Source organism: Micromys minutus, assembly GCF_963924665.1.
Source record: "Micromys minutus genome assembly, chromosome: 2".
NCBI classification, from domain to species: domain Eukaryota; kingdom Metazoa; phylum Chordata; class Mammalia; order Rodentia; family Muridae; genus Micromys; species Micromys minutus.
The window spans coordinates 90,212,818-90,284,737 of NC_137971.1; the positions used below are offsets into that span (position 1 = coordinate 90,212,818).

The 71,920-nt window shown below is 43.2% G+C and overlaps 1 protein-coding gene and 3 pseudogenes across 4 annotated transcripts; 3 read left to right on the plus strand and 1 right to left on the minus strand.

Annotated features, from left to right (window-relative positions):
- The first annotated feature begins 20,908 nt into the window (after positions 1–20,908).
- Positions 20,909–21,693, plus strand: LOC308416641 (large ribosomal subunit protein eL8-like; annotated as a pseudogene). Its single transcript has one exon. The product of its transcript is annotated as a large ribosomal subunit protein eL8-like (transcript).
- A 4,763-nt stretch (positions 21,694–26,456) lies between these two features.
- Positions 26,457–27,596, plus strand: LOC308416107 (peptidyl-prolyl cis-trans isomerase D-like; annotated as a pseudogene). Its single transcript has 2 exons — positions 26,457–27,204; positions 27,285–27,596. The product of its transcript is annotated as a peptidyl-prolyl cis-trans isomerase D-like (transcript).
- A 17,845-nt stretch (positions 27,597–45,441) lies between these two features.
- On the minus strand, positions 45,442–45,865 carry LOC308417287 (large ribosomal subunit protein eL31-like; annotated as a pseudogene). Its single transcript has one exon. The product of its transcript is annotated as a large ribosomal subunit protein eL31-like (transcript).
- Positions 45,866–46,558: 693 nt separating this feature from the next.
- CAVIN3 (caveolae associated protein 3) lies at positions 46,559–48,162 on the plus strand. Its single transcript, XM_080911425.1, has 2 exons — positions 46,559–47,020; positions 47,562–48,162. Exons 1-2 carry the CDS (start codon positions 46,637–46,639, stop codon positions 47,943–47,945), a joined length of 768 nt encoding a protein of 255 aa, XP_080767551.1. The 5' UTR covers positions 46,559–46,636; the 3' UTR covers positions 47,946–48,162.
- Positions 48,163–71,920: the final 23,758 nt, after the last annotated feature.

Genomic DNA, 71,920 nt, shown 5'->3' on the forward strand with positions numbered 1-71,920 from the left:
TCGCTGGTTTGCCTGGCTTCCAGCAACTTGCAGCTATGTTTCTTAAACTCAGCCTGCCCTCTGTTTAGCCTGAATAGCTGAAATATCTCACTCCAGTCCTGACATTCTTGGCCCTATTTTCTGGGCCTCTTTAAATAGCTTGCTTTGTCTTTTTGCATGGCAGTTTTGAGATGTTCCCCAAAACTTTGTTTATCTAGTGATTCTGCACATGTCCGATCCCAGCACTGGGCAGCCGAGAGTATTGGTGACTTTGAAACCTTCCTGAGCTACACAGTGAGATGGTGTTGAAACTCAAACTACAGCAAACAAATGAACCCAAAGGAATTTTATTTACAGTTAAATTTTTCTTTAAGTTCTCCCAGAATCTCCCAGAAGGAGTGGCCAGATATGCACCTTCGACAGATATGTTTCTTCACCCATTATCATCCAGAGCAGAAAGCATGAGCCCGTTGCACTCAGAGGCAGCTCATGTATACATATTTCATGTGTGTGGGTGTTTTGCTCGTTTTTACGTCTGTGTGCCGTGTGTGCACTGCTCTCAGAGACTGCAATGGGGTGTCAGATCCCTTGGAACTGGAGTTACATACTTGTGAACTGCCCTGTGTGCTGGGAACCAAACCTGAGTCCTCTGGAAGCTTAGGTGGGGCTGTGAATGCTGAGCCTTCTCTCCAGCGCCTTTCCGTTAATAACCATGCTTTCATGAAGAACCAGCTTTCCACGAATAACCATGTTTTCATTAATAACCATGCGAGGCCTGGGGTAAAGGCTCAGTGAGTAATGCACTTGTTGGATAAACATGAGGACCCGAGTTTGGATCCTTGGCATCCAAGTGAAGGCTGGGAGCAGTGATGTGTGGGACTGGGCCGTGGGGTGTGTGGGAGGGACTCATACACACTGAGAACAAAAATCCACATAGTCTAAAATCTGTGTCTTCCACGGGGAGGTAGGTTCAATTTTATCCACTGTCTGTTTTCCAAACCTAACCTGGGATCTATGTACAGTACTGCTCAGTAAATTCACTTTGAATGAATGAATGAGTAAATGAATAAATGAATGAATGAGTGGCATCCCTGTTGTACCTCTGGTTAACAAGGGGCGGTTTTGTTTCTCTCTGATCTGAGCTCTCAACTGGAGGCTCTATTTACTAATATGTATGAAAGGCAAAAATAGGCTCCAGGGAAGCTGGTGACCAAAACAATGTAATGTTTAAAAGAGTTCCTTGGTGGTCAGACTAGAGGAGGAATTAGGGCAGATTTAAACTCACTGTTTTCCTCCTGCGCCTTAAACCCCAGCCATTAGACCTTCTGTGCAGTTAAGAGCAGGACGGCCAAGCATGGACCAAAATAGAGGGAAAAGATGGCTCAGGCTTGGGGTGGGGATGGGATGTCCAGACACTGCTTGTTTGGTTGGCTTTTTGGTTTGTTTGTTTTTCTATCTGACTCTAATCACTCTCATAAATCACACTTACTTCTAATCCTGTGCTACAGCCTCAGAGGATTTGGGGTCAAAGTGGAGGCTGGTGTGTTTATCTGTGACTAATCTGGAGGATTAGTGTCACAGGATTAGATGCATTCCAGAGAGTCCTTGCTAATCTCTGTTAGGCCGCTGGGCAGGGGTAGGTGGTGCTGGCCTCCTGGGAAGCAATCTCTGGGTTTGATACCAATTAGATCGGCAGAGTCTATACCTCCAGAGGTCTGGACACAGCTGTGTCCTATGTTTGTACCAAGAGTCCGGGGACAAGTAGGAGTCAGAATCTTGGAGAGTTCAACTTCCTGTGGGACCAGAAGGAAGCGGAAACAGTTAGTTGGGTGGTCTGAAGGGACTGTTTAGTTCATCACAACTTGCTGGACCCTTAATGAAAGATCTTTAGCCACCAAGTCTCATGTGATAGGTATCAGGTCCCTACGGGGTTGAGGATGAATCAAAACTGTTGAAAGTTTTAAACACCTTAACATTGATAATTGGTTTTATGTTATCTTCAACAAAACTGTTATCGATCATAAAGGAGTCAATGAAATCTTCAAGCAATGTCAATAAAGTTTCATTTATCTCACCAATTTTTTAAAATACAAAAGTAAATTCATTAAGAAGGTGTCTTCTGTTTTATTTGGGTGTTTCTGCTTTGATGCTGCCATATGCTTCTTTGTGTGGTTCCAGTGAAGAAACTCCTCTGACACTGCATCTGAGAAAGGGTCTCTGTCAGCAGAGACCTGGGGGGAAACCAGAGGGGCTCAAGTGAGGGGCCCTGGTTGTGAGGGAAAACAGCTATTGAGGGGACTGTAAATACCTGGTCAAACACAGGCTTGAGGAGACTGAGGTCTGGGTGGTCATGCTTAAGGTGGGGCACTGGGCTAATGAGGAGTCTGGACAAGATGCTCTGCACTTGAGGACTTAGGACAGGTCTGTGATTACTGAGGGCCCGAAGTGGAAAACAGTGGTATGAAGAGAGCTTGCAGGAGGCATTATCATCAAAGTCTGAGGGAGCCCCTTATGATGCCTCCCCCAATCACTAGACACAGCTCAGATCATCTCAGAATGTGAGAAAATATCCTACTGAGTTACATCCCCAGGGTTGTCTGAAATTCCTGAGTGTAGCCAGTGGTCCTGAGTGTTCATTTCTGTCTGAAAGTACCAAGGGCAATTCTTGGGGCATTGACTTAGGGTCACTGGCCAAAGGCGAGCCTTTGATTAGTGGAAAATCTAAATAAGGAAACTTCCATTAATTTTGAACTCCCTGTTTTGAGTGTATGGGGTCTTTCTGGTACAGGATCCAATAGCTGGGGGCATAAGGGCTTGATGAAACCCTAAATCCCCCCAAATTCCTTCTCCAGCCTGACCTGCAGTCATTCCAAAGACCAGCAGATGGCACTGCAGTGCCACACTTGGAGGGGCATCTGGCTAAGGTCCCAAGGTGGGGCCCAGGTGTAAGCAGGTGAGGCATGGGAGAGAAATTAACTGTTCCTCACATCAGTCTCCCTGGAGGGCAGGAAGGAATCAGCTTTGATGGTAAATCCCAAAGCACAGACTGCCCAGAGGCCGAGGCCTGCCACAACCAACAACTTAGTTGCAAAGGCAGCGTGACATTTATGTTTGGTTCATCAAATCATCTATCATTTGAATTATGACAGAATCCGTGATGGGCCCTAATGACACAAGGGTGGGTTGTCTTAGGGTAGTCACTACTGTTTAGGAGCTGACAGTCATGGAAGTCACATTTTAATTCAAACAACGTAATTATGATAAACATATTAAGAGTTGTAGGAGGAAGCGGTGGAGCCCAGGGAAGGATCTGGGTTGAGGAGGATGTGAACTCTGGTATGAGAGAAAACACTGAAGAGGCTCCTTGCAGTGCGAACATGGTCCTTCAGTGAGGCACAGATGAGGGAGAGGTGTGGGGCCATGGGGATGTCATAAAGAGGCCTTGGTTGCGCAGTGTGAAAGGGTCTGGAACATGGGTAGATTTCCTCAAATTCAAATGTCCTGTGCATAAGGCCAGGGTGAGGGAGACTGGGGACTGGGGGCTGGTAAGGAGAAAGAAAAATAAGATGAGAAAGTTACTGAGACCATTACAGTCCATAAATCAGCTTTTGGTGCCTGTCCTTAGCAGATGAAGAGCTGCAGGTAGGCAATTGATACAGCCAGGTTTCTGTTTCCTTACTTTGGCGGCCAAGTTGTGAAGCAGATACAAGGAAAGACAGACTTCGCAGGCATCCTGTTAATGTGTGTGTGTTTAAAGATTTATTTATTTATTGTAACTAAGTATACTGTAGCTGTTTTCAGACACACTAGAAGAGGGCATCAGGTCTCATTACAGATAGTTGTGAGCTGGAAATTGATCTCAGGACCTCCAGAAGTCCTAACCACTGAGCCATCTTTCCAACCCATGTTTGTATGTCTTTTTGGGGTTACTATATAGCCAAGGATGGCCCTGCACTTCTGATCTTTCTGTTTCCACTTTCCCAGTGCCGGGACCACAAGCATGCAGCATCACCATACCTAGTTTATGTGGTGCTGGGAAACACACTGAGCACTTACTGCCTGCTAGTCTTATCCCCAGATTGCCAACGGAGTCTTATCCCCAGCCCCTAACATTTATGAGGATTAAGAAATGTATGAGGGAAGAGGAAAAAAGCTCGAGGGGTCTTTAAGATGGAGAATGAAGGGGCATTTTATGTTGAGATGGATGTGAACGGTGAGAGAAATGAGGAGTTTATGAAAATAAAGTTTGCTTAATGTTTGACATTTGTAAAATTTTGTTGCATTAGACACAAAATCAGCTTCTTTCTCCCCCCCCCCACCAATGTTCACATGAGGAGCTCAGAGAGGTTTTTTGTGGCCACGCAACTTGGTTTGTCTTCACTGGGTTTCCTGACTTCAAGCTGTCCCTTTGCAGGTCACCCTCCACAGGGTTACCCAAGTGAGATTCTGGAAATCCTTCTCTAACCTCCCCATCTTCCCATACCCCTTACTGTGCACGTCACAATTGCACACAAAGTTCTGGGACACACCAGCTTTGCTTCCCTCAGTCCCTCCTGTCCCCATCTAGCAATCAGGCTGAAAGAGCTCCTGGCAGGCAACAGTGATAATCTTTCCTCCCGGTGACGGTGACACATGGTCTCCATGGAAATGCAGGTTCTTCTGGCTCATCTATACCCACCTGTCACCCAGACAAATTACTCTTTTAACTTAAATATGGCTTCCTCATGGTAGCTTTTCACAAACCAACCTCAGCATCTTTCTTTTTAATAAAGAAGATTTATTTTGTGTGTGTGTGTGTATGAGTGTGCTGCCTGCCTGCCTGTGCACCATATATGTGCCTGGTGCCTGCAGAGGCAAGAACAGGGTTTTGAATCTCCTGGGCTGCAGATGGTTGTGAGTTGCCATAACCTGGGTCTTTTGCAAGTATAGCCAGTGGTTTGTTGGCTTATTTATTTTTGAGACAGGGTCTCTTTATGTCCAATGTCCTTGAACTCATGATGTGGATCAGGCAGGCCTTTGCCTGCCAAGTGCTGTAATTAAAGGCATATGCCACCATGCCTGTCTGTAGTCAGTGTTTTTAATGATTGAGCCATTTCTCTATGTTTTCTTTTAAAATTGCTATTGTTAGTGTGTGTGTGTGTGTGTGTGTGTGTGTGTGTGTATGTGCTTGTGTGAGTGTGCATTTGTGTGTGTCAGAAGACATCTTGTGGAGTCAAGGTCTCATCTGCCTTCATGTGGGTTCCAGGACTCAGACTCCAATTGTCAGGTTTACATAGCAAGTGCTCACTGACCCAATCCCACTGTCTCCTTTAGCATTTTTCTCTGATACCATTTGTCATAATTATAACTACATATTTTTATGCTTACTGGTGTAGTGTCAGCTCTTCCGCTGGATTTTCAGTTCCATGAGGTGACTGGGTGATGCTCCTTATAGGGTTTCATTACAGCGGCGCTCCCACAACAGTAACGCCGAGCACAGAGCGCCGAACGTGGAGCGCCGAACGTGGAGCGCCGAACGTGGAGCGCCGAACGTGGAGCGCCGAACGTGGAGCGCCGAACGTGGAGCGCCGAACGTGGAGCGCCGAACGTGGAGCGCCGAACGTGGAGCGCTGTTTGGGAGGCAATGGGATCAGCCTAGCTGCCTGTCAGCTGATGGGCTCGAAGATGAAAACATGCTGCACATACAAAACAGAATTTTATTCCTCCACAAAGAAAAATGACATTATGAACATTTCAGAAAATGGGTGAAGCTGGGTTATGATTATTAATATTATTATCATTAAATTATGAGCCTGAGGTGACCCGGGCTCCTGTTTTCTCATATGTGATCTCAGCTCCCAGTTCTTACATATGCTTAGCTAAGTATGAAGTAAATACATAAAGAGAAGAGAATGCTGTAAATGGGAAGGTACGATGGGCGGGGCTTTAAGGGAGAGAGGTAGAGATGGTTCAGCTAACACGTGACCAGAATGCGGAAGGGGAAAGACCGGGTTCATAAATGGGGATGGAGGCAGGAAGATGGAGAAGAGGAGGTGTCAACCAAGTTATGTATGGAATGCAGAAGCCCACTACCTTATACCAATAAAAAAATAAAATAAGATGAGGCTGGAGAGATGGTTTAGAGAATAAGATCACTGGCTGTTCTTGCAGAAGACCTAGATTAGGTTCTAGCACCTACATGGCGGCTCACAACCATCTATAACTTCAACTCCAAGTCTATTCAAATCCAAGAAGACATCTTCTTCTGGCCACTATGGGTACCAGGCACCTGTGGTACACAGGCATCCACATAGGCAGATACTCATACACATAAAGTAAAAATAAATAAAATCTTCAAGATAAAAGAAATAGAGATTAACTTTCTTTTTTTTTAAAGTAGAAAACTCATCCATTAAAATGGATGAGAATTCATGCCACCCTCAGTGAAATCCTATCTGTGACCTGCTGACAGAAAAACTGGGTAGACAGGACTGACAGGCTGATGTCTCCGCAAAGCCCTCAGCCACCAGCGAAAGTGTCAGCGGAGGGAAAACCATTCACTCGCAGTCTGAATGCCACTGCCTGAGGGTGGACTTACACTGCTTTCTGAGTGGTATCCATCTAAGGTTTCATCGGTGATTTGGAAGGCAAGAGTGGAGAGCTGCTGTCAAGATTTAGAACAGAGATTAGTGGATCCCTGAGAAGGGGCCCAGAGGGACTTGCTACATTTCATGCATACTTAACCAGAAGCATCCTCTCACAGAAGATATTTCTGAGCACTAGGTTGGCAGAGTGGGAGCCATGTTATCCTGGATATTGTTATCCTGGACATCATTCTCCTGTGAGTTCTAGATCTCTCGCTGGTTCATACACATCAGTCAGTACCCGAGATGAGCACTCTCAGGATAGGTAGTCTTCATGGGCTGATGTAACCGTACTTTTGGCTACTTTATTGGGGTTTCCCCCTCTAATACCCTTCCCTACACCACCCTTATTCCTTTTAAACCCCAATACTAGGTAGGAGAGAAATAAAGTTGCGGGGGGTAGCTGTGCTAGACTACTTCTTGCTGATTAGGTGTATTGAGTTCCTTGTGGCAAATTTGATCTTTGTAATCAGGATATCTCCAACCAGCAACCAGAAACCAACAACAGCAGCATCAAGGGTGGTAGCAACACAGGGAGCAGCAGCTGCCTCCTTTCTTGAGGCTCTGGTCCCCAGAATTTCAAACACAAACTATTTTCCGCTGGCAAAAATTATATCCCTGCCAGAGAATAAGACATAGTTAGCTACTGTAGATAATCTGAAGCAGCCCTATGTCTCATACCTGGGATTACAACAAAAACCATACTCACATAATATTTCTCTGTTTTTTAAAGAAACCAAAAATTTTACTACAGGCTGAGATCCCAAGGGGTAGGAAAAAGGGCAGAAGATAGTGAAACAGGGTGGGGTGGAGAATGTCCAGCTTCCATTCAATTCACGATGTTTTGTGAGCAACCAAGTTCATCTTCCAGCATCTTTGGAGACTATGTGTAAAGTTCTTCTTATATTTATTCACTCCTGGCCTCACCCACTAACTACCTCCCTTCAAGGTTGAATATGTTGAAATGTATGTCTTAGTCTTCTACTGCTGGGAGAAGACCCCATGAAGGTGACATATAAAAGAAGGAGTTTATTGGGGCTCATGGTTCCAGAGGATTAGAGTCAATGACTATCATGAAGAAGAGGATTGCAGCAGGCAGGCAGGCGGGCATGATACCATAACAGTATCTATAGCTCATATCCTGTTCCGAGAGAGAGAGAGAGAGAGAGAGAATCAAAGCCCCCTTCTCCTGCCAGTGACACACTTTCTCCAACAAGGCCACACCTTCTAAACCTTCCCAAGCAGTTCTACCAACTCAGCATCAAGCATTCAAATACATGAGCCTACAGGTTCATTCTCATCCAGACCACCACATGTTCCCTGGGAAGAAAAGGTGAGCTAACTATTGATATCTATGTGCACAATGCTCACTTTAATTGGCTGAAAAAAGGTGAGCCTGAAAGATCTGCATGGGTGACAAGATGTGTCTGATGTATCAATCAATTACCTTTCTTCAGTCTTTCCAATCTTTACCCAACAGAGTAGGGAATGAGTTGGTGATAGGATCAAGGGAAGCCAGTTAGGTTTGCTCTCAAGGATGGAATTCTCCAGGCAGATCTTACTTGGTTACAAAAGTCAAGCTGCCAGTTAGCAGGGACAGACTTTCAGCCCATAGTATGGAATCATATTTTAATGGAAATCACCAGTTAACTGGTACTAGCCAGAATTTTTATGACATTTAATATCCAGTATTCCTCAAAGAGATATATGGCTAATCTGAGTTTGGCTTTTCTATTTCTGTAAACACAAACATTTGTATAGATGTTATTTCTATCTATCTGTCTGTCTGTCTGTCTGTCTGTCTGTCTATCTATTTTTCTATCTATCTACCTACTACCTACCTATCCACCTGTCTATCTTTGATATAAAACATCATGCAGCCCAGGTTAGGCTCTCAGTGTATATGCAACTATGTGTGATCCTTGTGCCTCTGTTTCCTCAGTGCTGGGGTTACAGGAGTATACCATTCTACCCAGGTTTTAAACTTGGAATTAATTGATATATTTCTTGTTGGTTTCTGCTGTATAGCCTATACCTCTATGTAGCACAGACTGGCCTTGAACTCATGATGGTCCTCTTGCCTTGATTTACTCAATGCTGGCATTAGAGGTGTAAGTAACCAAGCCTGGCTATGTATTGTATGTAATCACATACACTGTATGTCTTGCCAGTTATCTAATGTTGCATAACAAGTCAGTCTGAGGCTCAGCGGTTTAAAATGACAGCCATGTATTTTCGTACATGAGTCTGTAAGCCATCTGGCTGGTCAGCTGGGAGCCTAGGATGGCCTTCCTTATGTCTGGTTGTTGTCTATCTAAAGGCAGCAGTGACGTTGGAGCCCGGGCCATGTGTCTGTCCTTATGCAGTAAGCTAATCTGCAGTGGTTTATTGTGGTAGGGCTAGGAAGACTCAAGATCTGAGGCTCAGATACAACACATTCCACTCCTGCTGCATACGATGACCAGAGTTAAAAGACAAGTGTAGACTGAGTAGTTGAGGAAACTTTGTGCGAAGTTCTTACATTTATTCATCCCTGACCTCGTCTACCAGCTACTTCCCTTCAAGGTTGAATGTGTTGAGATGTATGTCTTAGTCTTCTACTGCTGGGAGGAGACCCCATGATGAAGGGGTCCCACAACCTGATGGGAAGTACTGCCCAACCTTGCCAACTTCGATGGTTTAGACATGAGATGCTCTTCGGGCTCCTGTGGTAAAGCTTGGTACCCAGTTGGTGGGCCTAATGTTTACAGGTGACTGGATTATGAGGGCTCCTATTTCTTTAATGGATGAATTCACCCACCAGTGGATTTCTAAAGTTGATGTCATTATTGGAAGGTGGTGAGAGATGGGGCCTTGTTGCAGAAAACAGGCCACAGGGATGATGCTTTTGAAGGGTGTACTGTCCTTGTCTGTTCCTGTTTCATAGTTGCCACAAGGTGAGCAGCCTTGTTCTTCAAGCTCCCTGACATGATGCTTAGCCTCACCTCACACTGGTGCAGAAGCAAAAGAATCCAGTGACCACAGACTGAGATCGCTTTAACAGTGAACTGACAACAGCATTTTCTCCTTTAAATCATTCACACGTACCTTATAATAATGAGAAACAGTTCCTGCAAGATGTGGCCAGGATTATTATATTTATTTTTCTCTTCCTCTAGGCAATCGCTGGCTAGACCTGAGCCAAGGCCACAGGTTAGATATTGTTGCTCTTCATCTCTCAAGAAATCCTATTAAAAACGTTAACTCTTCTTGTTCTCTAGCAGACTTTGCTGGATTGAGATGCCTATTTTACAACCATGCACTTCTTCCTCGCATCTCTCCTCCCCCTCTCCCCATTCCTCTCTTTCTCTTTCCTCCCCCTTTCCATCTTATTTGCTGCATAACTTTCCTTTTTAAAATGTATCCTTTCCTTCATTTCTTCTTCTTCTTCTTCTTTTTTTTTTTTTGACAGAGTTTTTCTTTGTGGCTTTGGCTGGCTCAGAACTCTCTGTAGCCCAGGTTGGCCTTGAACTCACTGCCATTTTCTTGTCCCAGGTTCCAGGGTGCTAGGATTACAGGAGAGAGCCCATTCACAGAGATCACCGTTCACTTTGCTGGTAAGTAGCTCAGGAAGTCTAGTTTTATGGCAAACAGAATGGACCAGGTGCATGGGGCAGAGCTGTGTGAGTAGGAAGCTCTAGAGGATCAGAGGGAGAAGCCCCGCTAGGTTTTTTGTTTAATAGTTCAAGAGTTTTCTGTGCCCCTGATTCTGTGCATTAGTCTATTTGATAGTAAGTTCATGAGACAGTGGAGATATGCTAACTAGATCTGCTCAGGAGACAATAATATGGTTTTATAAGGAACATTAATTGATGAGCTCATTTGAGACAGAAGCTGTTAAGTCAGAGATTTCTAGGTAGGTAGCATACTTCAGGAGAAAGGAAAAGCATGCGCTGATTGGGGCCTGGGGTTGGGGGTGATGAAGACATGATAAAGGAAGAAATAGACTACCGCACAGCAGAGTTTTTCTGTCTTTGTGACAGCGTCAAACCCACTGTGCACCTGAAGATGACCTTCCGTTCCTGACCTTCCTGCCTGTGTCAGCTGAGTGCTGAGATTGTGGGCATATGCCACCCACTCTGGCTAAGAGTATATTTCTTCATAAAAAAACTAATGAAAGGGTGGTGCTTAATGACAAGATTGGTCACGAAATTAAGGTGTCAATGTGGGAGTACTAAGTGGGTGTGTGCTGTGAGTACATGGGAGTATGGGAAACTCTGGACTTGTCATCAGGGGAATTAATACCCAGATACTGCATTGTGGTCATTTTGAATACGTAGCCTCCCCATGTCCTCTTTAGAGTGTAAAGTCCTCAAGTTTACAAAAAGATACAAAAGCTTTCATCCCGTCTCACAGAAGCAGGATGGAATGATATGGTTAGGGGGTGTGGGGAGGAGAGCCCCTTACCCTCACCTAGCTGAACGTGACCTGTGACTCTCGCTGGCTGAGGTCAGAGATTCAACACAGCTGAGTGGAGACTGCCCTGTGTAGAAAGAACCCCACCCAGAAGCAACATTCCTTCCTAAAAATTTCAGGGATTATGATGCCTAATGATCTATGTTGAAGGTTAAAACCCCTCTAAAGCTTTTTGTGTGGCCTGTGCAGAGCAAAACTAGCTCTCTCTTCCCAGTGTCTTCAGTGCTATGGACTGCCTAAGGGTCATGTGCAGGTCACCTCACTGAGGAGTTGAGGCCATTTTAGAAAGGTGATCTGGCCAGTGTCAAAGAGGAGCCAATAAAACAGTCCATCTTGGACTTTCCTGTCACTTTTCACAGGTCTAGCACTCACAGGCGCTTGGGCACACGGCTTTTCATTCTCCATGGACTTCTTTGGAAGCTTGCTGCATTAGAACTCACAGCCTTCCTTGGGAAAAGCCTTTACCTACCCACAGAAAGGAATCTCACTCCTCAGATTGCCCTCTTCCAACACTATGTCTCAAAGTTGAATGTGCCAATTTGAGGAAGGAGCCTTAGGACTTCAACTAGTTAAGACGACGCTCACTGTTCCATGGGTCCTAGGAACTGTATATCCATGGGTGGAGTGGGGTGGGGGAGAGTGTAGGACGAGCATCCAGGTCTGTGGTTCATTGCACATTTAGATTTTCCTTTTTGCTATTACATGTTTTGCAACTATTATTTAGGTTTCCCTTTTGCTGCTTTTACATGTGTGAGCAGGAATCGGGTCAGTTTGTTTGATTAATGGAATTGCATCTTAGCTGAAACTCTGCTCCCAGGAATAGACATTACCTTCCAGAGAGTACAATCTGTACTCATATAGAAAGGGATATATTTCCTCAATTAGAAGGACATCTTGCCTTTTCCCCAATGTTAGTGAGCATCATTATCAGGAAGAGGTTTGGTTTCCTTCCTGCTCTGCCTGGGAATCCATTGGAATGATGAATAAGACACATTATTTTTTAATAAACCCACTTTTGTTAATTCAGGAAAGACTACAGACTCAGTTAATTGAGCAGTTTGAGCTCTTCTTTTGAGAAATCGTGTGTGTGTGTGTGTGTGAATATTCTGTTACAGTAAACCCATTTTCACTTAAGTGAACGGATATAGTTTTTTCTCATTACAATCAATCTATCAATCTCGAGAAGATATATGAATTCATCAAGTAAAGCTGTAAACATTGAGCCTCAGAATGATGTGGGCATCATTCCCAGGCTGCAGAAGCATGGATCAAAATGCTGAAGACTGGGTAGAGCAGTCTAGGAGGCCTGTGGCATTTGAAATGTTTCCAGTTTATTGAGAAGAACAGGAGGAGAAAGAAAAGGAGAAGGAAGAAGAAGAGGAGGAGAAGGAAGATGGAGAGGGAGAGGGAGAAGGGAGGATGAGGGGGAGAGGGAAGGGAGAGGGAGGGGGAGGGGAAGATGGAAAGGAAAGGGGAAAAGGAAGAGGAAGAGGAAGAGGAAGAAGAAGAAGAAGAAGAAGAAGAAGAAGAAGAAGAAGAAGAAGAAGAAGAAGAAGAAGAAGAAGACAGAGGGAAGGAAGGAAGAAAGAAAGGAAGAAAAGAAAAAAATGATCGTTGACCAGAATCTATTAAGACTTGGGAAGATATTAGGAAGTATGAGAAAAATGGCTGGCATGACTTTGTGAAATAAAGTTTCCTGAGGAAAACCAAAACCATACTGAGTTCACCATTGTAGATGGATGACTGATAGGTTGTGGAGAACCGGAAGGGGACTGGGCTATCTTTAGTCTGTGTGGTACCCATCTATTGCCAAGATCTCCATGGGTGACCTAAAATCCTTTAGACTTTCAGGTAATCCTTTAGGGATGTACAAACAGACTTCTATCATCCACCAATCCAAAGGCTAAGACTGCCATTAGATAATATCTGAGGTTTATAACAAAGTTCTTCTTGCTTTGCTGTAACTCACCTAACTGATATTTCCAGTTTGTCAAATTTAATATTTCCAGCATTTAAAAAATGCTTTGATGTGTATCTTTCTTTGTTCTGTTACTATAAAAACTTCTTAAAGCTACTTCCACATTGGAACATGCTAGCTAAGGTAACCTGGATCTGCATTTCCAGGTCATGGTCATTCATATTTCGCTTTAGAATAAACTATTTCTACTCATTTTGATGTGAAAGCTGTGGGTATTTGTGTGTGTGTGTGTGTGTGTGTGTGTGTGTGTGTGTGTGTGTGTGTGCATAAATTTTTAAAAAATTATATATCTTTTGGTTAAGGTAAATTAAACCTTAGCACAGCACTAGGCTAATTTACCAGTGGTTCAGATTTTCTGAGTGGGATGCCTCATGTTAATCCCAGTACTTACCTCTACAGGTACTGGACAAGAGAATTATAAGTGCCGGAGAGCTTAAGGGCACTGGCTACTCTTTTAGAGGACCTGGGTACAATTCCCAGCACCCACATGATGGCTTACAGTTGTCTGTAACTCCAGTCCCATGGGATCTGATATTCTCTTTGGTCTCTGAGGACACCAGAAATATACACGGTGCATAAACACACAAGCAGGCAAAGCACTTCTGCATATAACACAATGAAAAGGATTGTAGAGAACATGTAAAGAAAGGGAAGATCTCCCTGTTCCTGCTCCTTCTTTGTAGACTGAATCCTATTGGGCTCTCTCACGTTTTTTTGGTCTCCCACAATCGTGGCAAGTTCTTAATTTTTTTCTTGACATTTGTAATATTTCCACATTTCATGCTTTTTCCCCCTTTTTATTAGATACTCTATATTTACATCTGAGATGTTATCTCTTTACCCAGCACTGCTCCCACGCCTCCCTCCAGTTGCCTTCACAAAGGTGCACTCCCTTCTGATCTCCCTCTCCACCAATTGCCTGTCATTCCCCTACATTGGGAAAATGTGCCCTCTCTGGAACAAAAGTCTCTTCTCACATTGATGCCAGACACTGCTATCTTCAGCTACATACACAACTGGATCAATAGGTCTCTCAAAATGCACACAGAGCTTGGTGTTTTACTCCATGGGAGTTTTGGAGGGTTTGGTTGGTTGATAATGTTATCTTCCCATGAGGTTGCAGCCCCTTTCAGCTCCTTAGGTCCTTTTATTAGCAACCTCATTGGAATCCCTGAGTTCAAACCGCTGGTTAGCTGCAAACATGTTCAGCCGTATCTATATGACTCTAGCTTAGTCCCTGAGAGGGGCATCTCTGTCTGGTTCCTGCCAGTAAATACTTTTTGGGACCAGCTGTAGTGCTTGGAATTGGTGACTGCATATGTGGTGGATCCCCAGGTGAGGTGGCTTCTGAGTGATCTTTTCTCCAATCCCTGTTTCTCTATTTGACCTTGCATTTCCTCCTATGAGAGTTCTGTTCTCTTTTCTAAGAAGGACTGAGGCCTCCCCACTTAGTTTTGAATTCACAGTGTAATTCAGGTAGAGCTCCAAATAGAGATCATCCTGTTATCTTGTGAGTGCAGGAATGTAGGTATACTTGTCTGTGGTGGTAGGTTTGGCCCCCATAGATTTATGTGTTTGAATGCTTGGCCATAGGGAGTAGCACTATTAGTGGGTGTGGCCTTGCTAGAGAAAACGTGACAATGTGAAGAGCTTTGAGGTCATATATATGCTCAAGGTATGCCGATGCAGTGCACAGTTCCACTCTGCTCCCTGTGGATTAAGATGTAGAACTCTTGACTTCTCCAGTACCACCTCTGCTTGGATGCTACCACACTTCATGCCATGATGATAACTGACTGAAGCTCTGAAGCGATAAACCAGTCCTGATGAAATGTTTTCCTTTATAAGAGTTGCCTTGGTCATGGTGTCTCTTCACAGCAATAAAACCCTAAGACACTGTCCCTCCTCCCCACTGCAAAAAGCTTCACTTAAAGTTAATAAAAAAAATTCCTTATCCCATTGGCTTTGGATGTTTTAGACAATTAAAACATTTTAATTGTATTTTACTTATGAGAGGAGCACATGTATACCATGTTAGACATGCATGTGTGGACAGCTGGCTGGAACCTGTTTTCTCCTTCCATTTTAATTAGTAAATCAATTAGAGACAGGGTCTTCTTATGTATCTCAGGTTGGCTTTGAACTCATGATCTTTGTGCCTCAGCCTCTTGAGTGTTGAGATTACAGGCATCCATTACCAAACATGGTATAGTATACTTTTATTTTTGCTGCCACTAGTTTATCTGATAGGGACAATATAAGGGAGGAAGGGTCTATTTTGGCTTACACTGCCATTGGACAGCGTCCATCATGGTGGTTAGGGCAACAGGAGTGGGAGGCAGCTGCTCACTGAGCATCTGCAATCAGGAAATGGAGGGGATAGAAGTGAGGCTGTGTTGTAACACCCACAGGCCCAACCCCAGTAACCTACTTTTTCAGAGTGGATCTGCCTCTTAAAGATTCTTCAACCTGTCTAAGCAGCATTACCAGTTGGGGACCAAGAATTCAAGCACATTTCAAACAATGTATGGGTCACCCTTCTATGAATTGTTACCAGATAATCCCCCATCTCTGATCTCATGTAACCCAACCTGACAGAAATTGTCTGCTTACAGAGGATGCCACTGGACACTTGATCCTCCTGCCTCCACCTCCCATGTGCTAGGATTACAGCTTTGCATCACCAGGTACTTTCTTGTGTTCTTTGCTAGTCCTGTTTTTGCATTAAAACATTGTTTTAATATTTATTTATTTATTTTTACATTATAAGTATTTTTCATGCATGTATGTCTGGTACTCTCAAAAGCTAGAAGAAGCAATTGGCTCCCCTGGAACTGGAGTTACACTTGACTAGGAGCTGCCTTGTAGGTTCTGGGGACAGAACACAGGTCCTCTGCAAAAATTGCAAATGCTCTTAACCACTGAGGGCAACCACGAGGAGTCAACTGTCTTTTTCTACCATGAGGATCCTAGGGATTGAACCCAGGATGTCAGACTTTGTAAAAAAATGATTCTACCTACTGAACCTTCTTGGTAGTTCCAATGTACCTTTATAATATAGAATATAAAGATGCCTATATCCATCCCTACTGTCATTTGTCATATGAATCATTAGGCACTTGAGTTTTGTTTCATTTTCAGAGCTGATAAATCACCGGCAGAATCTTAGCCTATTTCAGACAAGTTCCCTACCACTGAGGTAGCCCAGTTTTCATTTTTTGCTTTTGAAACAGGATCTCACTTCATTGCCCAGGCTGGACTTGAACTTCCAATTTTTCTGCCTCAGTTCCCCAAGTAGCTGGGATGTGCCGTCAACCCAGCCAGCTAAGCACTTTAAAACGTGGATAATGTGAGCCAGGCATCTCTGTGAGTTTGAGGCCAGCCTGCTCTGCACAGGGAGTTTTAGGACAGCCAAGAGCTACACGATGAGGCCTTATTTCCAACAAACAAACAAAACAAAATAAAAACAAAAACAAATCACTATACAATTAAAAACCAAAGAAAGAGGGTAGGGTGACTGAAGATAATGTTTTGTTTAATTCTACAAAGTTACATTGAAAACAAATAGCCACACATAGCAACTGGCTGTTATATTAGACAGTTTAAAGCTAAACGAACCCATGGTTTCTTTGTAAGAATTTATAAGAATGGGTCGGACTGCAAGCCTCGAGTTGATAGATTGTGTTTGCCAGTGTGCAGCAGTTGGGTCTCTGTATGCTTGAGTTTTACATCTGCAGAGCCGGCCAACTGGTGAGTGAAAATATTTAGAAAAAAGTCTCAGGAAGTTCCTTGAATTAAAAAACAAACCTTGAATGGCCATGTACTTAGCTGAGAATTCTACTGAGTGCATTTGAATGAAGCGATGTGTAGGCACAATCCTGCTGTAGCTTCTTGTAATTTCAGACCTCTCCGGTGCTCATCTGAACGATGTATCTAGTGATTCATTCCTACTCACGAACGGTGACGGTTGAGTCTCTCTGTTGACATTTTTTTTTTCTTATTCTTCTCTAAACTATACTGTATAGCGGCTGTTTACATAGTGTTTAGATTGTGTCATCCATTATAAAAAAAATCTAATAGTGCTTTAAGGTGTATGGCAAGATGTCTGGGTTATCTGTGAATCAGCACAACTTTATATAGGAGACTCAAGAGTCAGAAGATTTTGATATTCCTAGAATATGAGAGGCTGGGAGAGAATCCTGGAACATTTCTCTTATGGCTCTGGATGAATTCCTGTATAATGGATGTGTTCTTGTCTGAGGACTTTGGACAAGGCAGGGAACTCATATATGCCACCCCGTCTCAGTCTTCAATGATCTGAGTTACAGAAAGGGATTATAGCTTGGCGGAGTCAGACGTAGTGGAATGACCTGACCATGAGGGGGCATGTTGGGGGAAATGTCGTTATCTGACTCTCAATGAATGCCGACAAAGCTCCATGTTGGGGAACGAGGGTCTCCTCCTACTTTCAGAATCCATATTTCCATGACTATGCCATAATACCGTTTTGGCAAGTTCTTTCACCTTCGTCATCTCTTTGGAAGTGATATGAGGAGTGGTCTGGAATGAGAGAAGCTCAGTGATGCATCCAGGATCACCCAGTGAGTAAGGGGTGTGTGCTGGTACTCACAGTGAGCGCTCACAGCTTCTCTCCTTCTTGCCAATTCCATCTGAGGTCCTCCCTGTTCCTAGTCAGGCACTGTTCTAGGCATCCAACATTCAGAAAGCCATTCTCATATCCAACATAGTTCAATCTCTGTCTAAGTGGGATGGGAAACAACTCACTCTGTGAATAATGGTGTGCTGACATCATTGCTGTTTTATGCAAGTAGCAAGACCAAGATTAAGTGAATGATCTAGGGTACACAACCAAGTTGTGGAATGACCTGGATTCAGATGCAGGGTTGCTGATGCATGCCCTGACCTCCTGCACTGGATGGATGCTCTTCAGCTCCTAGTCAGTTTGTCGTAGGTGTCAGGACAATCAAAATACGCCAAAAGTCAGACTCCACTAGATCCTCAGATTGAGTCTTCTCTTCCCTGCCCTCTCTGCTTCCTGCCTCTCCTTGATTCACTTTTTGGTTTCCTGCAGTGTCTGCCTGGTCCGTTGTCTAGACTGACAGATACAATTTACATTTGAGGTGATATTTGTCTTAGATTGGATCCTGACTCCCCCACTTACAACTCTGGCTCTTTGGTACATCCCTTCTCCATCTGGTCCCCATGCCTCCTTCAGTGAGTTGAAAGCCTGTGGGAAAAAATAATCTGAAAGCTGTGCAGAGAATGCTGAGTTTCTTTCACCCTTCCTTCTGTGCTTTTCAAACAAGCTCTCATGCAGCCCAGCCTGGCCTAGAACTCACAGTGTAACTAGAGGTGACCTGAAGCACTCATTCTCCTGCCTGAAGAGATGGTTCTAGAATCCTGGTATTGTAACTAGCCCGGTAGAGTAGATGAACCATAAAGAGACACTTGCACCTCTTAGTCTGACTCTCAGACTCTGGAAACCAGGAACCCCAAGAAAATGGGAATTCTCCCAGGAAGCTGGGGCCTGGAGAAAGAAAAAGTGCCAGCTGTAGGGGGACTTGTCTGAGAGAAAGAGCTTTGACACAGCTGTGACATCGTACGACCAGACCACCTTACAGGATCAGACTGAAGTCCGAACAACAATGGATCAGTGGCAGATGGAACTGCATCTTGGGTCTGCTTAGATGTACATATGTTTGGCTCTCTAGCTAAACTCTGACCTTTCTTCAGGACTCAGGGGTTTGCTGGAATGTTTGTCTCTCTTCTCTTAGTGGTCACATTGAATAAATCTCCAGTTTTTTCCCCCACTTTTTAATTTGGCTTTCTAAACTGACCTATGAGGATGATGGTCAGCAGGCCCTGATTTGGGACACAGAGTATGTGGTGGATAGTATATGTCAACTCGACATAGGCTAGAGTCATTTGAGAAATAGGAACCTCAGTTGAGAAAATGTTTCCCTAAAATTGAACTGCCAGCAAGCCTGTAGAACATTTTCTTAATTAGTGATGTGAGAGGGCCCAGCCCATTGTGGGTGGAGACACCCGGGGCTCCTTGGTCCTGGGTTCTATATACCACTTCTGGGTATATACCCAAACGATGCTCCAACATCTAACAAGGACAAATGCTCCACTATGTTCATAGCAGCCTTATTTATAATAGTCAGAAGCTAGAAAGAACCCAGATGTCCTTCAACAGAGGAATGGATACAGAAAACTTGGTACATTTACACAATGGAGTACTACTCAGCTATTAAAAACAATGACTTTATGAAGTTATTAGGCAAATTGATGGAACTATAAAATATCATCCTGAGTGAGGTAACCCAATCACAAAAGAACACACATGATATGCACTCACTGATAAGTGGATATTAGCCCCAAAGCTTGGATTGCTTAAGATACAATTCACAGACCATATGAAGCTCAAGAGGAAGCAAGACAAAAATGTGGATGCGTTAGTCCTTCTTAGAAGGGGGAACAAAATACTCATGGGAGGAAATATAGGGACAAAGAGTGGAGAAGAGACTGTAGTAAAGGTCATCCAGAGACTGCCTCACCTGGGGATCCGTCCCATATGCAACCACCAAACCCAGTCACTATTGCTGATGCCAAAAAATGCTTATTTGTAGGAGCCTGATATGGATTTGTAGAGTCTCCTGAGAGGCTCTGCCAGAGCCATACTGATACAGATGAGGATGCTTGCAGCTAACCATTGGACTGACCATGGGGACCCAATAGAAGAGTTAGAGAAATGACTGAAGGAGCTGAAGGGGTTTGCAACCCCACAGGAAGAACAACAATACCAACCAACTAGACTCCTCCTCCCCCGCCCCAGAGCTCCCAGGGACTAAACCACCGACCAAAGAGTACACATGGAGGGACCCATGGTTCCAGTTGCATATGTAGCAGAGGATGGTATTGTCTGCTATCAATAGGAAGAGAAATCCTTTGTCCTATGAAGGCTCCTTTCCCCAGAGTAAGAGAATGCCAGAGTTTTGAGGTTGAAATGGGTGGGTGGGAGTGGGAACATCTTCACAGAAGCAAGGGCAGGGGGGGAGCAAGGAATTGGAGGGGGGGAAGCAGATAGCATTTGAAATGTAAATGCATAAAATATCCGGGGGGGGGGGTGAGCAGGTGGAGCAAGCTGCAGGGAGCAAACCAGCAAGTAACATTTCTCCATTGTCTCTGCATCCATTCCTGTCTCCAGATTCCTGCCTTGTTTGAGTTCCACTTCTTGCTTCTTTGATGATGAACTGAGATGTGGAGAAGTGAAAGCCAAATAAACCCTTTCCTTCCCAAGTTGCTCTTGGTCATGGAGTCTCATCACAGGCAACAGTAACCCAAATTAAGAACAGGGTGTGATTCCATGTCTGAGAACAGGATTACAAGCATTGGCCGCTATGCTTGGCACAGCAGTTGTGTTCAAAGAATATGGATGTCACTAGATTCAGGCTGCTTTGGAAGTCCCTGTGATGTTTTTGGTGCATGGCTTCTCTAAGGAGCTTGGGCTGGATACCATCTGGGCTACTTCAGCAGTGTGTGATCCCAGTCAGCAGCCCAGTACCTGATATCCCTGTCGCTTTACCATGACACCAGATTGTGAGGGCTAATTGATTTTAATCTACACAAATGCCTTCAAATGGGTTGTATCGATAATCAAACCTGTTAGAAGTCAGGAGAGTGGCTACCATTTAGGGCCCGAATGTTCCCTAGAGAGGACACTATAAGTACTTAAAGGAATAGTGTGGAGGAATTCCAGGATTAAAGGCAGGCTAGGAGCTGCCTCTGCCTGGCCTGGTTCTGGCTCAGCCATTCAAATTAGGTGCTGTGCTCTCTCCTCCAGCCGAGCAAGATGCCCAAAGAAAAGAAGGCCAAGGGAAAGAAGGTGGCTCCGGCCCCTGCCATCATCAAGAAGCAAGAGGCCAAAAAGGTGGTCAATCCTTTGTTTGAGAAAAGGCCCAAGAACTTTGGCATTGGGCAGGACATCCAGCCCAAAAGAGATCTAACATGCTCCGTCAAATGGCCCCGCTATATCAGGCTGCAGTGACAAAGAGACATACTCTATAAGCGGCTCAAAGCACCTCCTGCCATTACCCAGTTCACCCAGGCCCTGGACAGGCAAACAGCTACCCAGCTGCTTAAGCTTGTCCACAAGTACGGGCCAGAGACAAAGCAAGAGAAGAAGCCAAGGCTACTGGCCCGTGCTGAGAAGAAAGCTGCTGGCAAAGGTCTCAACTAAGAGACCACCTGTCCTCCGAGCAGGAGTTAATAAAGTCGCTGCCTTGGTGGAGAACAAGAACAATTGCCCACGATGTAGACCCCATTGAGCTGGTGGTTTTCCTGCCTGCCCTGTGTCAAAAGATGGGGGTGCCCTACTGCATCATCAAGGGAAAGGCAAGGCTGGAGCACCTGGTCCACAGGAAGACATGCACCACTGTTGCCTTCACGCACATTAACTCAGAAGACAAGGGTGCTCTGGCTAAGCTGGTGGAAGCTATTAGGACCAATTATAATGACAGATATGACGAGATCCGCCGCCACTGGGGAGGCAATGTCCTGGGTCCTAAGTCTGAGGCTCTCATTGCCAAGCTGGAAAAGGCAAAAGCTAAAGAACTCGCCACTAAACTGGGTTAAATATGCACTAAGTTTTCTGTACATAAATATAATTACAAAATTAAAAAAAAAAGATTACATGCTGCTTTTGCAGATAACATGGGCTCAGTTCCTAGTACCTGTCGTGGCTCACAACTTCATAACTTCGTACCTTCATTGATAACTTCAGTTCCAGGGGTCTGACACTCTGTTCTGGGAGATCAGGTGCACATGTACGCAGGCCACAACACTCACATAAATACAAATAAATAAATCCATTTTAAAAAGAAGAGAAAGAGGAATCATGCTGGCAGGTCATAAACAGCTGAAAAATGCTGAGAAAAGGATGTAGGAGATGCGGAAAGGAAGCTAGTCAAGTTGATCCGAGCTCCAGCCTTCAGGCTCCTGCAGGGTAGTGGGGAGATGGGGGAGGGGAGGCAGAAGCAATTCTGGTGAAGCGATGCAGACATTACTACTGGCAGAATTAGTCCTCTGGCCTCAGAAGTCTTAAACCCACACGTCAGTGATGGAGACCTGTGTTGTCACTCTCAATGACTCAGAGGACCGTAGGAAGGCACCACTCCAGAGAAAAGGCATTGTTTAAAACTGAACAACCCAGAGGGCATGGGAACAGGGAAGCCATGAGTCAGGGTTTGGGATTTAATCTGCTGCAGTCCCTGGATGACAGGAAACATTTGTGGCAAGCCGGAGGACCACAGGCTGAGAGGCTCAACAGTGCAGGCTGCAGGAAGTCGGATTTAAGCTGTGTGTACGTCTCCTGTGTGTATCTCTATGGTCTGGAACAGATCTCATCAACTAATAATGACTTTAGGATTTGATAGCCCTGAGTCTGAGTCAGCAGCTGTATTAACCTCTGGAGCCACCTTCCTGCCCATTTCTGCTGTAGAACCTGAGAGGTTTGAAGTGCATCTCCCCCTCCTCCCCCCACACAGAGGACTTGGGAGAAAATCCTAAGAACTCTAAGAACTATGTACAGGGTTTCCTCATTTAGCTCTGCATGGCCTGGAGTTCACTATTCAGAGCATAGCCATTCTAGAAACCCATCTGCCTGTGTCTTCCAAGTCCTGGGATGAAGGTATAATATTGGTTCCTTTCTTTTTCTTAACAAACTGCTTCTCCTATCCCCATCCATGTGTTCCTGTGCCAAGAACCTGGAAATCTTAGTAGGTGTCCTCCAGACCCTCTGACCACACTTACAGGAGCCAGAGAATCAGCCAGGAATTTGTAAGATTTATGCTGATTCTTCCTCCCTTCTCCTCTGTGGATCTTCCTTGAAGCACTTGGAAATGGTGGGCCAGATGGTAACCCAGAGGGAGCAGATCCAACCTCTCTCTGTCTCTTTGTTTCCTTTCTGCAATTTATGGTGTCTAAGGCCCAGAGCCAATGGCATGCCTGGACTTTCTACTTTTATCTACTGGAACACAGGCCAAACTTATGCCAGGCCAAAGAAACATGCATACTGGCTGGAGGCTGCCAACTTGGCACTTGAGACTAGGAGGCAGCTGTTGAGGAAAGTCCCCATTAAAGTGGGAAGCCCATATAGACCCACAGATGTTGGACAGATTCCGGCTGAGATCAGAAGATGTACAAATTCCACAGGCAACTCATGCCTATGGAAAATCCAGCTTATGCATGCATGGAAGTGTCTATCCATCACTGGAAGAGGGCAGCCATGAGGGCAAACAAATATGATGGCAGTCATGTGGGTAACTAAGATGGTGGTACTCACACCAGGTGGCCATTATGGTGCTAAAAATGACAATGGGGCCCATGTGGCTGCTTGGGATCTGAAATACCAATGAGTCCCTTGAACACCACACACACACTATGTGTGTGTGTGTGTGTGACTTTCTCATGCCGTTGACACTGTTTTCTTACTCTCATTCTTCTGTTCTTTTGGTATCCCAGGGTCCTGACAGGACAGCATGAATGGACTGAGAAGCAATGTGCTCCAATCCAAGGACTGTGACTGTAACAATGGAAGCTCTCTCTTGCTCTGTCCTTGAATCTAAGATAATTCTCAAGAGACTCATCCCTCCTTTAGGGCTCAAAGTTGGAGTATGGATGTGATATGAAGGCCTTCAGGGTGCCTACCTGGTGATCGAGTCAGGATTCTTCTGCAGAACAAACAATAAACCAAGCCAACTGTGGTCTGGGACAAATGCCTGAGCCTATTTCGCTTTATGGAAATTCCAACACATTTCTGTTTCTGGGAAACAAGGAACACAAGTTTGGCTGGGGCAATGGATCTTTCCCCTCTGGGGCTCTAGTTAACAGTGCTCCATACTCTCCTATAGCTGCTCCTTGCTCACTTTTGCTTCAACACACACGAGCTGCTCTCCCTCCCTCTCTCCTTCCCCTCCTCCCTCCACCCCTCCCTGCTTGACCACCATATGTAGCCATATCCCCGAGAGTAAGGGTGTAGTCCCCAGTAACAAGGCATTTCCTTGGAGGTGAGACCCACAAGGAGAAAAACCTTTCTCCTTTGAATTTTTAAAAAAGATTTATTTATTATATATAAGCACACTATAGTTGTCTTCAGATACACCAGAAGAGGGCATCAGATCTTATTACAGATGGTTGTGAGCCACCATGTGTTTGGTGTGATTTGAACTCACGACCTCTGGAAGAGCAGTCAGTGCTCTTAACCACTGAGCCATATCTCCAGCCCTTCATTTGTATTTTTACCTTGAATGGCAACCTAAAAAACAAAAACAAAAACAAAACAAAACAAAAAAAAAAAAAAAACAAACAGAGACAATCATGAGAGCAAGTCTCTTTCCTGAACCTAGCTACTGTAGCTTGGACTTTTATGCTTGAAGTAGGGACTTGTATCTCCAAACTTTAGATTTTAGATTTCCCAGACGAAAGAGAATGCAAGTGATGGCTCAAATCCCAGACAGGGAAAGACAGGGACTCAAAGCAGCAATTGTAATTCTTCTGTGGGTGTGTCTCAGACTTGCCTGGGTACAGCTGGGTTGCAGTGATGCTAAATGGGCTGCATCCATTAGATGCTGTTGAAGATACGGGGTAGACAAACCTTCTCTACTGTAGAGGCCTCCAGCTTCCCATCTTTCTCCTTAGAATCACTATGAGAAATTTACCTTCAATTCCCTTGGATTCTATACTACGGTGCAGCTCAGCAGCCACGTTGGGTGGGTCACAAACACCTGCACACCTATAGAACCAGTCTTGGGGGACATGAGATGACTCTTATGGCACCTGCATGCACATGTGTGTATACATGCACACGCACACACACACACACACACATGCACACACAAGTAAAATAAATCTTTAAATGAGTTTAAACCTGAAAATGTAAAAGCAACGAGGTTAATAGTTACTGTCACAAATTTTGGACTCACAAAATGACACGCAGGCTTGGAAGCTTAAACCATAACAGTATCCTACAGCCAGGCCTATTTTGTAAGAGTAAAGCAGATGGACTGATGAGCCTTATATCCAGGTCTTCATAGCCCTCTACCAGAATAAGAAGCCATGCAGGAAAAAAAAAATCCTCAAAGCGGGCCAAACCAAACCAAACCAAACTGAACCAAACCAAGCCAAATCAGACCTCTCTGAAAGGGTAGAAGTACTTCAAAAGGAAAGACCTCATTCCACAGAGCACTTGAAACAATACCCAGGGCCATGTCTGACATCTTCCCATCGCTGGCATTACAAGGGAGTTTGTCTCTGTTTCCAGAAAATTGAGATGCCAACCCCTAACACAATTCCCTTTCCCTAAGGTACCCAATAATGCAGAGCAGTCGGAAAGCTTAAAGGCAGTCTAGAGACCCCTCAGGAATTAACCTTGCTCCTTCCAAAGATGGAGACAGAATCTATCAAAATAACTCCATGTTGCTTTCCCCCTTTTTCTATTGCACTCTAGAATTATTACTTTTCTTTTGTGTAAGTGAAGCTGTGCATGTGCAGGTAGGTGGTTAAGAATGTTTTAGGGGTGCACTAAAAGGCCCAATCAGCAGTACACTACTGAGAGACTTGGACACTTTAAAAACAAAACAAAACAAAACAAAACAAACAAAACACAAAACAAAACAAAACAGTCTTCATATGTAGTTTTGGCTGTCTTGGAATTTACTCTTAGAACAGGGTGGCCTCGAACTTACAGAGAGAGAGATCCACCAGCCCTGCCTCCTGGGATTAAGATCAACCACCAAGGCACTATGGTTAATAACCCAGCATAGGGGAATGCTAGGGCGCTGAGGCAGGAATGGGTGGGCAGGCACCCTCATTGAGGCCAGGGGTGGGGGAAGGGGGTTTGTGGAGGGGAAAATGGGAAGGGGATAACATTCTCTGGCATCAGTGAGAGGAGAGGATGTTGAGCCATGGAAGGCTTGTTTTCCCAATGTGGGAGAATGCTGAGGTAGGAGAGGGTGGTTGGGAGAGGGAGCACCTTCATGGAGGTAATGGGAGGGGGAGGAGAATGGGATTGGTGGAAAGGGGATAACACCTGAATTGTACATACAGAGAATATCCAATAAAAAAAAACAATACAAAAAACCAGCAACAACAACAACAAAAAAAAAAAAAAAAAAAAAAAAAAAACAACCCCCACCCCAAACAGACAAAAAATGTAAATAAGATAAGCAATAAAAATATGGGGAAAAAGATGTGTACCACCACACCTGGCTGACTTGGGTACTCTTAAAATCTATTAAGATGATATTTTGGAGTTTATTAAATGTTCCATAAAAACTTAAAAATGTTACCTGTTGCCTCCCGTGCATGAGGTACTCCTGTTTCCAGTGCCTGAAGTGAAAATGTCCCACTTGTCCCCAGCAGTCAGCCCTCCAAGTCCAAGAACCCAGGAGTCTTCTTTGATGTGGACACGGGCTGGAGCAAGTTGGATGGACTGTTATAGAATTGTTTGCAGCTATTTCCAAAACTGCAGAAAAAGTTTTGTGCGTTGTGTGCAGAAGAAAAATGCACTGGACTTGAAGCTGGAAAACCTCTCCATTTTAAAAGACGCCCTTTCCACCGAATTATTAAGAACTTTATAACTCAGGGTGGAGACTTCTCAAATCAGAATGGAACAGGTGGAGAAAGTATTTATGGTGAAAAGTTTGAAGATGAGAATTTTCGTTATAAGTATAATTGGGAGGGTTTGCTGGGCACAGCAAAGGCAGGCCCCAGTACAAATGGTTCTCAGTTCTTTAACACAAGAGTTCCAACTCCTCATTTGGATGGGAATCATGTGGTATTTGGTCAATTAGTAAAGGGACTAGGTGTGTCAAGGATGCTGGAAAATGTAGAGGTGATTGGTGAAAAACCTGCCAAACTGTGTGTTATTGCAGAATGTGGAAAAATGAAAGAAGGGGATGACTGGGAATATTCCCCAAAGATGGCTCTGGTGACAGTCATCCAGATTTCCCTGAGGATGCAGATATAGATTAAAAGATGTAGATAGAATTTTATTAATATCTGAAGACTTAAAAATATCGGAAATACTTTTTTTAAGTCTCAGAACTGGGAGATGGCTATTAAAAATATGCAAAGGTTTTAAGGTACGTGGAATAACATCTGAAATGTAAACACAGAGATACCCCCCTCCCCAAAAAAGAAGAAAAATAATTAAGGTACATGGATAGTTCAAAGTCATTGAGAAAGCAGATACATCCAGACTACAACCTAAAGCCTTAGGTTGAGTGTTGAATATTGGTGCTTGTAAACTGAAGATGTCAAATTGGCAGGGGGCAATTGACAGTTGCTCAGAGGCTCTTCAAACACTAAAGCACGGGTACCGAAAAGCTCAAGGACGGCGAGGATTCAAATACGATGAAGCACTGGCTGATCCTGGGAAGGCACAGGAGATCACCCCAGGAGAATCGCTTAAAGTCAGACAAATGATAAAGGCACAGAAAGGTAAAAAGAAGGCAGTGTATGCAAAAATGTTTGCTTAATAAGGGTTAAACTTTCCTGAACTGTTACACATTGACTATATAAGGGACAATGTATATCACTGTCTACATGGTCCCCGGTGTGTTTTCCTTGACCTTTGTCATTGTTTACATAGAGGTGCTGACATAGGTTCCTTCTTAATAAAGTGATACAAATGCAGCCAATCTCATTTAAAAATGTTTCTGTCTGCGTTTGCACCAACAGTATATATATAGCCAGTGTTTAAACTAACTCTTACTGAATTTTGTGGCTCATCTAGCCCAGTAGTTCTCAACCAGTGGGTCACTGGAAAACATAGTTATTTTTACATTATGGCTCAGGACAGTAGCAAAATTACAGTTATGAAGTAGCAACAAAAATAAATTTATGTTTGTGGGTGACCACGTGAAGAATTGTACTAGAAGTTTGCAGCACTAGGAAGGTTTCGAATCACTGATGTGACCTGTTACATTTATGTGTATAAACCAGCGGATGTGACCTGTTACATTTATGTGTATAAACCAGCGGGCATGGCTGTGTTTCAATAAAACTGTGTTGGAAAAAAGTTACCTGTTTATATAAGACAACGTTCATTAGCAAGATGAGATTTGTGTTTCATTATGCTACTAAATAACACTGGATATATGGATGTTGATGGGGATTTTCTTTCAAAACAGGTTCTGAAAAATATTAGTTAAAATGTTCTTTTCTTTTTTAAAGACTCATTTATTTTCACTTTATATGTACGAACGTTTTTTTTGTTTTTGTTTTTGTTTTTGTTTTTGTTTTTTTTTCTGCCTGTATGTTTGTTCCTGGTGGTTGTAGAGCAGAGAAAGTCAGTGGACTTCTTATAATGGGAGTTACAGAGAGCTGTGAGCCACCATGTTGGTGCTGGGGACTGAACTACCTCCTCTGAATAGGCATCAACGCTGGGGTGCTGGAGCACCTATGGGTGTTGCTCAGGGGAGGCAAAACACAGTCTAAGATAGGGGTCCCAGCCCATGTTTCTCCAAATGAAAACCAGCGAGGAGCTGGGACAGATGCTGTGGTTCTCAAACTCCTGTGCCCCCAGACGCTACTGGGGACCTCCAGGAGTTGGGAATGGGGCAGTGGGACTGTGATGAGCCTGGGGTTCCCAGAGTGAGCGCCAGGAGTGTGGAAGACAGGCCTTCTGTGAGAGATTTAGATTTGGCTCTGTATGGCAAAGGCCTTCCCCACCACAGTCCCTGATGAAGGAGACAGTCTTTGCTTGTCCAAACTGCTTTATTCATGGCACATGAAGATGCAAATGAGTTACTCAGGAAGAACCAGAGATTCAATACCTTCTGCAGGAAGAGATGCCTAGGAAGGGGTGATCATTGATTAGACACTTGGGGCTCTTAGATACCTCATTAGCATGGAGTACTCAAGGCTTTATGCTACATGACCGGTTGTCATGGTCCTCTTAGCGGGGTGGTCATGGTTAAGTGCTCCAGGACAGGAATGTGGTTGGGAAAACTAGTTTGAACTCCTGGTCTTCTCAATTTTGAGTTTTATTGGAGTTCTGAACTTTGGCTACATCCCTACCAGTTCTTCTGTCTGGTGGTAAGGTCCATTGCCCCACAAGCAAGTGCTCTTAACTGCCGAGCCATTTCTCTAGCCCTTCTTTTATTTTAAACAGCATTTAAATGTTACAGAAAATGGAAGGATGTAAAATGATTAATCAAAATACCTTTCAATTGTATACCTTAGAATTCCTTTAGTTAGATTAATTGATAAAGATTTCCTTTTCCAGGAGTCCAGATAGACTCTCTGTCTCTCTGTCTTTGTCTTCCTCTGTCTTTGTATGTCTTTCTCTGTCTCTGGGTCTTGTCTCTGTCTGTCTCTGTCTCTCTGTCTTTCTCTGCGTCTCTGTCTGTCTCTCTGTGAATATACAGGCCAGAGTTGACATTAGATATCTTTTTTTTTTAAGTTGGAAAATAACTTTATTTGTTCTAGAGCACTGGTCAGAGTCTCCTTAGAACTTTTGAAACTGCTTCTTGGTGCCAGCAGCCTTGGTGACCTTGAGCACTTTGAATCACACAGTCTTGCTCAGGGTCCTGCACTCTCCAACACTGACAATGTCGCTGATCTAGTGGACATCCCTGAAACGAGGACAGGTGCACAGACGTGTTCTGGTGCCGCTTCTCAAAGTGGTTGTATTTCCAGATGTAATCAATATAGTTCCGGGGGATGACAATGGTCCTCTGCATCTTCATCTTCGTTAAGACACCAGACAGGATCCGCTGTCTGATGGAGACATTAGCGGTGAAGGGGCATTTCTTGTCTCTCTAGGTGCACTACATGGCCTCCTTAGGTGTCTTGACTGATGTTTTTGTAGCACCGAGGAAGTTTTTCCTTGCCAGTTTCTCCCAGCAAAACATGCTTCTTGTTCTGAAAGATTGTAGGCTACTTTTAGTAAGCATACTCTGTCTGAATGTCCGCCATCTTCCCGGCAGCCTGAGAAAAGGCTAGATATCTTCTTCAGGCATTCTTTCAGACAGGGTTTCACTGGACCTGGAGCTCACCAGTTTTCCTTGACTGACTGACTAACCAGCTCCCGGAAACCTCCTCTCTGCCTCCCCAGTGGCCATAGGCCCATGGCGCTGTACCTAGATTTATACATGATACTGAGGATCAAACTCAGATTCTCTTTGACGTCAGAGCCATCTCCTTAGCTCAGTGGTTCTCAGCCTTCCTAATGCTGTGACCTTTCCTCATGTTGTGGTGGCCCCTCAGCCATAGAATTATTTTTGTTGTGACTTCTTAACTGTAATTTTTGCTTTTGTTATGAATCATAATGTAAATATCCGTGGGTTTTTGATGACATTAAGTGACTCGTGTGAAAAAAGCTTTTGATACCCAAGGGGTTGAGACTCATAGGTTGAGAATCACTGCCTTAGTCCCTTAACTAATACTTTTAAATGTAAAATTATCTATGAGTTAATAACATTCTGAACATACGAAGTTAAATAAACCTATTAATATTAATTTTATTTGTCTCTCTACTTCTTTTCTATCTTTCTTTTCTAACTTCCTTCCTCCCTGACCTGCCTTGCATTTTTGAGACAGTATTCCAAGGTGGTTTTGAACTTCTGACCCTCTTACCTCCACCTCCCAAAGCTGGGATTGCAGAAGTGCATTCCTTGGTCCAACCTCACTTTATTTATTTTTGAGACAGTGTTTTCTTGTGTAGCTCTGGCTGTCCTGTAACTCTCTGGCTTCAAACTCAGATATGCCTGCCTCTGACTCCCAAGTGCTGGGATTAAAGGTGTGTGAAACTACTTCCCAGCTTTCTTCTTTTTTTTGTCAACCTAGATACTAGAAAATTAAAAATTATGATCATTATTTTTGTGTTGGGCATTTGTTTTTCATATCTGAGATGTTGGTAGCAGGCAGCAGTGACACAGGCTGTCTGCTCATGAGGCATGTAAGTGACAGGTCTTCTCTGAGTCCACTGGACTTACCCAGGATCTCAGCCACAGAGCTACCCTGTCTTTCTGGGGTCAGCCTTACAGGGATCTAACTTCGCTTTTCTTGGCCCAGCAAGCTTCAGCAGGTGGCACTCCAATCTGGATTCCCCAGGATGGTCCAAATCCCAAATTAAAGACAGACAGCAGTTGCTATTCTTTGAGGAGTCACAATTTCAGTTTTGTAACCTTTATAAGTAAAGCACCATCTGGACATGATGCCTTCCTGCCTCTATAGCTTTTCTGTTCAGATAAAGCCACAGAAGAATAATATATGGTGTCCTCAATGTCTTGAAAATTAAGAAAAAGTTTACTTGTGTGGTGTGTCTGTACGTAAGCATGTATGATGTATGTGTGTGTGAAAGAGAGGGAGTGCCTGTGGAGTTAAGAGGACAACTTGAGATTTTCTCCTTTTATCATGGGGTCAAATTTATGTGGTCAGGGTTGTGTAGCCAATAGTTTTACCCAGTACTTTACCTGTGGGGCCGTCTTGATAGCCCATTTTGTACAGTTTTTTTTTAAGCATTTTTTTACTACTTTATTTCAAAAAACCAAGATACGTATACATATTATTAAAAACAATTTAGTGGAAGTATATATGAATATATATTTCACAGTAGTTGATTTTTTAAAGGTTTTATAATGTGCATTGAAATCTTACTATTTACAAAGATCATAAAGTATATGTAAAGAAAAAAAAATCTAACATGGAAATAGTCAAAAGTTTTTGGTATGTAAAGATTAAACAATGATTTTAACTACCAAAAATTACCACAAGTCTATCTTCCTAGCTCCTGAATTATTAATGGTTTAAGGTCTAGGTTTACCCCACACTGAGAGGGTGCTATACACTTATTATTATTTTATTTTTCTAAGAAGGACTGAGGCTTCAACTTTTTTGCCTTTTTTTAATTGAACAATTTTATTTAAAAAAACTGAGATAAATGTACAGATTTTAAGAGCATTTTTGCATAAAAGTATATGAATACATTTTTGTCAGTACTTGATTTTTTTTTAAGGTTTGATAGTGTGCATTAAAATCTTACTAGTTACAATGAGCATAAAGTACATGTAAAGCAAGATGTAACCTGGAAATAGTCTAAGTTTTCTTGTTGTGTAAAGATTAAGCATAATGGTTTTTCATTTTTTTTTTTGGCCTTTGTTTTCTTGAACTTCATATAGTCTGTGAGTTGTTTCTGGGGTGTTCAGAGCTTTCTGGGGTTAGTATCCCATTATCAGTGACTGCATATTATGTCTGTTCTTTTGTGACTGGGTTATCTCACTCAGGATGATATTCACTAGATGCATCAATTTTCTTAGGAATTTCATAAAGTCATTGTTTCTGATAGCTGAGTAGTACTCCATTGTGTAAATATGCCACAATTTTTGTATCCATTCATCTACTGAAGGAATCTTTCCAGCTTCTGGCTATTATAAATAGGGCTGCTATGAACATTGTGGTGCATGTGTCTTTGTTGTATGTTGGAGCTTCTGTAGGTATATGCCTAGAAGTGGAATAACTGGGTCTTCAGGTAGTATTATGTCCAATTTTCTGAGGAACCACCAAACTGATTTCTAGGGTGGTTGTACCAGTTTTCAAACCCACCAACAGTGGAGAACTGTTCCTCTTTCTCTGCATCCTCGAAAGCATCTGCTGTCATCTGAATTTTATATCTTTGCCATTCTGACTGGTGTGAGGTGGAATCTCAGGGTTGTTTTGATTTGCATTTCCCTGATGACTAAGGATGTGGAGCACTTCCTCAGATGTTTCTCAGCCATTTGATATTCCTCAACTGAGAACTTTTTGTTTAGCTCTGTACTCCATTTTTTAATAGGGTTGTTTGATTCTCTGGTGTCTAGCTTTTTGAGTTCTTTGTATACCTTGGATATTAGGCCTCTATCTGATGTGGAGTTGGTAAAGATCTTCTCCCACTTTGTTGGCTGCCGTTTTGTTTTCTTGACAGTGTCCTTAGCCTTACAGAAACTTTGCAATCTCATTAAATCCCATTTGTCGATATTTGACCTTAGAGCACGAATCATTGGTGTTCTGTTCAGGAAATTTTCTCCTCTGCCTATGTGTTCTAAGGTTTTCCCTACTTTCTCTTCTAATAGTTTCAGTGTACCTTGTTTAATGTGGAGATCTTTGATCCACTTGCACTTGCACTTGAGTACAAGGAGATAAGAAAGGGTCTGTTTTCATTCTTCTGCATGATGTGTGCCAGTTGGACCAACACCATTTTTTGAAGAGGCTGTCCTTTTTCCACTGAATGTTTACAGTCCCTTTGTCAAAAATCAAGTGACCATATATGTGAGGGCTCATTTCTGGAACTTCTATTCTATTCCATTGATCCATGTGCCTATTTCTGTACCAGTACCACGCAGTTTTTAACATGATTGCCTTGTAATATAGCTTGAGGTCAGGGATGGTGATTCCCGCAGATATTTTTTTGTTGTTGAAGATGGATTTTGCTATTCTAGGTCTTTTGTTATTCCAGATGTAATTACTCATTGCTTTTTCCAACTCTGTGAAGAACTAGGTTGGTATTTTGATGGGGATTGCATTGAATCTGTAGATTGCTTTTGGTAAGATGGCCATTTTTAAAATGTTGATCCTTTCAATCCATGAGCATGGAAGATATTTCCATTTTCTAAGAACTTCCTCTATTTTCTTCTTTAAAGGTTTGAAGTTCTTGTCATACAGGTCCTTCACTTGCTTAGTTAGAGTCACACCAAGGAATTTCATAGCTTTTGTGACTATTGTGAAGGGTATCTTTTCCCTAATTTCTTTCTCCACATGTTTGTCCTTTGAGTATAGGAAGGCTGCTGATTTGTTTGAGTTAATTTTATATCCAGCCACTTTGCTGAACTTGTTTATTAGCTGTAGGAGTTCTCTGGTGGAATTTTTGGGGTCACTTAAGTATACTATCATGTCATCTGCAAAAAGTGATGTTTTTACTTCTTCCTTTCTGATTTGTATCCCTTTGATTTTCTTTTGCTGTCTAATTGCTCTGGCCAGGACTTCCAGTACTATGTTGAATACATAGAAGGAGAGTGGGCAGCCTTGTCGAGTCCCTGATTTTAGTGGGATTGCTTCAAGTTTCCCACCGTTAAGTTTGATGTTGGCTGTTGGTTTGCTGTATATTGCTTTTATTATGTTTAGGTATGGGCCTTTGATTCCTGTTCTTTCCAAGACTTTTAACATGAAGGGGTGTTGAATTTTGTCAAATGCTTTCTCAGCATCTACTGAGATGACCATGTGCTTTTTTTTCTTTGAGTTTGTTTATATGGTGGATTAGTTGATTTATTTCCATATATTAAACCATTCCTGCATCCCAAGGATGAAGCCTACTTGATCGTGGTGAATGATCATTTTGATGTGTTCTTGGATTCGGTTTGCAAGGATTTTGTTGAGTAATTTTGCATCAATGTTCCCAGGTGAGATTGGTTCTCTTTCCTTGTAGGGTCTTCGTGTAGTTTAGGAACGAGGGTTATTGTGGCCTCGAAAAATGAGTTAGGCAGTGTTCCATCTGACTCTATTTTGTAGAATAGTTTGGAGAGTATTGGTATTAGGTCGTCAATAAATGTCTGATAAAATTCTGCACTGAACCCATCTGGACCTGGGCATTTTTGGTTGGGAGGCTTTTGATGACTTCTTCTGTTTCTTTAGGTGTTATGGGATTATTTAGATGGTTTACCTGGTCCTGGTTTAACTTTAGTATCTGGTATCTGTCTAGGAATTCATCCATTTCCTCTAGATTTTCCAGCTTTGTTGAGTATAGGCTTTTGTAGTAGGATCTGATGATTTTTTGAATTTCCTCAGTTTTAGTCATTATTTTTCCACTTTCCTTTCTGATTTTGTTAATTTGGATACTCTCTCTTTGCCCTCTAGTTAGTCTGGCTAAGGTTTATCAATCTTGTTAATTTTCTCAAAGAACCAGCTCTTGGTTTTGTTGATTCTTTGAATGGTTCTTTTTGTTTCTATTTGGTCAATTTCTGCTCTGAGTTTGATTATTTCTTGCCTTCTACTCCTCTTGGGTTTATCTGCTTCCTTTTGTTCTAAAGCTTTCAACTGTGCTACCAAGTTGCTAGTGTATGCTTTCTTCAGTTTCTTTTTGGAAGCACTCAGAATTATGAGTTTTCCTCTCAGTACTGCTTTCATTGCATCCCATAGGTTTGGGTATGTTGTGTTTTCATTTTCATGAGATTCTAGAAAATCTTTAATTTCTTCCTTTATTTATTCTTTGACCATGCTATCGTTTAATACAGCATTGTTTAGTTTCCATGTGTATATGGGCTTTTTTTGTCTTTGTTGTTATTAAAGATCAGCCTTCGACTGTGGTGATCTGATAGGATGTATTGGAGTATTTCAATCTTCTTATATCTATTGAGGCTTGTTTTGTGACTGATTATATGGTCAATTTTGGAGAAGGTGCCGTGAGGTGCTGAGAAAAAGGTGTATTCTTTTGTTTTAGGATGAAATGTTCTATTGATGTCTATTAATTGCAATTGGTTCATAACCTCTGCTTGTTTTACTGTGTCCTTGTTCAGTTTCTGTTTCCATGATCTGTCCATTGATGAGAGTGGGGTGTTGAAGTCTCCCACTATTATTTGTGTGGGGTGCAATGTATTTTTTGAGCTTTAGTAGGGTTTCTTTTATGAATATGGGTGCTCTTATGTATGGAGCATATATGTTAAGGATTGAGAGTTCCTCCTGACAAATTTTCCCGGTAATGAGTAAAAAGTGTCCTTCCTTATCTTTTTTTGATAACTTTTGGTTGAAAATCTACTTTATTCGATATTAGAATGGCTACTTTAGCTTTTTTCTTAGGGTCTTTTGCTTGGGAGTTTTTTTCCCAACCTTTTACTCTGAGATAGTGTCTGTCTTTGTCTCTGAGATGAGTTTCCTATATGCAGCAAAATGCTGGATTCTGTTTATGTATCCAGTCTTATAACTGATGTCTTTTTATTGGGGAATTGAGTCCATTTATGTTAACAGATATTAAGGAATAGTGGTTGCTCTTTCCTGCTATTTTTGCTTTTAGAGGTAGAATTGTTCCCATGTGTCTTTCTCTTTTGGTTTTCCTGCTTAGGTATTTTCTTGTTTTTACTAGGATGTAGTTTCCCTCTTTATATAGGGTTTTCCACCTATAATTCGTTCTAGTGCTGGGTTTGTGGTCAGATATTGTGTAAATTTAGTTTTATCCTGGAATATCTTGGTCTCTCCATCTATGGTGATTGAGAGTTTTGCTGGGTATGGCAGCTTGGGCTGACACTTTTGTTCTCTTAGGGTCTGCATGATGTCTGTCCAGGATCTTCTATCTTTCATAGTCTCTGTTGAGAAGTCGGGTGTGATTCTGATTGGTCTGCCTTTATATGTTACATGACCTTTTTTTCTTACTGCTTTTAGTATTCTTTCTTTGCTTTGGGCACTTGGAGTTTTGACTATTATGTGTCGGGAGGAATTTCTTTTCTGGTCTACTCTATTTGGAGTTCTGTAGGCTTCTTTTATGCTCATGGTCATCTCATTCTTAAGGGTAGGGAAGTTTTCTTCTACAGTTTTGTTGAAGATATTTACTGTGCCTCTTAGTTGATACTCTTAGCTCTGTTCTATTCCTGTTATCCTTAGGATTGGTTTTTTCATTGTGTCCTGGATCTCCTGGACATTTTGGGTTAGGAGCTTTTTTGGCTTTTGCATCTTCTCTCACTGTTTTGTCTATGTTTTCCATGTTGTCTTCGGCCCCTGAGTTTCTCTCTTCCATCTCTTGTAGTCTGTTGGAGATGCTTGCATCTGTGACTCCTGACTTCTTTTTTAGGTTTTCTACCTCCAGGGTTGTCTCTTTTAGTGTTTTCTTTATTGTTTCCATTTCCATTTTAAATTCCTTCATCTCTTTCTTTCTGTTTTCCTCTAGTTCTTGATTTCTTTGACTGTTTTTTTGTGTTTCCTGTTTAAAATCTTCTATTTCTTTATGCTTTTCCTCCCGTTCTTGTTTAATGATTATCATCTTGAGGTACGATTTCGGGTCTGAGTCTTCTTTCTCTGGAGTGTTTGGCATTTTGCTGTTTGCTGTGATGGGTGAGCTGGGTTCTGGTTATGCCAGGTTGTCTTAGTTTCCATTGGGTAAGTTCTTTCGATTTCCTCTTGCCATCTTGTTGTGATTGTATGTGGTCTTCTTGTCAGTGATTGGTTCCCCTCTCTCCCGTGTACCTGGCCTGTGTCCCTGGATCTCTGCTGTTTTAGGTGGCAAATAGCTTGAGCATTTGGTCTACACGCAAGAGCCTTCAGGGTGGACCCGAGTCTCTACGGCAGAGTTCTGCTCCCCTGGACCAACCGGAGGGGTGCACGTACCGTGCGCTAGGCCTACCCTTTCTGTGCCCTGGCTAACCGCAGCACAGTCTCAGTAGGCCTGTGTTCCTCGATCTCTGTTGTTCCCGGTGGCGTTGTACATGTTTTATAGTATATAAGTGTCGTGCGCCCCATGTCCCGCCGGCAGGAATGGTGTGCAGCAACAGGATTCTTCTGGGAACAATTTTATTGTACAATACTCTGAGCAGGGGACCACGTGGAAGAAAAATGCACTGCTTATATATGCCCAGGAGACTCATGTTGCTACCTGATTGGTGCGCCCTCCAGTAACTCATTAGCATGCCCCGAGAGCGGGCTGTGACGTCTGTGGTACATGCTTGCTTTGTCTCTCGGGCTGGGCAACAGCTCTGTTTGCTGAGTCATCGGCGGGAAGCCGGCACCATCTTTGGGTGCGGCACAAATGGCTCTCAACATATAAGTATAGATGAGTCAGCTTTTCCTTCCTTGCTTTCTTTTCCTTTCTTTCTTCTCTCCCTCTCTTCCTCCCTCCCTGCTTTCTACCTCCTCCCCTCCCTCCCTGCCTCCTTCCTTTACTCCTTCCTTTTTCTGTTTTTTGAAAATACTCATGTGTTACTCTAAGTTGCATAATCTTTCCTGGAGAGACTTGAACAAACATCTTATTCACCCCAGATCAGCGACAAACCAAATAAATGATTCCATCTAAATCTAGCCTTTGAGTTTATTTGCGGTTACTTATAGAAATATGGGCAACTTATGGGGAGCTAGAATAAAGTAGCCCCCAAAGCAATTAATAAACAATTATTTATGCTCAGGGAGGAGCCTTGAGTGTTCTCTGAGCCTCAAGAGCCATTTCTATGAGGGTATTAGTGGGTCCAATCTTGTGAGTGTCTCCTGTGGGGAAACACAGCTGCTTTGATTTCAAGATGGCAACAGACACAGTATGCTTTCAGCAGTGTTCCTCAGCATCCTGGCTGGCCTGGTTTTTCACTGTGTAGCCCACGCTAGACTCATTCACGGCAATCTGCATGCTTCAGCCCCACAAGTACTGGGATTACAGAGGTTTGCTACTATTCCCAACTAGTGCCAAGCTATGTAAGTCATGTTGTTTCCCGGATAGAGATACTAGGTGGCTTGTGAATGACTTAACCTTCTCTGTGTCTAGTTATCAATACACAGGAGGGTGTGGTCAGATGACACTGTGTCAGGAAGTCCTGCTGCTAAAGTCAAAGTCTGACGTTACTGGAAAGCCCTGAGCTCAGTGCAAAATGGTGGACTTTTTTTGGTCATCTGGGCCTCCCCTCTTCTCTATCTGGGGGATCCTGGAACCCACAACATGTACCCGAGGATCCTCATGTAGCCCTGCATCTGACAGTGCTGGAATGCCTCTCCATGCTAATGAGGCATCTCAGTACCTTAGTCTTTAGCCAATGACCTTTGCCCACCCTGGATATTTTTACCCCATTCCCCCAAACTATATAATTCTTGGTTCACTCTAAAAAAAAGTGTATGTGTATAAACCCACCCCAAACAGAGGTATATGCACAAGCTAGGATTGTCTGAGAGCTGTTTCATTGAAGACCATCAGAGAAGGCCTTGCCTAAAAGATCTGTAACACTAAGATCCTTGGAGAAGGCCTTCCCTTCCCCCTCCCTCATTCCCCAACGCTGGACTCCCAAGAGGGAGGGATCAGAGGACAGGGAAGCACAAGTGAGAGAGTCCCAGTGACTCGCAGTGTCCTTAGCTAAGTCTTTATTGGGAATCCCTGCATCTTGCTCAGGCCTGCCTTCAGTTCTCCACTGTGTCTCGGTCCTTGGGGCTCCCTCCTGCTCTGTTCTGTCATTACCGCAGGTGGTAAGATCAATACTTTAATCAGAGTGCAGCTGAGGAACATCAGGTAGAGGGCTGCTATTTATTAGATGCTTCTTAGTGGTTTGTCTAAAGTGGGAGCCCTCATTCAATCTGTGATTCTCTGATGCCAGATGCTTCGAATTCCTTTATAGAAAAGGGCTCAGTGGGGTCTATTCACTAATGAATTTTAGGCTTTGTATTTTTTGGAATGTCCCAACTCCTACACTCCTGTGACTGGTTCCAGCAACAACTATATTTTTTGAAGTTCCAGCTTCCTGACTTCACTCTCATCTTGGAGATGTAATGCTCAGAAGCACACTGTGTGCTTTGGGCAAATGCTCCACCTGGCTTTCTTTCACTACCCAGGGAGGGGTCTAAACTTTGCTATGGATTCCTACAGTAACTTAAAGGGAAGCTCTCACACAATGTCTAGAACCCTCGATGCCCTACAAATCAAGGAGGGGAATGTTTTCAGACTCTACCGAGGGAATTCATGTAGGTCGTACCAATAGCCTTGATTTTCAGATGGAACAGGACCTCTCTACAGGGAAAGGAAGGGTACCTACTTTCAGCATTTCCCAGCTGGAGGCTAGGTCTGCAGTTTTGCCTGCTCAGGCCAGTGAATGCATAGGGGTGCTATTTCATCTTAGGAAGCTGCTCTGCAGACATTTAAGCAAGATGGGAAAGGAGCCGGTTCTGAAAGCAAAGCAAACCCAAATGATGCTAATGAGCAACATTCCTCCCTCCCAAAAGACTGCCTGCTGTTGCAATGTATTTTTTCATGCCCTGGGACTTTTAGGTAGTGTCTCTATGTCTATTAGTTTCCTGAAACTGCTGTATCCAGCTATTGTAACATACCTGGCTTAGAACCACAGAAATGTGGGCTTAAGGATGTACCTCCATGACAGAATGCTTTCCCAGAATTCTCTAGGTCATGGGTTTCTTCCTCAGTATGGGGGAGGGAGTTAATAGTAGGGGATAGTGGGGAACTGGGCATGTTGGTGCACAGCTTGAATTCTAGTGTTCAAGAAGATCAAGAGACCTACACAGAAAACTCAAGGCCAAAGCCAGTGTCGACTCCCCAAGACTCTTTCTAAAAATAGTAATAAAAAATGTAAATTGAATAATAAAAGAAAGGAAGGAAAAAAAGAAAGAAGGAAAGGAAAGAATCACTAAAACACTCCCCCAAATAATTGTTCTCATAGTCCTGGAGGGCAGATGTACAGAATCAGTATCAGCAGCATCAGATGCCCCAGAAAGCTGGGCAGGGCAATGTAGATACACCATGTGCCTCTCCTAATGTGTGCATGTACTGGCTGTCATTGGCAGGCCTTGGCTTGTGCCTGCCTGGTCAGGACAATGTATATATACCATTTGCCTCGCCTAATGTGTTGCCTCACCATTGTGGCTGCTGCACAGTGTCTGCCTCAGCTTTCACATCCCCTTCTTGTTTGAGCCCCCGTATCTTCCCTTATAAAGACAGCAGTCTAGGGGCCTACCATAGTTCAAGGTGATCTCATCTCAAGAGCATTAACTTTATCTGCAAAGGCCCAGTTTCCAAATAAAGTCACACTCGCAGGTATTGGGAGTTAGGAGTCATGCATATCTTTCCAAGAGATAATATTCAGTCTATAAAAGTTGAACAGCCCCCCCCAAAAACCCCAAGCAACCAGTCATTTGAGTAAGCAGTATGCCTATTTCTTGCCATTAAAGGCATTCCTGGGTCTCTTGGTCACACTATAACATCCCAGGGTTTATCCATTTGATTTAGTTTCTGGTTTAACCCCTGGAAGCCATGAAAATGCTTTTTTTCCTGCTGCCCCAAACTCATAGGTATTTAAACTGTGGGTGGCACTGAGCCCCTTATTGTACAGCATGGCCTTACCCCTTCCGTAGACAGGACGCCCATGACAAAGGCTGGAAGGGAGTGCCTGTCCACTGAGGCTCATTCCCTGTCATTTTTTTTTCTTTTAGCAAACAAACAAAACAGGATTAGTCATTTTATTTTATAGGACAATGAAATACATCTCTCTCTCTTTTTAAAGTATGATATTTTGTATGGGAAAGAATAAAGAACGTCCACAGCACTGGCCAGCAAAATTACATATTTGGACATTGTGATGGAGCAGAGGAAAGTTCACTTAACATTTTATCTCCATTTGTTTCATTTCCACAGTTAGAGCCATTTAAAATAACCACAAAACATCTCCAAATATCATTTTCACAACTGAGAGTGAAGCCGTGGTCTAAATAACACGCCTACCCCCAGATGCTTGCTTAGCATATGGCATAAATCACCCTTTTCAGTTTGTAGGTTGGCAACAAGTCTGCTTTAGCTCAGCTCCCTGGAAACTCTTACTGGAGTTCCTAGTAAAAGAATAGTAACAATGTTTCAAGTCATTCCACAGCAGGAAGTCAGCTGTCTATCAAACAGCTGTCCAGGTACTGCATATAGAGGGTTTCCTTCCATGAGCTGTTTGCTCTGGATTTCTGGTCTACTCTTTCTGGGAGGGGTAGATCCATGGGTGTAGGCATGGTCTCTTGAGACTTTTAGCCCAACTTGAGTTTGTGTCTGCTCTACAACTCCAGAGCAGATAATTCTCAAGATGTGTGGCAAATAGGAGAGTACTCCAAAGGCAAGCTGTAAACTCAGTACAGAGACCTATCATCTCATTAAAAAAAGAAAAAAAAAAAAAAAACATGAAATATCAGAGGTGCTCCAGTGAGAAAAACAAAAATGACCCGCAGCATTCAAGATGGAATCAAACTTGTGTTTCCTTATACCTAGCAGGACTCTACCACAGGCACTTGTCAGTGCATCAGTGAAATGAAAAGGAACAGCAGCAGCAGCAAAAACAACAACAATAGTATTTGGTTCACAAGTTGTTGTGGTTTGAATGAGAATGGGCCCTGTAAACTCTCTCTCTCTCTCTCTCTCTCTCTCTCTCTCTCTCTCTCTCTCTCTCTATATATATATATATATATATATATATATATATATATATATATATATATATATGCTTGGTTCCCAGTTGGTGGAACTGTTTGGGAAGGACTAGAAGGTATGGCTCTGTTGGAGGAGGTATGTGTCCCTGGGAGTGAGGCTTTGAGGTTTCAAAAGGGCCATGCCACTCCAAGTTAGTTCTTTTTGCCTAATGCTGGTGGATCAAGATATAGGTTCTGAGTTACTGTTCTAGACCATGCCTGCCTGCCTTTTCCCTGCTCCCACCATGTTGATCATAGACTGACCTTCTTACATTAGGTGCTTTTTTGTATAAGTTGCCTTGATTTTGGTGTTCTGTCACAGCAACAGAAAAGTAGCCAAGACAAAGGGAAAAATCTTTGTCACTGGTAAATATACAGACAATGATGTTGAAAGAAAATTAAATTCAAGGTCTAATAATCCTGTTGCTGGTTTTTGGTATTTTCTTCATAGTATATTTTAGTCTTTAATAATTAAGACCTTCCACAATCTGACAGTCTTTGCAATGCTGAATTCTCTCTTTAGGGAAAAATAATGTTTCCTATACTTCCCTTAGTTTTAGTTGTCTGAATATGATTTGTTTAGGCTGTCTCTTATACAAGGAGATGGAATGCGGGGTGAGCACACAGAGAGAAGTATCTTGTCAGTTGTTAGCTAGGAGATTTAGGGCTTAACTGCCTTCTCAAGACACCTGGGCACCATCGATTGCGGAGCTCTGGAATTCACAGTCATTAGTGAAGCTGTAACTTATCTTGTATAAACACCCTGTGCCTGGGACTGCGGAACCCCAGAGTGTAGTTAATTCTTGTGTAGATATCAGAGGCCTTGGGAGGAGTTCATGCTCTAACATAGGGGGAATGGGGTGAAGAGGTCATTGTATGGGACTTAGGTGCCTGACTTCCTGACTGCAGTGAGTGTTGGGTGAGCTTTGTACTCGCACTAATTCTTCCCAGCCCCCGACCCTCTCCCTATAGAAACCCCTAGCTTTTGAGTTTCAGGGTTGATACCTTTGTCTCCTGCATGAGATACACATATCGGCCCGGAGCTCCATCATTAAACTACCTCGTGCTTTTGCAGCAAGAAGGTCTCTCGCGTTTCATTGGGTAACCCCGTGTCCCGAGACTCGAGTGCAGGTCCTCGAAAGGGGGTCCTAAAATGTCTGTATTAACTTTCTGTTGCTGTGACCAAACACCCAAGGGAAAAAAATTCAGAAGGCAAAACTTTCATTTTGGCTCATAGTTTCAGTTCAGGTTTGGTGGCTTCCACTATGACAACCAAACCAAGGGTTAAGTCCCTGAAGAATGCTTCTCTGGCTCTCTGAAACTGTCCAGGACCAGAGGCATTTCTTCTGAGATTTTTTTATGTTTTTTGATGAGTATGGGTGCTTTGCTTGCATGTATGTATGTGTACCGCATGTGTGCCTTGTGCCCAGGGTAGTCAAAAGAGAGCTCAGATTTCCTGGGTCTGCAGTTACAGATTGTTGTGAGCTACCCTGTCAGTGCTGAGGACTGAACCTGGGCCATTTGCAAAAGCGACAAGTGCTCTTAAGTAGCGAGCTAACCATCCAGGTTGCTTCTTGTATAATGTACTCATCTAGATATCTTGCATTCTTTCGAAGATGTTGTTCCATTTGATGACCAGGAATGTTAAACATGTATTGGTATGTGAGACAAAGAATTCCAGTTTATGAACAACCCAAAAGACTACTGGTGAAATCAGTAATCTAGCAGCAAGTGGTCTCAAAAGGAGTGTGACTCTTAGTTGTAGAAAGCATCTGTTTTAGTGTCTTAGTTGGAAATCCCAAGTACTTTTTCTGTAGCTTTTTTTTTTTTTTTAGAACTGTTCTGGCTGCTCGCCTGTGTCCATACATCACGGCGGTGAAAGAAGAAATATACAGGTAGTTCAATTTGTTTGTCTTTTTCTTATTTATATGGCCAAAGGGTCATGTTGGGATTCAGAAAATGATGCCACAAAGCAGTGTATTTTAACATGTTGAGCATTTGACTTGACAGAGAATGGAAGTCTTCACTGATCTTTGGTCTCATGCCGAACAATTCACAGAAACCACAATTCTTCTCTTTTTGAGGCAGGGTTTCCCTGTGTAGTCCTGGCTGTCCTGGAATCCGTTCTGTAGACCAGGCCTTGGCCTCACAGAGACCTGCCTGCTTCCACCACAATTCTTTTCTAAATAAATCACAGAAATTAGGGGCTGGGGAGATGACTCAAAAGATAAGAACACTTGTTGCTCTTCCTGAGGACTCAGGTTCTGTGTGGGGACAATCATCTACAACTTTACCTCTAGGAGGAGTTAATACTGCTGGCTCTGTGGTCACCTACACTCACGTGCACATTTCCACACACACACTAAATGATTTTTAAAGCAAAAAAACAAATCCAATACTTTAGAAAGATCACTCTTTTCTTCAATATCGTCATTGTAGGGGGTTCTATTCCTTAACCAGGAAGCGGCTGTACAGAGCTGATACAGAACTTGTGCAGACAGGCCTTGCTGGGTCCCCTCCCATCTACTATGACCAGGCCACACCCCTTCTGTGTAGCTCTCCATTCATTAACCTAAGCACTGAACGAGACAGTTTCCCTTTATGTTTTCTCTTTTGAAATGTCTGTGTCATGTAAAACCTCCAATACAGGTCTCTGCTATGCCATTTCGGTCACCCTGTGCAGCCAGGGACAGACTTAACCTTCCTGCCTCGAAGTCCTTAGTTCCAGGATCACCGGTTTATAACCAAGACCACGTTAACCCGACTTTGGTTGGAAGCACACCAGCCATGAGCTTTCTGATGAATGGGGATGGGCACCATGTCTTCAAAGACATTCAAAAGCGTTCTTGGCTGAACAGTAAAGCTCAGGGCCTGACTGAGATACATGAAACCCTGTCTTACACGCTTAGTGTTATTTTGTCGGGTTCAGAAATATGGGGGCCCAAGATAAGCAAATCAAACTCCAATATAAATAGTAAAAAACAAAACAAAACAAAACAAAAACAAAAAACAACCCCCCCCCAAAAAAAAAAAAACAAACAAAATTTCACAACCAGAAATTAGGAGTCAACCTTTAAGTGGTGACTTTGCACTCTAACACCCACTCTATTGCATGATGGTCTCCAGCTGGTCCTCTTCCTACCTCACTGTACCTTTTTATTTGTTTGTTTGTTTTTGTTTTGTTTTTTTTTAACGCTGCATTTTTATTTGACATTCAGCAGGTTAGTTCTCATCCACATTGACTGTCTGTAGATTTTTGAATGTGGTAACAGACACATATGTTACCAATGTGTAGAGCTTGTTTGGTGAATCCTCAACCTCATTACGTTTTCTGGACAAACGTACTCGGATGCGATATGGAACATTCCTTACTCCGTTGGCCCAGACGGCTTTATTGAGCCTGGTGTCAATGCGCACATCTGGAGTCCTCATTTCCTTCATGGAAAATTTCCGAATTTCTTTGAGTGCCCGAGGAGCACGCTTCTTGAAGCCCACTCCATGGATGCGCTTGTGAATGCTGATGGTGGATTCCCGGGTCACCACCGTTGATGGCAGAACGGCCCTTCTTCTCGCCACCCTTCTTTGCGGGAGCCATTCTGCCAGGCCCAAACAGGAAAAGGAGGGTGCAAGGGATTGTGGGATGGAAGGTCGCGTAGCGCCTCTCACTGCACCTTTCTACCACCCAGCTGCTACTGCAACAATTTCAAATCCTCACACGCAGCAATTTCGGAGACAGGGGACTGAAGGCATTAGGCAGGAGCCACAGCCAATCCCCAGTAAAACAGACAAACCAGTACTTATTGTAACTCATGGCTGAGCCATCCTCCAAGAATCCAAAGTAGGAAGAAATAGCAGTAAGAGAAGCCAGAGGCTAAACCTGGAAAATATCATAGGATGCCTCGCCCAGCGCGCCTAGATACAACCCTGCCTTGGGCCTAGGCAGTCTTAGGTCTGAGGCAGAACATTCCAAACTTTACAAGCCTCCGCCCTGCGTTGGGGCTCAGCAGCCCTGACAGCTTAGGTTATGCCTTTAACACCCGGGCCGTCCAACCCACCCCTTTCTCTGATCACTTGATTCATAAATGAAATTTTCTGTGGTTTGCATTTTGCTGTGGTGAGCATAGGCCTGAAAGAGGCCCACCAGAAAACTGGGCGAAAGAGGAGCAGAAACTCAGAAAAGAGGTGCCTCTGGGCCAGACAGCAATCCCCCGCAGATCCCTGGGCGGAGCCTTCGAAAGAACCCCCCCTTTGGACATTCCGCCCCCTTGCTTGGCCTCCTCCTTTTCCCACTGCAGAAGATGCCAACTCCCGCCCGGCTGAGTCACGGCCTGAACTAGGGGAGGAGGCGGGGAAAGGCAGCCCCAGCCCAGATCGGAGCCATCGGTCGCAGGGAGAGCAGGCCCGGTGGTCAGAGATCATGGGGGAGAGCGCACTGGAGCCAGGGCCTGTGCCCGGGGCGCCGGCTGGAGGTCCGGTGCACGCAGTCACCGTGGTGACCTTGCTGGAGAAGCTGGCCACTATGCTGGAGGCGCTGCGCGAGCGGCAGGGCGGCCTGGCTGAGAGGCAGGGCGGCCTGGCGGGCTCAGTGCGCCGTATCCAGAGTGGCCTGGGCGCGTTGAGCCGCAGCCACGACACCACCAGCAACACCCTGGCGCAGCTGCTGGCCAAGGCGGAGCGCGTGGGCTCGCACGCAGACGCAGCCCAGGAGCGGGCGGTGCGCCGTGCCGCTCAAGTGCAGCGGCTGGAGGCCAACCACGGGCTGCTGGTGGCGCGCGGGAAGCTGCACGTCCTGCTCTTCAAGGTCAGTGACCTCAGGCGGCCCCCCTCCCCTCAACCCCCACCTCTAGGTTATCACCGAGGGAGGGACTCCCGCCCAGCGGTCCACCATCTCCACATTCCTGACCCCTAAGTGCTGCCCTCCCTTGTGGAAGAGACTCTCAGAGCCGCACCCACTTCCCACTTCGCCTCTCTCACTCCCATCCTGGCCAATCCACGCTCTCCTCCGCAGATTTAGTCAGTCCCAACCCCATGAAATTAACTGTTAGGGTGTTACTCTGCCTCCCCCAAGCGCCCATGCAGCTGTTCTGGCTGTTTCATACTTTACAGGGTTTCATCCACTTTGCAGACTTGCAGAGTCCACTCTCGCCCTCTCTGCTCCTCTGCTCCTTTACTCCTCCACCCCTCTGCTCCTCCACCCCCATTCCTCTTTTTTGGCCCCAATTCCTGGTGCAGATGCAAAGAAGTAGCTTCCCTTGGTGTAACCGCGGGGAAGAGTTTCAGGCTGGCCCGGGCTAGGTGCCAGGGCCAAATCAAAGAATCAAAAGCTGTGTCATCTCATTTAGGAGGAGACTGAAATTCCAGCCCGCGCCTTCCAGAAAGCGCCAGAGCTCTTGGGCCCGGAGGACCAGTTGGTGCTGGGCCCAGAGGATGAAGTTGGAGAGAGTTCTGACGAGGAGCCAGTGGAGTCCCGGGCTCAGCGGCTGCGACGCACGGGCTTACAGAAGGTTCAAAGCCTAAAAAGAGCTCTTTCCAGTCGTAAAGGCCCCGAAGCAGCACAACCCACTCCAGTCAAACCGCCACGCCTAGGGCCTGTCCGGAACTCCGAAGGCCCCCCAGAAGGCCAGCCTGCAGCTCAGCCTGCAATGGAGTCTGTCCTGGAACCAGAACCTCCTCAGCCTAAGGAAGATCCCGAGAGACCGGTGCTTCAAATAGAGAGCGCAGCCTGATCACTGGGCTGCCCTGCCCCATTCTGCGCTTATGCCTTGTTCCAAAATAAGTACGTACAGAGTGCAGCACTTACATCCAAATAAGGAGAGAATCCTGCATCCACTGCCCAGATCCAATCCTTCCTTCCTGGCTTTCCAGTCTGGTACCCTGTGTCCTCTGAAAGAGGAGCATTCAGCCTAATTTAGGTTCGCCACCAATAAAAGTAATTTTCTCCAACCTGGACTCAGTGCGAAAGGGGGAGAATGAGCGTGGGTTGGGGAAGGCAGTGGGAGGGGTGAGCTTGATGGAGCCTGGAATGGGCTGAATGGCAAACGTTCTCATTTTTCACTGAATCCTGGCTTCTCCTCCATTGGCACCGGAGAAATATTGGCCACTTACTGCTTAGACACATTCCTCGTGGGGACATATCAGAACAACTTTGGGCCCGGCTGGTGAGCAGAGAGCAGCTCTTTGATGAAAATACCCAAGTTAGTGTCAACTAATGCACTCTCTCTACTTCTGGTGTCTGACACTCACAAAGAACTCACACCACTGGGTTGGGGTGCAGTTGAAAAGCTATCCAAAAATAGCCCTTGGTCTACTTATGTTCTGCCAACAAAACAAAACAAAGCACACAAAGCACTTATTGTTTTCACAACCAAATGTGTAATCGGATAGGGTGGGGGGAGTCTGGGCCTCCTAGGATCAAGCATCTCTCACAAACGATATCTCACAAATGAGAGAGAGAGAGAGAGAGAGAGAGAGTGAGTGTGAGCAATGGGGGGAAGGGGGTTGTCTTCAAAAGGTTCTTCGTGTCAATGCATTAAAAACAAAGGATCTACATGTTTTCTTTAAATCTTGTTAGGGTTTGAATCTGAAAGGGTCCCCGAAGGCTCATTGCTGGGAGCTTGCTAGTTTTTTGTTTTGTTTTTGTTTTTGTTTTTGGTAGAATGGCTTCTGCTCCTAATGAATGGAGTATGCCCTTGATTGATCCATAGTATTTCAGCCTATTGGGACAAGTAGGAGGTTAGACTCAGTTGGGTAGATGGATGTCTATTGGCTGTCTCTGTTTCCTGACTGCTGTGAGGTAAGCAGGGTCAGTCAGCTATGCCTGCTGCCACAGTCTGCTTCACTTCAGGCCAAAAGCCACCCCCTCCCATTTAAAAATGTATAAATCATCTCAGTAGTACAGCCTGCGGAGCTAATTTCACACTCGATGCAGAACAGAGAAGCTGCAGTGTTAATTCCTCATTGAGGGTGTACATGTCAGTCTCATGGACTTTCATATAACCTGGAATGTTTGAACGTTCACCATCATTTTGTGGGCACGCTCATATCCAGCACAAGCCTAGTCATGGTAAATACAGAGGGCACCTCAGGTGTGGGAGATTACCTACTACCATTTTTGGACAAGGCTCTGCGCGCCAGTCCAGCTATTTGAAGTAGGTAAGCTTCTCACTACTTGACCAGCTGGGGCAGAAGTACAGCAGTTTTGCTCATGATGTCTTTCTAGGGGTGTATAGATTGCAGCTGGCCCACCCGTCTGGTGAAGCTGCTATGGGTGCCGTGGCTAGATCTCAGGACTGGCTAAGACACCAGCGGGTGCTTCTGGACCGGATGGCACACACAGATGACGTGTGAGTGACTGGAGGACACCCTGCTCTCTTATGCCATCTATGAGACAGAAGCTGCCCAGTGCCTCTGGAAGTTTGTTTCTATCGTATAAGCAAGCATACACATTGTATCACTGCACAGGTGGGGGAGGTTAGAGGACTTTTCCTGGTTGTTTTCTTCTCCGGCTGTGGGAATTGAATGCAGATCACCAGGTTACACATACACACTCTTACCCATTGGGCCATTCTTGGCCCTCTAGTTTCTAATTTAAAACATTCCTTTTACGTTTATTTTATGGGTTTTGCCTGCATGCATGTATGCACCACATGTATGCCTAATGCCCATAGAAGCCAGAAGAGGGCGCTGGATCCCCCAGAACTGGAGTTACAGATAATTGTGAGCCACCGTCTGGGTGCTGGGAACTGAACCCAGGCCCCCCGCAACAGCAACAAATGCTGTTAACTGCGGAACCATCTCTCTAGCTCCTATAATCTTTTATAGCTTTTGAATAAGTTCCATTCAAGACCAACCGTCATTTATTGCCTACTGTGTGGCATGCCCTGCTCGGTATGGTTTGGAATTAAAGGTAAGCTTTCTGGTTAGATAAACGATTCTGTCATTCCCTCCCACAAGGAAGCGTTATCATGGACTTGACCTTTACACTATGGCTCCTTTCGAACATTCTTATCCTTGGCCCGTTGAGGCATTCTTTCACATGACCAGGGTTAGACTGTCTGTCTGATCCTGCCAGTCTCTGATTCACCCACTCATTGTCTCTCATCACCTTCAAAGCCAAAGCTTCTTCCTCTACCTGAAGACCTCTTGTGAGCTGGTTCCTTCTGTCTCTTGCTAGGTGTCCCCATGCCACAATAGGTTGAATGTCTCTGGTGCAAAAGTCTGAGCACTGAAATGATGTCACAATTGGGAAAATGATGTCACAAGTGGGAGAAATGATGTCACAGGTGGGAGAAATGATGTCACAAGTGGGAGAAATGATGTCACAGGTGGGAGATGTTACAGGTGGGAGAGATGATGTCACAGGTGGGAAAGATGATGTCACAGGTGGGAGAAATGATGTCACAGGTGGGAGAATGATGTCACAGGTGGGAGAGATGATGTCACAGGTGGGAAAGATGATGTCACAGGTGGAAGAAATGATGTCACAGGTGGGAGAAATGATGTCACAGGTGGGAGAGATGATGTCATAGGTGGGAGAGATAATGTCACAGGTGGGAGAAATGATGTCACAAGTGGAAGATCACAGCTCACCCTGTGTGATGGGTCACTATGGGAGTGCTGTTGCACTGAATGTTTTATATAAAAATTCTCTTCAAGCAATGTATATATGCTAAAAGAAAACACAAGCGTTTGGGCTCAGAGTCCAGGCCCAAGTGCTCTCATTGTACTGAAGGTGTGTTTTCCTGTTGAGCTATGAGCTGTAAATTTTATCTTCTGGGAAACTGTGCAAGACACACCTGATTCAGGGCCAGACGGTTCTGATCTTTGTCCCCAAAGCACTACTTGCCCAGCCCTCAGCGCTCTAGTGGCCTGGCTGTTGTGGGTGCTACCTCATCCCACTCCGCAGGACTGGGACAATTTTGCACTAGAGACTGTTCTATTGTTGTTTTTGTGCTGCTGGCGCTCCTTTTGACCACATGGTGTCACTGTTGGGGTACCAGTGTCCTAGCTGGTGCTTCATCCAACTTCTCACAACTGTCATCTTGGTTTGATTTCCCAGAAAGGGGGCAGTTGATAGACCTGACTTTGTTAGTCTGGGGCACAGGGAAATGTGGAAACTGGAGGCTCCTCCTGCAGGCTCCCAAACCTTAATATTCACACCACCCTGGGTTTCTGCTGTTGCTTTCAAGAGTCTGCCACCTCAAAGGGAAAGGAAAACGCCCTCAAATTCCCAGGAATTCACCCGATCTCTCAACCCAAAACAAAAGAAAGGTCTCAGAGGAATATTTTGTACATAAAAAGTCTAGGTTCTTAACTTCCAGAAATTTCTAGAAACCCAAAGACTAGGCAAACTTCCAAGAGAAGGCAGAATGCTAGTTTTTATTCCTTCCTAATTGGTCTATAGTAGCAGACAATTGAATCAAGTGAAAACAAAATTAGTCCTGTTTCTTAATAGGCCACTTGGTTACATTATGTGCTCAATTTCGAAGGCTATCGTAATTGCTGATAAGATTATAAATTCAAAGGCAGAGAGGCACAGACAGAGCACCAGCTGTCTCACAGAGCACGACAGACAGACAGACACAGCGGCTTTAAGCAGGTGGACACACAGATGGATCACTGTTTCAGAGGTTGGTTCTCAGCTCTTTAGGCCAGAAATGGAGATGTATTTGTTGATCCAGCATGACTCAGCTTTTCTGAAATAGCAAAGCTCAAGAACAATTGATTAACTCCAGTGCTAGATTCATTAATTTCCCTAAGAAATCTAACTGGCAAGTGCAGCCACCCAGCCAGAGAGAACATTTTTCTTCTTGCCACAGAGCCTGCAAGAGAAGTCAGACAGATCTTAGAGCACCTAAAGGTAATGAGTAGGATTATCAAGCCTGATTTTTGATGTGATTATTTCTTCTACAGCACTCATAGTAGGGAACTTCTCCTCTGGTTAAATACAGGAAATCCTCTGCGTTTTCCTTTGTTGCAAGTGAAGGACTCATCGCCTTAGTCCCGAAGACCCCTCAAAGCCACTGAGTCCACTAAAGCATCTTGTTCAATTTTGTCTGTTTTTGGCTAGTCTGTGTTTGAAGAAGCCCAGGGTTCGGGAGTTCACTATCTTCTTCCCATCGGTTCCTTTTTTAGACAGTGACTGACATTGATGGCTGGTTTTCTGTCAACCTGACCCAGGTAGAATCGTCCGGAAAGAGAAGCTCAATTGAGATTGGCCTACAGGCAGGTCAGTGGGGTCACTTTCTTGATTAGTGATTGATGTGGGAGGACCTATCTCAGCGTGGGCAATGTCACCTCTGGGTAATTGTTCCTGGGTTGTTTAATATGGTGAACTGCAAGCTATAATTGAAGGAACTCTAGCCAGCCCAGACATGGCAAGCATGGCTCTGGCAGACTTTGACCATCACCTCTGCCTTGCTAAAAGCTTCTAGATTACATCCCTAAAGCTAGCCACCAAGGTCCTTTCCCTTATTTGGTCACTTCCTCCTCCTGAGACTGACCACCAAGGTCCAGCTGACAAAGTATTGGAGTCCAGCAATCAAAAGTTCTCTTTGGCTTGTGCCCAATCAAAATACACCACCAAATCCTAGCCCATTTAAACACAGAACTCCCCCTTTTCTCTTCTTAAAAATTACTCCTGTTAGGCTGGAGAGGTAGCTCAGTCATTAAGAGCACTGGCTGCTCTTCCAGAGGACCCAAGTTTAATTCCCAGCAACCACATGGTGGCTCACGACCATCTGTAATGAGATCTTCTGGCTGTGCATACAGAACATTGTATGCATAATAAATACATCTTTAAAAAATTATACCTGCAAGGTCATTTGCTGCTGTTTTTCTGCCTGAGTTAGAAAGCAGCCACTTTAACTTTTCTTCCTCGATTAATAGAAGATTTCTCTGTGAAAATAGGTGTTCGGGTGTGGTTTGTGCCTAATCCATGTGTGTGTGTGTGTGTGTGTGTGTGTGTGTGTGTGTGTGTGTGTGTGTCTTTTTCAGCAATATAACAAACCCTTTCCTCCTTAGGTGGCTTTCGGTCACAGTGTTTATCACAGCAATAGTAAACAAACTGGAGCAGTGACTAAAAGTATTTCCTTTATCCTGAGACCACAATCTCTTGCTGTGATTTCCATGTGTGGCAGTTGCTTCTCCTTCAGGGATTTGTTGGAGGAGGCTCACTATATATAGCAGGGTACACGGGGTTGAGTCATCAGGAATTCCCCAATCTCTTCTCAGCACAGTCATTATTTGTTCTTGTTTTGTGTTCTTTTAAGCCTTGGCTTTTTCCTGTGAATTGTTTTACTTAAAACAGTCCGTATTAAACAGGTAGATGGCGAGTTGCCATTGGGAGCATGACTTTCATGCTCAAAGACATCTGGGCTTCATGGCTGGCAACTGCCAATTTTCATTGCCAGGTCTGTTATGTGAATTAAAAAATAAGACAAAAGACTGTTCAATTTGGGGTGAGGATAGCACACTGGTAGATCATGTGCATAGAATGAGGTGCTAGATTCAATCTCTAGTACTTGGGAGGTTAAGGCAAGAAAATTACCGTGAGTTTAAGGGCACTGAGAATCTACAAGACCCTGTCTGGAAATGCCCCCTCCCTGAAAAGGTTGCTGCCTTTCTGGAATTCACATGAAACTTGCCTCTGTGACAGAAGTTCCTGTGCTTGAGAAACAGAGCTTCCATATGCAATCCAGCCTGAGCTTGAGTTCTCAGTTCTTCTGTATAGACTCCTGGGTGGCACCATGCCTGCCTTGCAGTACAGTTAGGAGTTGAGTGTTCTATTCTAGCAGGGGTGGCCATAATAGGGGAAGCCTCCTAAGGCCTTCAGCAGTCTTCATGCCAACCTGACTTCCTTTTCTAGTTGCTGACTCTTGTTGAATTACTTCTTTGTACGGGTTGGGAAGAGCCCTAAATGAGTCTATTTTGACACATGGGCAGAGACACATCCAGGACTCCAAGGCCAAGTTGACAAACCACATGGGCCAGGCTCAAGAGGGGTGGCAAAGCTTTCCTGGGGAGTCTGAGTGGAGAGACCGAGCAGGGAGCTGGAGAGGGAGTGTTTATGGGCAATTGATCAGCATGTGCAACTGTAGCTTCCTGCTCCCAGATGTTGCAGTCTGAGGCTGCTCACCTAAGAGACCTTCTCCCCAAACTAGCCAAGCCTCCCCATGATGTACCTAAAGAACAACTGGGGGTTCCAGGCTGGAGAGGTATCAGTTAGAGAATCCCACTGGACCCCAGCTTCACTATATAAGTGTCTGTCTGTCTGTCTTTTCTTTGTTCTTCTGTCTGTTTGTTCCTTCTTTATTTACCATCCCAATCAGAGATCTGGGTCCCCAGCCATGTGAATCTTGACATTTCTTTCTATTTATATGATTATCTCAAGTAAGGCAAAAGTTAGTTTCAAGTAAGTTAGAATGATCATGGGGGACATGTCAGGTCCACCCATATACAGAAAGCTCTTTCTGTTCAACAGCCAAGATTTACCAGGCCTTAAGTGTCACCGTCAAGATATGACAACACTCACGTCACTGATCTGAGTCCCACATCTAATGAGTCACTGAGAATTGCAGACTTTTTTTTTTTTAAAAAATGAACTCTATAACATTTTATCTCCTATATAAATCTAATACATTCGGGGCCACTTTAAGGACTTGAAAAGAAAATTTGCATAGAAAGCCAAGGACCAGAGACAAGTTAGCATAGTGGAGCTAACCATGCTGTTTACTGTAGAGATCTGCCACCCTTGGAGTGGGTGGACAGGCTGACAACGGTGGGAACCTGGCCAGGCACGCATGAGCCTTAAGTTCCTTGTTTTGTTAGGATTGCCTGGTGGCTAAATTTACTCATGCAGGAGATCGGCTCATACTCTGGACATTTGAACTCAAAAGCAGTAAACAATATACTTTTTATTTAACCTTATGTTTTATTGTTTTTACACTGGAGATTGAAATTAGGTCTTACATATTCTCGGTAAGCATTTTACCACTGAGATGTATTTAAAAAAAAAAGCTTTTATTTTAAAATATATTCTCAGAGGCTGGAAAGATGGCTCAGGGGTTAGGGGCACTTGTTGCTACTGCAGAGGTCCTGGGTTCGATTTCCAGCATCCACATGCTGGCTCACAACCATCTCTAACTCCAGCTACAAGGGATCCAATGCTCTCTTCTAAGCTCCCTGGATACCAACCACACAGGTGGTGCACATACATATATGTAAGCAAAACACAAAATAAAATAGGTAAATGTTATAAAACAAAACAAAACACAGCACAGGCTCACCAAACCGCTCAGGTTGGCCTAGAACTTGTAATCCTCCTAGCTCAATCTCCCAGACAGTTGGGATGACAAGCGAGAGACACTAAACCTGGTACTGGATTTAGTATTTTTACGTTTTTGCCCTACAATTGAAAATGTTCTAATAGATGTAGCTCCAGTGACAGCAGTGCCCAGATTACATGGTAAGGGACTCCTTAGCCTACCTTTGAATTCCTAGCACATTGCTTGGAGTTGGGTGTCACTAGGCAATAACAAAGTCTCCAGGGAGGCACCCGGAGTATATGAGGATGAGTAAGAACATGGCCTCAGGAGACCACTATGTTTAATGGTCCTTTTTATTTGCTCCTTGGTACTTCTCTGGGCTGACTAAAGCATATAGGCATGCAGGTACTGTATGTGGGGTCTGCAACCACTTTACAGGCCCATGAGAATGTACTATCGATTGATTGATTTTTTTTTGTTTTGAGACAGAGTCTAACTATATAGTCTTGGCTGGTTTAGAACTTGCCATGCAAGCCAAGCTGACCTGGAACTCATAAAGCTCTGCCTGCCAGCGCTTCCTGTGTGCTGAGAGGAAAGGTCTGTGGTGCCAAGCCTGGCAAAATATTTTATTTTCTTTTTAGTCAGAAGAAAGCAATGGTTGTTTTATTCAAAGTGTTGTTGTGATAAACGCAATTAACATATTAACACAGTTGTAAAAATATAGTTAAAATTTATTTTTTGAGGGCTGGGCCGATGGCTTAGTGGAGAAAGGCACTTGGGCAGGGCCTGCGTACTTGATGTTAGTCCCCATATCCCACAAGGTGGCAGTAGAGAGCTAGCTCCTAAGAATTGCTTTGGGAACAAACACTAGGGTGATAGAAATTAATTTACAAATAGAAAGTATTATTCTGACCAGTTTTAGAAAGAGATGGATCAGTTTAACATTGATACACACTTGTGAGAAATAGTACAATATGCTAACATTGCAGTATATAATTCTAAATAAAATCTACCCTAAAAATGTAAAAAATAAATTGCCTTTGACTACCACAGGGTGTGTGTGTGTGTGTGTGTGTGTGTGTGTGTGTGTGTGTGTGTGTGCCTGCTGAGGTGAGAAGAGTGCACTGAATTCTCTGGAACTGGAATTATGGGTGTTTGTGAGCCAATGGTCTGGCTCTGTGAACTGAACTTAGGTCTTCTGTAAGAACGTATGTCTCTTCACAGCAGAGCCATCGCTCTACCCCCAAAATCAGTTTAAATTTGGCTGTCTCTTCACACGCTCATCAGTTCCTTATGATGAATGGCAGATCATTAAAATATAATGTCCCTCTATCAAAGCACGTTATAAGAATAAACATTTTGGGTTTTAGAAGGAACTACTATAATCTGTAATAAGAGAAGTTTGCCCTCTGAGCAAATATGGAAAACAGTATTATAAACATGCATCATTTCTCCTCCCCACACAGTTTGAGGAGATTAGATTTCCTATAGATTTTATAGGAACTTCATACAAACAGGGTCAGCATCATCTGAACAGAACACAGCTCTTAACTCATGACTTACCTGGAGGGACCAGAAGGGACAGGAAGCAAGTGTCCCTCACACAGCGTTCTCACAAGCCGAATGGAGAAGAGGAAGAACGAGGCAGCAGGCAGACAGACAAACTGTGATGTCTAAAGCCTACATCTCTGACAACTCTGGAAGGAGAGGTTAAAACAGACTTACTCTTTGGCTCACACTTGAAACTGTTCACTTCATGTATATGGACATGTGACTGCATACACACAGGAAGATTGGGAAGGAGGAAAAGATCCTGATATTGACTTTATTGAATGACTTCTTAGAAGTCACTGGAAGTCTTGGAGGACTAAAAAATCTTGGAAGATTTTTTAAAATCTAGTTGAACATACACATATGTATAAATATGTTATGTGTGGATACATATACATACATACTTCAGTGGTATATTTTATAAATTCCTCCAAATCATCTAAGGATAATTTTAAATTACTAGACTGTTAAGTTATAATAATAGAAAATTGTTAGATGAACAGAGTCACATTTCTGAAACTTTAAATGAATAAGTTTGTGTAGCACAGTGTCTTCGGGTCTATTTTTTTTTTTTTTAAAGTTTGTTGCTCCAAATATCAAGCCAGATGTTCAACTAAAATTTTTATTTACATCATTTTATGTGTATGGGTGCTTTAGCTGCATGTCTGTCTTTGTTTCACATGCTTGCTTGGTGGAATTGGAGTCACAGACAATTATGAACCACCATGTGGGTACAGGTTTTTTCAAAGAGCAGCTAGTGCTTTTAACAATTGACCAATCTCTCCAGCCCCCTCTTTTTAAAATGAAAATGAAAATTGAAAAAATTATAAAGGATTTTTAATTCTAGCTATAAGAAAATAATAAATAACTATTTATATGGATTAAGATATACTTGTTCTTAGCTGGACCTAGTGAAATACATCTATCTATATTCCTAGAGGCTGAGAATTATAGTTATACATGTATAACCCAGGAAGCTGAGGCAGGAGAACTGTGAGATGAGGCCACTTTGATTGTTTAGTGAGAAAGAGTCTGCCTCCACAAATATCTTTCCCATGTTCTCTAACTGTATTTTTAAATAATATCTAACATTAATATAATGAAGACAAAATATATGGGCATCTTTAAGTATTAAAGTCCACAGTTTATTTCACCAATAAATGTACACACACATTTTGAAATTTATTGTGTCATGTACATGATGTGTGCACAGGTGAATGTCAGAAAACAACTTTGTGACATTGATTCCTGTAATAGTATTTTCTATTTGCCAGATGTAATTGTCATCTTGGAGGCTCATTGCTGAAGAAGCTCATCTTTTCTAGTTCTTTCTGAACTCTGTTGGCTGGATCAATTCAGCTGTCCTCACTCAAACTTCTTTCCAAGATGACAGATTCAATCTGATTTCTCTCAGCTTCTCACTGAATTGCTCTGCTTGGTCTCAAACTAACTAAGGCAATGTGACTTAATCTTCTGGCTCCTGCTTATTCTCTGGCTTCAACTGCCTCTGCTGACCTGCACCAAGCTGCATGAACTCAGGAATGAATTCAACCCCACTGCACTGCATTCACTGCCTATCTGTTCTCAAAAGGGCTGAGAATATCCCATCTCTGATTCATTTTGTCAAATCTTACTCTGACTCCTCACTTTGTCTGACCCTCATTTAGGCAGCACTCTCAAACATGGCTGCTTCCTTCTACAAACTAACCGTACCTATATTATTTGGGATTAAAGGTGTGTACTAAGTGTGTGTCTGTATTCCAGCCAGATCACATAGAACCACAAGGTCTTTGCATATAACCCCTTAACAGAGAAGCCATGTTGCTAGATTAAAATTCCTCTGTAGATTCCCTCTTTCCACTTTGATGTAGGTTCTGAGGATGAAACTCAGGTGTTTGGTCCAGCTTGCTCAGCAAGTGTTGATCTCTCCTACATACATCTTTTTAAAATTCAAGCTATGGAGATTGAGCCCAGGATCTCACACATACAGATTACTTTTCTAGGTACCACCTCATCCTTTCTGAGGTGTATTCCGAATCCTCTTTTCTTTATCTTTTGAGACAAGGCTTTATTTTTTAATTTTATTATTTTTATGTATTTGTTCTTTTCTCATACAATACATGTTATATGCAGCCTCCTCTTTCCTCCTCTGCTCTCAGACATTCTTTCCCCTTCTCCAGATCCACCTCCTAAAGATATTAATTGAACATGGCATAACAAGTGACAACAAGAACAGGTACAAGCTGTCATATCAAGTCTGGACAAGGCAACCCAGTAGGAGGAAAAAAGGTCTCAAGAGCCAGCAATAGAGTCAGAGACACCCAACTCCTAATTGTAGTTTGATGTCAAGGCAACAGTAGAGAGTGGGGGTAGGGACAAAGTTTTGGTAAGGCAGGAGAGAAGGAGAAAATGGGAGATTCAAGAAGCAACATGAAAGCAGATGTAGATATTCCTCTCTGTGAATCTTTATATGGATACAGGTAGTTATGAATATTTTATCAGAGATAGAATTCTACAGGATGATCTGAATTATCTAGGTGTGCAAATTATATCATATCAATTGGATCAGAGTACTTTGGTGTGTTCTTTGATGTGACAACTTAATTGAGTTCAAAGGAGGGTGTAGTGATGGGATGCACAAAGCCTGCTGTGGAGTTGGGATGTGTGTGGGGACCGTGTGGAGGCTAAAAAAAGACAGTTGGGAGAGGGCGGTTCATGGACCTCATGGCAGAGAAACAGCCTGGGCTCACAGATCCAGCTCTGTGGCCAGTGGACTGTGTGGTAAAGAAAGAGACCAGATGCCCGGCTCCAGTGGTCCACACTGGAGCGGTTCCCATGGAGTGAGACCACGTGGGACCGGTAGAACCAGACTCATTTTTGTTTTTATTGCAACACCTAATATTAGGAGTCCCACAAAAAGCCAAAGTTAAACAACAGTAACATATGCAGAAGACCCACAAGGGCCCCAAGTTTGCCACCTCAGTCTCCATGAGCTGCTATGAGCCCTGCTTAGTTGGTCCTTAGTTGCTGTATTCTCTTGGTGTTCTCAACTCATCTGGCTCCTACAATACTTCTCCCCTCTTTGAGACAAGTTTGTTAGCCCAATACTTACTCTGTGGCTCAGGCTGCCCTTAGGTTGTAGTTTTTCTGTCCCGGTCTCCCACATACTACAATTATAGGCATACATCACTGTGGCTAGCTTTCATTTTAATTTTAATTATCTAATAAGGGAACATCCAAATTGTTAAATATCATATCTGTAAGTTGCATAGTTTTGCTAGTCGACTTGTAGGTACAAGAATGACTAGTTTCATAGATTACCGTAAAGTGAAATTATACAAATCAATGCAGGACATGTCATATAGAAATATTTCTAAAATCGGAACTGTGATAGAGCTACTCCTTTCTTGATTCTGGAGCAGCTGGTTGAGGCTGAGGTTTTCACTGCTTAGCTGACTTCCCTCCATCCCTACTTCTCCTACAGAAATATATGTATGAAATAAATGGCAAGAGTTTGGATATATTTCAAGTTTCTATTTCATTTCTATTTTCTTTTTTTGACATGTTGCTTGATTGAAGCGTTCAAGGTCCCTATAACAGGAGAAGGTTGATGGAAAAACCATTCTGAAAGCAAGGTTAAGGTTGCAGACTGAATCGGAGATGGTATTTTGCCTTTCTTGAATAAAGTCTATTCTATTACTTCAATGCTCTTGAGGACTGTATGAAATAATATAACTGGTATCTCAAACCATTTTTCCCCCACAGAGAAAAATCACACATTTAGTCAGAAACTGATAAGATTTACACGTTCTCAATTTCTCACACATATGAATCACACAATTCATTCTGGTCAAAATACACATTTCAAAAAGAAGTTTCAAAAGGAAGTCTCTCATATTTATGAATGAACACTTCATGTTCCAATTTAAGTATATTTGATAATTCATAAGGAGGCACTGGGCTCCTTAGTTTTAGCTGTCAGTTCAGCCCAACTGCAAGTCATCTGGCAAGAGAGTCTTAGTGAAAAATTGGTCTAGAGATGGCCCAGAGAATAAGAGCACTGTCTCCTCTTGCAGAGGTCCTGGGTTCAATTCTCAGCAGCCACATGTTGGCTCACAACCATCCATATCTCCAGTTCCTGGGGGATCTGATGCCCTCTTCTGGCCTTTGTGGGAATCAGATATTCAAGGGATGCTTATGTATATATTCAGGCAAAATACCCATACACATAAAATATAAATAAATCTTAGGCATATCATGTAAATCCATGGCCCATGAGCACGTTTGTGGAGTATTGTCTTGGTTGTGGATTGTAAGAAGACATACACTGAATGTTGGTGACACCATTTCATGGGCTGTGTCCTGAACTATAAAGCTAGCTGGGCATAAACATGCAAGCAGGCAGAACAGAGCATTTGGTTTTGCTCTTAACTGTGGGTGTGATGCGACCTACATAGGCTCCTACCTTGACTCCCGTACCATCATCGACTGCAACCCAGAACTGAAAGCCCCCTATGCCATTTCTCCCCTCAGTTGATTTTGTCAGAATATTTTATCCCAGCCATGGAAATGAGACCGGAACAGGTCCTATTCAAGTAAACTTCTTGAAAATGCTGTACATATTTTCAAGGTCAACTTCCTCTTAGATTCATAAGCAGATAGAAACACAAACACCTGATTTCAAGAATACTTCAGTTAAAAACATCAATTTATAGCAATGGAGGTACATGTGCTTATGATGTCAATTTATTGATATTATTTATATGATGTCAGTGTATTTCCAGCCCTTTCTTACTCCCCTTCATTTCTCTTCTCCCTTTCTTTATTTTGCTTTTCCTTTACAGACAGCCAGGAAATTTGAAGAAAATATGTTTCCTAGAGACCAAACTAACTCCATCTTGGGTTCAGGCTCCATTTTAGAAAACCTGACCCAAGGTTGAACTCGAGTTAACCAACAAGCCTGCATCTCACACTGGTCTCCAGACCACTCCCTAACAACCACCAGTCAGGAGGAAAGTAGAAGTTATAGTTGTACCTAAAGATATTTATTTATGAAAGTCTATAGTTTGGCTCCCAACACCAGCCAATTATTCTAGAGGCCAACAAATTCCATAACAGCCCCACAATGAGATGTGGGCCAAGCTGGAAACCCTTGCTTGTTTACTTGCTTCTATAAATGCTTACTTGAAACTGGGCTCAGGGTTTCTCCCTCCCATCCTGCTGTACCATGACGATGGTCTAGCTCAGGGCTTGAGCTTGAGTAAAGGTCCTAGTGTGAATGCATCGGAATTGGCTCCTTGGTGGTCTTTTGGGGTTCGAGAAATGGGCACAGCATCTCCACTACAGTAGTGCTCCCATCTAAACCCTAGCTCAGTTCCTCCCCAGTTCCACTCGATAAACTATGAGTCCTCATTGCTTCAGATCTTCTCCATTTTGTGGCTGTGATGTGTACAGAGGCATCTCGAATGAACTATGAATTACTATCTAGTTTGATAAAATTTGCCTTTGAAACTGGCAGAACATTGTGTAGATCTCAGGTAACTGATGTTCTCAAAATACACACAGAAATCAGAGAGAGGATGAATGCAACATCAATAGAAGTAAAAAACGACCTCCTTCCACAAACAAAACAACCAAAGTCTGTATTAGGGAAATTTCTTAGTAGATAATGTTCCACTTGATAACTTACAGAAGACCACACCGGTACAGGTAGCATGCTAATCTCTAGGTGATGGTAGAAACCCAACTACGGCCATGTTTGCATGGTGGGTATGAGGTATTTTTTAAAGGCTGAGGAATGAGAAATTGTCCTACTCTAAAGAAGTCTAATATTGTTGTGGGAAGCTGTTGAATTGTTAGATATAAATGAACATGATCCTCTCTATATAGACAAGACCATGATTTTCATTATATTAGCCAAGGAATTTTTCTTTTTTTTTTTTAAAAACAGGTTCTCGTGTAACCTGGCATGCCCAACTTGATACATAGCTGAGGATGACCTTGAACTCCTGATCCTTCTGCCTCCACCGACTGAGTGTGATGATAATGGTCACATACCACCACATGTCAGCTGAGGAGTGGTTTTTTTTTTTTTTTTTTTTTTTTTTAACAGATCTGGGAGAAATAAAATCTGATGTTCCTTTTTTAAAAAAAAAAATTATTTGTTTTATTTATACAAGTACACTGTAGTTGTCTTTAGACACACCAGAAGAGGTGAGCCACCATGTAGTTACTTGGAATTGAACTCAGGACCTCTGGAAGAGTAATCAATGCTCTTAACCGCTGAGCCACCTGTCCAGCCCCATGTTTTTTGTTTTTAAGACTGGGTTTTTCTCTGTGAAGCTCTGGCTATCCTGAAACTTTCTCTGTAGACCAGGCTGGCCCTCAAAGTGAGAGATCTGCCTGCCTCTGCCGGGATTAAAGATGTAAGACACAACAGTTGGATCTTGCCAAGGATTTTTAGCCAACATAATAATAAAATTAATCTAAATATATAAAAAGATATTCATATATTGTCAACCTTGAAAGCAAGTATAGAATCATGAATTATAAGAAACTACTAAATATTCTTCTGTATGAATAATATATATATTATTATTATATAATTATAATATAATGTGTGTGTGTGTGTGTGTGTGTTTGTGCAATAGGAAAATACATTGGTAGAATAAAGGGGAAAAATTCATATATTTTATATAGTTTTGTACTTGTTTCAACACACAATAACACATTAGTGGTTGTCAATACAAAACTGTCTTTTTAATTGGATATTCTCTACATTTACATTTCAGATGTTATCCCCTTTACCCAGTCCCTGCCTCCCATTTCCTCCATGAAGGTGCTTCCTTTCCCAACTGCCCTCTCCCATCTTCAGACCTTGGCATTTCCCTACACTGGGAAAATGAGCCTTCACTGGATCAATGGCCTCTCCTCCCACTGATGCCAGAAAATGCCATTCTCTGCTGCATATGCACCTAGGGCCATGCAAACTCATTGGTTGGTATTTTAGTCCCTGGGAGCTGTGGTGGGTTTTGTTAGTTGATCATTTTGACAAAACTGCCTTTTAAAGGACAGGATTAGGGGATGGAGAGATGACTCAGTGGTTAAGAGTGCAGAGGCATGCTGGGATTATGGGAATGTGCCACCGTGCCTGGCTCAGTCGTGTGCTCCTTAATCAGGTGTTTATATCATTTGCAATAGAAATATAAGCAGAAGGGCACGTGAGATGACTCAGTGGTGGGGAGCACTTGCTGCTAGGCCTGATGATTTTGAGTTCCAGCCCTTCCACATGGTGACAGAAAAGAACTGACCCCAGCAGGTTGTCTACTGATTTCCACGCTCTTGCCCTGCACATACACAAAACAAACAAAGACTTAAACAACATGAGCAGAGAACGTAAGCTAATAATTCCATCATTTAAACACAAATTTCATCTTTTACCATGTTTTCCTTCTTTCCACAACAACAGGCACACATGCAACCCAGGAAGCTTATGCTGCACTGAGGAATCAGCGCAGGAGACAGGTAAGTACATCAAATAAAAACCAAACCCACAAGAACGACATTTCAGGGAGCTCTTAAAATGACTAAGAATAATTTTAACAGTATGGCAAACTCTCAAAACCCAATGGTTAAAAATGCCAGTAAAGCAAATCATTTATGCAGCATGATCCCAGATATCTTTTAAAAATCGAAATATGCATAAGAGGAAAGATTAGCTTCAAATGCCAGCAGTGATGAGACACACACCTTATTTTCTTGTTTCCTTAGTTTCTCAACTAAGTTATGCTTGCAATGATCAAACACTTAATAAACAGAGAAGAATAAATCTTTTAAAAAATGTTAAGCTGTTGGGCTCAAACAAATGAAACTTAGTCTAAGTGCTGCCATTTTGTCTTCAGACTCCATTTTGATCATAAAGTGAAATTAAGTTCAAGTTCCTAGGCTATAGGGGAGCTTTCCAGATGGCTGGTCAATTTTCTCCCTAGTCTGCTATGTTTGTTCCCAAAGTATAGTGATTGCTCCTGAACGAATAATTCTGATCGATGAGAAATCATGACTGTAACTTGGCACAGCTATTTGTGGGGTTTGAGCTAAAAATCTCTGTGTCATTCTGGCTCAGAGTTGAAGTTCAGGTCCTGAGTCTGTGCTGCTGTCCCCGACTTGACAGTTTTCGCTGCTTAATTTAAATAAAGATCTTGCCTTGGTGGGCTCTTGTGACTGCTTGGGTTGTTTGAATTTTTTGGACTTAACAAAGCAACACTGAAAAAGAGACCCAAGTAAACAAAAACCGGTAGACACACAGTAGATGAAAGTTGAGGCGCTTCTGTGCTGATGCGTGCAGAGGCCCAAGGGGAGCTGAAGAACCGCCCTTTATCATGAGCTCCTCATCCGACTTATAGAGGGTAGTGTACTGAGACTGGAAACTTTATTTTCCTAATAGTCACAAATCAAGAACTCTCAGATTGTGCTGAGAAATACAAAAACATCCAGCGCCTGTGTGCAGCAGTCAGTCATTCCTCCCTGGGGGAGCCTTAATAACGGAGCTATTCTACATTCCAGCTGAGCAGGCTCATCCTCATCACATCAGCTCTTGAGGGAAAATAAAACGGCAGGCACCCGAGTTAGTCATAGGAAGCTAAAGCTAAATTAAGAGGTGACAGGATGGAGGCGTTGGTGGTGGTGGTGGCGGCGGCGGCGGCGGCGTGAATCCCAAGTACTGGCTTGTAAGGCGTAAACACTTAGGATTTATATGGAGAGCCAAAAGACCAGAATCTTTGGTGGAAAAAAAAATAAGACAAGATGTCAACAGTCTTTATAACCCTCTGTGTACCATCTTATAGATTCACCAATCTCTTGAGTCCTCAGGATGACGTACTTAAAGCACTCTCCAGAAAGTAAGCTTCTTAGGGCTAGAGAGATGGCTCAGTAGCTGAGATATCTTCCTCTGCAATGTTGACCAGTTTGAATCCTACACAACAAGCCAGGTGTTATGGAAAAATGCCCATAACTTCAGTTCCAAGAGGGTGAAGACAGGAGGATCTCTGAGGTTGCTGTCTTCTTGTCTAGCTGAGACACAGGCACTTGGGTTCAGGGACAGTCTTCACGTCAAAGGAGGAGGTAAAGAATGACAGAGTATACTTCACACCCTTTTCTGGACTCCTGAAATGTTTACACACACACACATACACACACACACACACACACACACACACACACACACACACACTCAGAGAGAGAGAGAGAGAGAGAGAGAGAGAGAGAGAGAGAGAGAGAGAGAGAGAGAGAGAAGGAGAGAGAAATCTTTTGAATTTAAGCATTCACTCCTCACGGTACTCCCACTCTCTTTCTTCAATGTCTTTGTTAACAATTCCTCCTTCATTGTCTCTATTCCTAAAGCTCAGTTGTATTCTATAGGCAAGTAGCTCACAGTCTGCAGAATGCTGGCTGTGCTCCATTTCCTAAGTGCGTTCTTCTGTTTGGTTGCTGCAACCAGTTAAGAATCCCATCACATTTTATATGGACTCTTGAAACCATCACTATAGCCAATCTACTTTACACTTTCAGTGAGACAAGTATTATTTCTTGATTTTCTCCAAACTTATGGCTTTCCCTCTTAGCCAAAGTAGCATTTTGTAAGACATTTGTCAAGTTTTCTTTGTGTAATTGTTTTAATCTTCACTATACTCTAAGCTCCTTGAGGAAAGGGACATATTGAACTTATCTTTCAGAATTTCTACATTTCACAAATATGTTTCAAAGTTATGAAAATTCTCGCTCCGGTGTGCAGCTTCCGAATCTGTAATGACGAGCTCGACTTTCCTCTCGCTTCCCCTGGGGCCATGAAGCTCTTTTCAAAACTGTGTCTTGCTAGACCTGATGTCTCATGCCTGCCATCCAAGAACTTGGGAGTCTGAGACAGGATGATTGATGTAAGTTTGAGGTCCTCTTTGGCTAGAGAGTGAATTGGAATCCAGCTTGAACTATGGATCAACTTTTGTCTCAAAAGCAAAGCAAACAGCAAAACCCAACCAACCAAACCAAATCAACCAAACCAAAGTCATGTCTGGGGTAAAGAGAAATGGAACTAATCCATCTTTTCTGAATCAAAATCTACCTCTTGAAATATCTTTTCCTCAAATTATCAATGATGGACAACCTTGACACTCAACCTGTCCAAAATATATTCAGATTATTCCTTACAAGAGCACCTATTCGCTAATGTCCTCATTGAGTCATCGAAGAGTGACTCCATGCTTGGGCAGAGCCTCTGGACTGAGCTTAGCTTCAAGATGACTGCATTTATAATGTCATAGTGGTTTATTTTGTTACTAGGGATTGAAGCTCGATTCCACTCCCATTCCACTGCCAGAGCTCCGAGAGTCTGCTATAGATCTGACTCCCCTTGCCCTGCTCTGAGTCTCTGTTACTTCACTGGAATCATTAAAATCTTGATCTAGGACAGTAGGGAGTTGGGTTATTCTTTACTTTTTCCTAACTCATAGCAAGCTACCCAGTTCCTATGTCTCTATAGTCTTAATACAGAAGAGCACCGAACTGTTGGCAGTGTTAAATCAGTCAGAAAAATGTCCCGTTTAATTTAGCACAGAACAAGCTATTTCATTTATGAAGAGGCTAACACAGGCCTCTGCATATGGTGCATGAAGAAAAAAGGCAAGCTAACTTCAGGAGGGCCACCGCACCAATGACATTCTTATAGACATTTCTATGATACCTCCAACTGGGATGTCCACTTGTAATGACGTAACACTAGAACAGGACACTGGAGTGCTCCCAGAGCACCGCACACACAAACTCAGGCCGCAGCAAAACAAAAGTAAAAGGGAACAAGATCTATCAGGTTGCAAATTGTGACTTTGTTAGGACAAGATAGAGAAGGAAAGGAGCATATAAATGTGTATTTACTTTTAAAAACTATTTAAGTATTGATTGTGTGTGTGTTTGAATCTTATAGAAAGGAGTAGAGACATGGTGTCCGTTCATTGTATGTATGCATTAGCACCACAGTATAGACTTAGACTGGAGCTTAAAGCTGCAGAAAAGGTGATCTAGTTGGAGTGCTATGAGCAGGTCATGAGTTGGTGTGTTATGTGCCTGGCAGTGGATATGAAAGTAGGGAAGAGTGTAAGTCAGAGCCTCATGTTTGTTTGAGAGCTGTGCATCTTACAGACATCGTTGGGTCACGACCACCTTCAGCTTGTCGTAACAGTCAGACACAGTCTACAGTGCCAGTTGTGTGAATTGCTTGGCTTACTCAGAACTCAGTAGGAGCTGCAAAGAGAACCTGATGGGGGGGGGGGGGAAGTACTGAAATGCCCAGAAGAAGCTCAACAGCAGTACTCAAAGCCCTGAAGATTGCTGTCAGAAGGCAGATACATTTCTGGAAAACACCAGGCCTTGGGGAAAGGGGTTATGAACCACATTGAGAATTCTATATATTTTCATTTTTTTTCTGTTTAACTTAATACCATAAGTGTAGTGGTGCATCGGCATACAGGCAGGAGGGTCAGGACTTCAAGGCCATTCTTGCCGACTTAGAATGTGTGTGAAGCCAGCCTGAACTGTGTGGGAAACTCTTTCTGTATCCTCCCCTAACACGGTTGACATCATAGAGGTATCCAAGACTACTGAAGAAAGACTGAAATAAGATTAGCTCTGAATATTGTGTTCCAGCCCAGTGGGATGGGGAGAGAGGCACAGAAATTCTTCTGCTGCTGATGGCAGTTGCGTTCCAGACATAGTTGTCCCAGTGTATATTACCACCGTTCAGAAGAGGTTTAGAGCCTGCTGCAGATGTGCTTCTAAAGACAAAGCTATCAACTGGCTGCATAGAAGTATGCATTTTTTAAAGACAAGGATTATATTTTTATTTTTATTTTTGATATAGGGTCTCATGGCTAGCTTGGTCTGTTGGGTCCCAAACTTGTGATGTAGACCAGGTTAGCCTCAGACTCACAGAGATCTGCCTACAGGCATGCGGCACCGCAGCCAGCAAATTAGTCTATTTTATAAAGAAAGCGGCGGTTGATTTATTTACGCCTGGAAAATAAGCCAGACATGATGACAAGTGCCTAAAATTCAAGTAGCTAAGCGGTTTAAAAAAGAATATTGCTGCAAATTGGGGACCAGTTTGGGGTACATGATGGGATGCGTTCTCAAACCCAAACCAAACTAAACTCTGGCAGCATCCCTCACAGACAAGAGTTTTGCTGTGTTCCAGCTCACTAGACTTTTCTTCTTCAGACTGAACCTAGGGTCTCATGTATGCTGCGCAAGTGCTCTACCCCCAAGCTACGTGCCCAGTCATCAGCCTTTGACAGTATTCGGGGAACTGTTATGAGATACACATCACCAAAAGAAGAAGAATATCTTGGCCCCCTTTAAGGAAAATGTGATCTACCATATTATCTGCCATTTGGGTACAAGCAGAGAGCGCAATGTTGGACAAACCTAAATGTGTTTAGCATTGTATAGAGTGTATCTTTGAGAGTTAGAAGACCAAGAGAGCCTTACATTTGAATACTTCCTTCTTGTGCACTTTCGGGGTTCATAGATTGTGTTAAGAGGAGTTGAATGACCAGGGCAATGTTTGCTGAGATGTCTCTGGCCCTTCTAGTACCTTAAAGCAGGAAATGCACCAAGTGACTGCTGAGCAGGAAAGATACCATAAAGTTTCTAGAAAGTTCTGTGCTAAGTTGCCAGGAAAATTACGAATCTGGGCTGCTTTGAAAGTCTATCAACTACTATCTTCAAGTCTCTAAGCTTACCTGTAGTAGAGACAAAGGCAAGGCCACACAGGACAGTAAATAAGTGGCTTAGTTCAAAGTAGATACAAAAAGATACATTTTGGGCAAAACCAGGACAGATGTAAAAACCACCATTTTAAAGGAGACCAATAGAGTGTCAAAACCTGGTTAGAGGAGATTCTCATTTAGAGCTCTGGAACGTTAAAATTAATGCATGGCTTGAGCCTTAGCAGACTTTTTGGGTTGCTTTCCCACTGGACAGAAGTCATTTGCATTTCTATGGACAAGACTCAGTTGCTGTCAGTCATTCACAAACTGCAGAACTGCTTAGCTTCCCGGAATCAAAATCAGACAGCCCAGCTGTGCCCTAGAACGACAACACACAATTTCTCACTTAACCACAGCTTTTTTCTTTATACTCTCCCCATTTTGGATTGTTTAAAAAAAGCATCTTAAAGATTTTTTTTTTTTAAATCACAAGAGGAGTCTGGCCTCATTAGGTTTGGTGAGGTTATTTGCATAGGTGCAGCAAGAATGTTAATTTACCATCTGGGCCTTTGTTTTTTTTTTTTTTTTTTTTTTTTTTTTTTCTGGAGGTTTCTATAAGGAATCTTAACCTGGACTACCTTTTTAAAATTCTTTTTAATGGCATATGTTTATTTTACACAGTAATGGGCTTCGTATGGTATTTTATACAAGTATTGTGCTGGTTATTTTAACTGTCAAATTGACATAGGTGAGAATCACCTCAGAAGAGAATCTTGAGGACAAATTATCTAGATCAGGCTGATGTGTGTGTGTGTGTGTGTGTGTGTGTATAGTGGTTGTTCTCTTCATTGTTAGTTGATTTAGAAAAATGCTGCCCATTGTAGGCAGAGCCATTCCCTAGGTGGGAGATCTTAAACAATGTGAGGGAAGGCAGGCAGGCAGGCAGGCAGGTAGGCAGGCAGGCAGGCAGGCAGGCAGGCAGGCAGTCCTGGCTGTATTTTTTTTTCTTTGTGCTTTTGACTGTGGATATGGTGTGACTGCTTGAGTCTTGGCTTCCCCTCGGTAATGAAATATAACCTGGAATCTTAAGCCAAATAAACCCTCTTTCCCCTAAACTGCTTTTTGTCAGGATATTTTCTCACAGATGCAGAAATAGAACTGGAACGAGTGTATCATGTACTTTGATGTACTTTGATGGTAATCCTCTCAACTCTGTCGCAGTCCCCTTCACTCCTTTGGACAGGTTTGGTTCTTTCATGCCATATATACACGTATAATTTTTATGGGAATGCAAACTAGTTCAGCTACTATAGAAACTTATATAGAGAGTCTTAAAAAAATAAAACAAGAAACAAGATAGAAAACCAACTGAGGATAGATTTAACATATTATCTACCTATATCACTGATGAATATTTATCTGAAGGGCTCTGCAGAGATGTTTATTGCAATACAATTTACAGTAGCTAGGTCATGGGACCGACCTGGCTGCCCTAAACGCCTATGTTAGTCTGTGGTTTTGAAAATAGAAGCCAAGGCCAAGGAACTTTCTCCTTAAGATTTATTTGTAGTATCTATATGTGTTTGGCACCCCCTCCCCGTTGTTGTTTGAGTGAGGTCTCAGTATGTACTTTCTATGTCCTGGAACTTGCTACGTAGCCTAGGCTGGCCCAATCTTTTGCCTTTACCCTACATATCACCTTTTCCATCTCACCTGGTGCTGGGGATTGAACCCAGGACGCCGGGCATGTTAAGGCAGCATTACCAACTGAGCCACATCTCTAGCCCTAGGCATCAGAAAATTTAATTTTAGCCACAGTCTATGTCCATTCAGATAGTCAAGTATGGGGCAGTCTAGAATGGATTGCGTCTTCTGTGCCCTGTTTAAGAAACCTTTGCTCACTTCAAGGAAATCTTCCTGCTGAATGCGTGGAAGAAGTTTGTTTTACATCACTAACAAGAACATGGAGTGTGACTTAAAGCAGTTCATAAAGTAAAAAGAAAAGAGGAAAGCAGAAGAGGGAATTGAAATAGGAAGAAAATGCTGCAGGCTAATGACTTTTGGAACCATTGTGTTCTCCCTATTTGAGAAACTTCACATATGTAGCTGGAGAAAAGATAGATATTCAAG

Bases quoted from the DNA above. Each gene is read 5' to 3' on its own strand.
- CAVIN3 (XM_080911425.1), top strand. From the start codon at position 46,637: ATGGGGGAGAGCGCACTGGAGCCAGGGCCTGTGCCCGGGGCGCCGGCT. The intron at 47,021-47,561 runs GTCAGTGACCTC...CATCTCATTTAG, and splicing joins TGCACGTCCTGCTCTTCAAG to GAGGAGACTGAAATTCCAGC.